This window comes from Coffea eugenioides, chromosome 1 (genome assembly GCF_003713205.1).
Source record: "Coffea eugenioides isolate CCC68of chromosome 1, Ceug_1.0, whole genome shotgun sequence".
NCBI classification, from domain to species: Eukaryota; Viridiplantae; Streptophyta; class Magnoliopsida; order Gentianales; family Rubiaceae; genus Coffea; species Coffea eugenioides.
Genome location: NC_040035.1, coordinates 52,994,456 through 53,055,403, shown reverse-complemented (window position 1 = coordinate 53,055,403; position 60,948 = coordinate 52,994,456). Strand labels below are relative to the sequence as shown.

General features: G+C 35.9%; 5 protein-coding genes across 8 annotated transcripts; 2 read left to right on the top strand and 3 right to left on the bottom strand.

Moving 5' to 3' along the window:
• Positions 1–4,798: 4,798 nt before the first annotated feature.
• On the bottom strand, positions 4,799–8,035 carry LOC113777030 (mitogen-activated protein kinase 3). Its single transcript, XM_027322081.1, has 6 exons — positions 7,603–8,035; positions 7,369–7,498; positions 6,816–6,953; positions 6,352–6,684; positions 6,053–6,236; positions 4,799–5,466 (listed from the first exon to the last, which is right to left on the bottom strand). The coding sequence occupies exons 1-6, from the start codon at positions 7,767–7,769 to the stop codon at positions 5,297–5,299; spliced, it is 1,122 nt and encodes a 373-aa protein (XP_027177882.1). The 5' UTR covers positions 7,770–8,035; the 3' UTR covers positions 4,799–5,296.
• A 4,811-nt stretch (positions 8,036–12,846) lies between these two features.
• On the bottom strand, positions 12,847–16,446 carry LOC113759657 (L-ascorbate peroxidase, cytosolic-like). Of its 2 annotated transcripts, none has more exons than XM_027302241.1 (10): positions 16,312–16,446; positions 15,558–15,684; positions 15,246–15,420; positions 15,065–15,130; positions 13,994–14,042; positions 13,761–13,845; positions 13,548–13,628; positions 13,350–13,452; positions 13,160–13,218; positions 12,847–13,062 (listed from the first exon to the last, which is right to left on the bottom strand). In XM_027302241.1, exons 2-10 carry the CDS (start codon positions 15,674–15,676, stop codon positions 13,047–13,049), a joined length of 753 nt encoding a protein of 250 aa, XP_027158042.1. In that variant the 5' UTR covers positions 15,677–15,684; positions 16,312–16,446; the 3' UTR covers positions 12,847–13,046. The 2 variants fall into 2 exon arrangements, with proteins under 2 accessions (XP_027158042.1, XP_027158036.1); XM_027302235.1 differs by having other exon boundaries at positions 15,558–15,681.
• A 4,187-nt stretch (positions 16,447–20,633) lies between these two features.
• On the top strand, positions 20,634–25,111 carry LOC113782413 (choline monooxygenase, chloroplastic). The gene is made up of 10 exons (XM_027328327.1): positions 20,634–21,012; positions 21,203–21,248; positions 21,476–21,611; positions 22,101–22,175; positions 22,271–22,483; positions 22,739–22,834; positions 23,089–23,210; positions 23,302–23,395; positions 24,625–24,675; positions 24,818–25,111. Exons 1-10 carry the CDS (start codon positions 20,679–20,681, stop codon positions 24,953–24,955), a joined length of 1,305 nt encoding a protein of 434 aa, XP_027184128.1. The 5' UTR covers positions 20,634–20,678; the 3' UTR covers positions 24,956–25,111.
• A 787-nt stretch (positions 25,112–25,898) lies between these two features.
• Positions 25,899–34,548, top strand: LOC113761627. 2 transcript variants are annotated; one of them, XM_027304708.1, is made up of 15 exons: positions 25,899–26,004; positions 26,336–26,444; positions 26,800–26,898; positions 27,989–28,116; positions 28,217–28,370; positions 28,461–28,570; positions 28,715–28,798; positions 28,876–28,924; positions 29,112–29,203; positions 29,787–29,925; positions 30,018–30,097; positions 30,178–31,601; positions 32,656–32,766; positions 33,038–33,857; positions 34,327–34,548. In XM_027304708.1, exons 3-14 carry the CDS (start codon positions 26,806–26,808, stop codon positions 33,601–33,603), a joined length of 3,030 nt encoding a protein of 1,009 aa, XP_027160509.1. In that variant the 5' UTR covers positions 25,899–26,004; positions 26,336–26,444; positions 26,800–26,805; the 3' UTR covers positions 33,604–33,857; positions 34,327–34,548. The 2 variants fall into 2 exon arrangements, with proteins under 2 accessions (XP_027160509.1, XP_027160502.1); XM_027304701.1 differs by lacking the exon at positions 26,336–26,444.
• Positions 34,549–43,029: 8,481 nt separating this feature from the next.
• Positions 43,030–47,012, bottom strand: LOC113781111 (ethylene-responsive transcription factor RAP2-7). 2 transcript variants are annotated; one of them, XM_027326965.1, is made up of 10 exons: positions 45,985–47,012; positions 45,825–45,850; positions 45,650–45,680; positions 45,466–45,553; positions 45,160–45,305; positions 44,913–44,957; positions 44,678–44,796; positions 44,432–44,550; positions 44,091–44,204; positions 43,030–43,552 (listed from the first exon to the last, which is right to left on the bottom strand). In XM_027326965.1, the coding sequence occupies exons 1-10, from the start codon at positions 46,539–46,541 to the stop codon at positions 43,277–43,279; spliced, it is 1,521 nt and encodes a 506-aa protein (XP_027182766.1). In that variant the 5' UTR covers positions 46,542–47,012; the 3' UTR covers positions 43,030–43,276. The 2 variants fall into 2 exon arrangements, with proteins under 2 accessions (XP_027182766.1, XP_027182774.1); XM_027326973.1 differs by lacking the exon at positions 44,913–44,957.
• Positions 47,013–60,948: the final 13,936 nt, after the last annotated feature.

Here is a 60,948-nt window from a genome sequence, read left to right as displayed (position 1 = left end):
TAGTTGTTTCATAACACTCCCCCTTGGATGTCCATTACACAAAGAATATGCCTCGTTAAAACCTTACTAGAGAAAAACCCATCGGGACAAAAACCCTAGTGAAGGAAAAAGAGTACACTATTCTTGTGTATTAATTTCTCCCCCTGATGCAAACATCATTTGAGATCTTTTAATCGTCGCATTTCAATATGCTCCACTAATTACACTGAGATATGGTACTTCAGGACCAAGTATCTCTTCATTTTCCTCTTGCGGTCTACAAGGATCCTTATTAGGATCTAATGATCTGACAACCATTGGAGTACTTAATGTATGTGCCTTATCCATATAAAACCGCTTTAATACCTTCCGGATATAAGCAGTTTTGTGGGCAAAAATTTCACTTTTCAAATGCTCAATTTGTAAATCAAGGTAGAATTTTGTTTTTCCAAATTTCTTGATCTCAAAATCCTTCTTCAAATATTCAATATTATTTTGAATCTCTTCAGGAATTCCAATCAAATTTAGATCATCAATATATATAACAATGATCACAAAATTTGATCCATTTTTCTTGGTAAAAACATATGGACATATTGGATCATTGGTATAACCTTCTTTAGTCAGACATTCATTGAGGCGGTTATACCACATACGTCCAGATTGTTTTAGGTCATACAAAGACCTTTGTAATTTAATAGAATAAATATTTTTAAAAATTGATTTGCATGCTTCAGGCATGTTGAATCCTTCAGGGATTCTTATATAAATATTATTTTCAAGATTTTCATATAAATATGCAGTAACAACGTCCATTAGACGCATATCTAATTTTTCATGTACTGCAAAACTCACAAGATATCTAAATGTGATAGCATCCACTTTGTGAAAATTCTTGAGGTCCAAATCTTGCCTTATACCTCACAATTTCCTTTTTCTCATTTCTCTTTATCACAAATATCCATTTATATTCTATTGGTTTTACACCTTCAAGTGTTTGGACTACAGGTCCAAAAACTTTTCTTTTAACCAATAAATCCAATTCAGATTGGATCGTATCTTTTCATTTTGAACAATCATTTCTATACCGACATTCATCAACCGATTTAGATTCATGATTCTCATCAACTTCTATAATATCAAGTGTTACATTTTATTAGGCTCCAATTAAATTTTTTTTTTATGATTTCATTCTCTTCAGGAGTTGGCTCTTCAGGAGCAACCTCTTCAAGAAGTTGAATTTTGTTATGACATTTAATCTCCGGAGATATTTGAAATCAATTTATACCTTGTTTAGGTAGACCGGCCTTAAATTTATTTGTAGCACTTGTACATGTCCTTCAGGGACATCAATCTTAGCTAGAGTATTTCCTGTAGGAATAGTTGATTTAATGACTCTTCTGGAGTCGATAAATATAACTTTCTACAAATGAAGAATTTCTTGAATTTCTAGTTCACATTATTTTGTATGAGGATCGAGGAAATTCAATTTTCAGGTGATTTCCTTTCGGTTGATTTTTTTCCTCCCCCTAATGTCGGGAATCGTAACTCATCAGAATAAATAAATCATTTAATAGATCACCCATCAAATATTTTACGATATTTAATCGTAAAAAGTGATTCATACCCGACATAAATTCTAAATTTCTTTTTGGAGCCATATATAATATAAAGGGGGTATGTATAAATATTTGTCGGCTCTCAAATATTCTCACTTTCGTCAAATCATGTATTCATTGGGATCAGTAAATTTCTTATTTACTGCAGGTGATGATTATAAATCAAATGAGAATGAAGACAACTATATCGATAACCATTTCTCCCTCGAATGGTTATTATGATATAATTAACATTTATCTCACTTGATTTCTAAACATGATCTCTATTATTGTCTCATTTAGTGTCTCAATTTGATATCCATTTCAACGGATATTCAAATTCAATAAAATTTTCAAGATATGGTAAAAAGTAGTGCTTTATTTATGATAAACTTTTCTCCTACAAGGAGAAATATAGCAGTGGCTCTTCCGGAGCTTTCAATCATTTAAACACTACAACATATTATGTTTGTCTCTCTCATTGGAATATAGTGTATATAGTAGCACTTATTAATGAGACACATATCATTGTCACTATAATTCTTATGGGACAAATATCATCACCATAATCCTTTAATCCCAAATGTTTAACATCCATTTCTTCTTCAGGAAGAAAAGCTAATTACTATTATAAATTAAATCAAGCATCATACACCTTCAGGGTGTTTAAAGAAATTGGCCATGTGAAGATGCGATTATAATTTTGATTCCTCATATGTATTTCGAGACATTTATCTTCAGGATCCTTATTTTCTTGTCCTCATCATTATTATCCCACTTCAAGTGGTAATTTTTTCTCTTGTCATGGTAAAATATATATTTATCAAAATCATAGTAATGGCAGCAACCATAACTAATAAATTGAAATTTAGTCACATTCACTTCTGGGAATGGACTAGAACTAGCATACAATAAGTACAGAATACTTCTCAAATTTTCTCTCAATATTGCCACTACAGGAGCATATTCGAGAAATCAATTGTGGAGAATATCATTTTCAATATATCTTATGAGTAAAATTTTCTCGACACAATTTCAACTGAGAAGTAATTCTGAAAATTGCATAATTATGTTCTTGTAGCCACAGGTAAATTTATCATACCAGACTTTTGAAATAATGACCATCTTCTAGTGGTCAAATATTTTCATTAAAGAACGACCATCTTCAGGTGGTCGAATCTTTTTCTTTAAGTATTTCAAAGGACAAGTAGATCCTCAAATATAATTGATTTTTTATAATAACATCTCCAAAACTCAATGCATCAGAATATAATTATTTATAACAAATAATTATAAAGATAAATAAGTAGAATTAAAAGGAAAAATATTACCTCAAAGATGTCAAACAATATATGTTTGTGTTTAGTGGTTGCTCAACAGTAGGTACTTGTATTTTGCGATAATTCAAATGTTAGCCATAAGAAATTGAAATAAGTTTATGAGTTAGAGATTTACCTCAATAGGTAGTCAAGAGTTGCTCGAGAAAATATCCAACAATTGATTTGACACTAGTAGAATTTTGACAAAGTCTCATGTTTCACCTTTGTTAGAGGCTCCGTTTTCACTTTTTGCTCAAAAGTAGAGACTCGTGCTGATAACGTGTTGTAAAACTAATAAACTACTATAGTATAAATAGAGATATTAGAGAAAGATGTAGAGAAAGGAGAATGATATTCTTATGATTCCAACTAATACAAAAGTACTACCAAAGGGTGTCAATGTACCTCTATATATAGGTACTACAAGATTAAAGGAACATCAATCCTATTAAACACCCACTATTACAAGAATATGAAGAAACCTATGAAACGGTTCTTCCACTACATGAATAGATTTATGGATTGTAACTTCTATAAATAATGTAGCCATAAATCATGAATTAATCTCTTGGGAATACAAAGGGACATCCACATTTTAGTTGTTTCATAACATAAATGCATTTAAAATTTTTTGACTATACTAGTTAGATTAACGATGAGATAAAATGACTAAAAATATGAATTAAAACGATTGTATCACTATAATTTTAAGAGATAAAGTAATAATGACAATGTGATAATACTATAGAATAATGGAGTATTTTTGTCTAAAATTTCTTAACATGTTGAGTTGAATAATTTACAGGGGTGAAATGACTAACATATAACGTTAGGGGTAAATTGATAGTAATGATATAGTTTAAGGGGATAAAGTAATAATAACTCCTTTTATTATACTCCCACTCACAATAGATTACACTCCACAAGGTGTAATAGCATGGGTCAACAATTAAATCAAACATTTATTTTAATAATGCACAACTCATATCCCATAAATAAATAAAATAATTTTTTAAAAATAGTTTCATTATTTTTTTAAAAATAAATTATTAACTTTCATTAAATTTTTTACCTTTTGGATTTTTTATTTTCTAAAAAAATAACATTATTAATTTTTAAATTTGAACAATATATCTTTTTTTATCTCTCAAAAATAATATATTATTATTTTCTAAAAAATAATTATGTAATTATTAAACAAATATGTGATACCTCAAATGCAAAGATTTCATAATAATCCATACAAATTTTGTCCGGCTTAAAAAGTATTTGTCCGTTATTGACTATGGGCCCACCATTACACGCATCATTCTAATGATGCGTGTAATGGGCCCGTGCCATGGCACTCCATCGCAGATGCCTTGTGAGTGGAGGGCCGGAGGCAGGTGATTTCAGACGAACCTGGCCATGACAAAGCCTACTCATCTCAACCCATGACTATTCCCACAGATCAATAGATGCCAGAAGCATATCCCATTTCCCCGCTGGATATCTTTCGACTTTGACGTTACATGACAACTTTTCCCAGGCAACGGTGGCACGGCAGTAGCTAGTTGCTGGTGCTACTACCCTTTTTCTTTATTGCTGATGCCGTAAAATACAAAAATAAAATAAAATTGACGAATAAGAAATTTTCTTGGAATAGTAGATTATTTGGGATATTTTTTTGAAAAAAAATATTGTTGCAATTTTTGATATGATGTTTGTGAAATAAAAAGACAATTGAAAAATGTGTTGATGATGCAAGAAAATAAAATCTGGCAAATGATCTACTACCCAAATAAACTGAATACAAGAAAGACATAAAAGATTAGTTTTGAAATAAAAGTGTACATCATAAAAAATCCCCTAGACATGGGAAATTCTCCGGTCACAAATTCTCTATCCGATGAACAAAATGCATTCGGAAAAAAACATCTCATATTATATGGGACTCCCCCCCCAACTACTTTAATTGAAAGTGCGTTACATTTGTAAGTTACACTCAGTTGCATTTCCTGTACAAACACAGTGGCTTTCACGGTTCCACTTGACAAAAATACAACAACTCGAGATATGAGAAAAAGAATAGTGCAAATCAAACCATAGATTAAAAATAAAATATCAATATAGAGTTCGATCCGATTATAAACTTGCATACTCTTTGCAGAGCATTGGATGCCTTGTTCAGGTAAAGAGACCAACCATCAAAGCAATTGCCACAGACTCCGCCCGATGCAGCATAAATTACCATCAAAGAATATCTCCAATATTGAGCTGTAGAAGTTTTAATTTGTTTCCTAAACTAGCTTGTAACATATTCCATCAACTGACACGGAGCCTATGCAAGCAAAAACTGAACTCTTGATCATGTTTATTTATGTGCAGGAAAGGAATCCTAAGACGGTTTTCCCATCATATTTATGCATGCTCTGGATTCAGTGCCACAGCCTCCTGGTAAATCATATCTTTTATCTGCTCCTCTCCTATAGCTTGATGCTCGAAATCAAAAGAAAATGGCTTTGAGCAGACAGGTTCATCAGCTATGTCATGTAATCTTGCAAGGTAGGGATGTGCAAGTGCTTCTTCAACTGCAAATTAAAGAGGAGCAAGTCGTCATTTTCAGATGGAAGGAAAGTTAAACGGAAGGATAAAAGGGCAAATATACCATCTCCAGTCTAAAGGTGTTCATCCCTGAGAATAAAAATGTAGTGTAATAGTGCTCCGACTCCCCTGGACCCGGGGAGTACAAACACGATTCTGAACTAAACCATGGCATAAATTTCGCCTAACTGAACTGAAGTACTTCAACTTTATAGGATGGTTAGCATCTCTGCAGAGCTAAGGATTTTTCCTTGATCTATTTAACATTATATTATCAGACACTACTTGAGTTGATGATGACCTGTTTAATTACTAATTGCGAAGAGAAAAGTAACCAAGGAAGGATAATGCATGTATATAACCGAGACTGTTTATGGTCAACTGGATCGAGAAAAGAAAGGTAACGGTGGGCGAAAATGATTGTGCTGTTAATAAGTGTTTTTGGTATTCCAGGTGCTTATCCAGTCCGTGGTGGGCTGGGGTTTGGGAGGCTGTTAGTAAGTGTGTGTGTGTGTGTGTAACTATCTTGGCAGACAGAATCATTTAACAGCTTGCAGTGAAGAAGAAAGTCACCTGTAATTCTTTTAGCTGGATCAAATGTCAACATTTTATCAACAAGATCAATGGCTAATGGATTCACATGCGGGAACACTTTAGAGAGCTGCTGCCGAGGAAAACGTGGCAGTTGCCGGATATATCTTTTTGCTTCCTCGTGTCGTACAAAGCCAAGATCAGCATCAGTGGGTGTTCCTAGAAGCTAAAATCATGCAAGAGAACGATGAAACATCAGTCATGGTTGATCGTCAAAAAAAAAAAAAAATTCAGGAGAGCTAGATGTTCTTTTTTTTTGGGTGCTTTTATAATTCTCTTACCTCAGTCAATAAGCGCATTTGGTTGACATGATCTTTTCCAGGAAACAATGGTTTTCTGTTCATAAGCTCCATGAAGATGCAACCCACTGACCAGACATCAATTGCGGCAGTATAATCTGATGAATTTAGGAGCAGCTCAGGTGCCCGGTACCATCTAGTCACAACATACTCTGTCATGACTTCATTTTCCATGTTTGGGCGGGCAAGACCAAAATCAATGATCTTAAGATCACAATTTGCATTCACCAAAAGGTTGCTTGGTTTAAGATCCCTATGAATTACTTTTGCAGAGTGTATATATTTCAGGCCTCGAAGGACCTGATACAAGAAATACTGCAAATTGAACAATTAAGGAAAATGTCAGTTCCAGCTCATAGGATTTCAAGACTTCTTCAGTATCAACGATTTCTTAAAAAGAATGGAATCAAATTCATGAACTTAAATTGAAGGAAAAAGGGTTTGACCTGAGAATGCTCTTCGGACAAAGATTGATTGGATCGAATAATTTGGTGAAGGTCAGTGTCCATGAGCTCTGTGGCTATGTAGACATCAGAAAACTCCCTCCTCAAGGGCGGCGGAATCACATCTCTTATGGCGATTACCTGCATTTGTGAGAACCCTTGTTCAATATGCTAAGTCCCAGAAGCAATCATGTCTTAATTCTACTATGAAGACTTGGTTTTGAAACAAAACAGGTAGGCAAACAATCAACATCTCAGCACAATTGCACGCAAGAAAATTTGCATTTTCTGAATACCTACTGTCTGCTGGGCTAATGCTAACACCCTTTCATCTAGTGGATTAGGCAGGGAGATCATAGTCTTCCAGAAAACAAACGATAAAATTGAAAAGCTAAATGACCTTGCAGTATTAGATAAATTTCGATTTTATGATTTCAAAGTGTATTCATGAGCAAAGTCCTCGATATGCTAGTCGATTAAGCTGAAGATAAACTTGATAACAGTAAAACAAGGGAAAAAAAAAAAAGAAGAGCAAGCTCTGTAGTGAAAGAGTTACATTTTCATGATCCAAATGGCGAAGAAGCTTGATTTCCCGGAGAGTACGTTTGGCGTCCATGTAATTATCGAAAGCATTGGCAATCTTCTTTACAGCCACCATCTCATTCGTCTCCGAATTCAAAACCGAGCTTCAAGAAACAAAACGAAACGAATTACATCAGGGATAAACATTAAATTCGATTTGATCGAGAAAAATCAATTTCAATTCAACTGCCGGATATAAAATCAATACCAGACGATTCCATAAGCTCCCCGGCCAATAGGCATGATCGGAGGGCGGTACTTAGAGGTGACCTCAAACAGGTTTCCAAAGATGTTGTACTGAACAAACTGCCCGCCGTTGGTAAAAACCGCTGGAAATTCGGGGAACTGACTTCCGGACATGTTATAGTCTGCCATCTTCTTCTTCTTCCTTGTTTTGCTTTTTTCTTGCTGCTCGTCCGTGTATTATATAGTAGTACTTAAATCAGCTTCAGGCTGGAGCTAGCTAGCTCTGCGTTGTGGGTGTGCGTGTTTTACTTTTCTGGGATTGAGTCAATAACTGAATCTATGACAGATATTTATATGTACATGAATAATGCTATGATAGAGATCAATGAAGTCTGCGGGAGAATTGTGAGAAAGATGGACGGGGAATTGCCGGGCAATGAAGAGGAAGGACGTCAGAAGAAGCGGGAGGGACGACGCGGTTGCCATTTGACTGCTCTTACATTTATTTATGCGCCTAATTTTTCCACCACCTCCACTTGTCATTTATCTATAAATTAATCTTCAGTTTTAAAATAATAATAATCCTCACCATTTTTTTTAAAAATTTAAATAAAATGTTTACCATTTGGTGACAAAATATTATCGATCTGATGGAGTAAAGATATATATATATATATATATATATTCGTCTGTTCACCTCTTTTTCTTTTTCTAAAATCTAAACCAATCATTGCCTCTCTCTCTCTCTCTCTATATTCACCGTCTTGTCTACAAACTAGTATATTGCAAAATGCTGCGTTTTGGTCAAGATGACAAACGACAGCTTCAAACTAATTTTGCTTCACGTGTAGTGTTCAGGCTAATTGAGTTGGGTTTATCACTTCCTTTGTAATTTTAAGTTTACTATCAGAAAAAGTTATATATAAACATGGCAATAAAACTCAAAAAATATGAGAATATTACTAGTTTCATAGTGCTCCATCTCTAGTCTCCATCCTCACCCTCCTTTTCAAAGAATAAAAAACCAATTTTGTACTAAATGGAATTTTGCAGTTTGACAAAAATAAATACTTCCATGATCATAATTGAAAATTCATGACAGCGTACAGATCAAGTAGAGATTTGGCTAACCTATCATTTAGCGACAACTAGTGGAAATAGCACGTTCTATGTGTGTACAAATCTAAAAAGAAAATTTTTTAAAAATATACTTAGGTTGTGTTTGGATTGCATTTTTCATGGAAAAATTACTGTAGCGATTTGATGTATGTGAAGCAAAAGGTAATGGGAAAATGTGATCACGGAAAAAGACGTAATTTTCCGACGAAAAATGGCAATCCAAACAAGGCAATTGTTAGAGGTTTTGTTTCAGAAATATGGATAGAAGAATTGTATTTTTCTTTTTCTTTTTTTTTATAAAAAGTTGTTCGCAGTTATTGACTCATTGGAAGTTTTGTTAGGCTGAAAAAGGGGGGTATGTGTATGTGTATGTGTGTGTGTGTGTTTATTATACTAGTACTTATATAGGGTGAACAATTTAATAAATTATAATGAATATTGAAAAGATATAATTGACAAAATAAATTATAATACTTTTTTTTTACACCAAACCCTATTCAGACTTTATACATAGATAGAAGAAAGATGTGTAAAAGTAATAAACTGAAAAGGAAAAGAATACATTAAAATTGTTTACTAAATTAATAAAAGGAAGACACATGTAATAAAAATAGAATAGAAGAAATGAGCGATGTGTAAGTCAGCCGCCTGCTCCCTGTGTAATTGGAGTTTGGACCTGTGAAGAACGTGGGCCTATCCTAACTCAGTCTTGCAGCTCACGCTGATTCCTTTTGTATCGTTAAAGATGTCCACTCCACCTACACAGTTTGACTAGTTGTAACTTGTGAGTCGAAAGGGAAAACTATATATATTTTTCGTTTATTTGAGGGCCAAAAAAAACTTAGCATTAATAGAACTCAAAGAATGTGGATGCGAAGTAATTATTCTCCGCTCTTGTCACTTAAACCAAATATCCGATGATGTCTGTTTGGATTGTAAGTTATTTGGGATTATTTGGGATATTTTTACTGTAGCACTTTTTGTGATGTGATGTATGTGAGATAAAAAGATATTGGGAAGATAAAAAGGTGTATTGGAAATTGTAAAGATGATGTAAGCAAATAAAATTGGAGAAATATGAAGCAATCCAAACAAACCAATACTGCCAGAAATTAACTACTAATTAGTAGTAGTAGTAGTACTATTTTTCTTATCGGTTCACACAAACACATGGTTACGGAAAAGAATTGTAAAACCGCTAATGATATTTCTTAAATTTTTGTGATTAATAATTATGAAAGTTAGTAGTATTTCTTATGATAATACTGATATATTCGATCGGAACAAATAATTGAACAAAATTGGGAATCTTAATGGTTACATTTTGTTGTCCTTTTGCCCTTTTGTTTGAGTTGATCAATTCTTTAGCTCGTAAAAGAGCGAGTTGAGGTTGGGGGGGACGAAATAACCGAGCCTTGTTTTGACTTTTGAGAAGAAATGGCAGCCTTCATTAGATGTCGATGTTTGACCAGATTGCAGCCTGCAGGAGGACCTCCTCCCTCCCTCCCTATCAACATGGATGAACATGAAATACTGACGACTGACTTGGTGACACATTTCCCCACACAGACTGCGTCAACTCTACACCACAAACTGCGGTTGGAAAATTTGGAATTAATAATAATTATTGCAATACGACATAAAAAGAGAAAAGAGGCAAAAATTATGTCACACATCCACTAAAATAAAAAAGAATAGTTCTGATGAGGGAATTCCTACTGTACTTGCACATATAAAAAAATACTTTTTAAATCTCTTGAGGAGTTGGTCGAGACGGTAGAGTTGGTACCATGACTTCCCGCCAACTCGGATTTTTGTCCATCGCACAGAGAGCTTGCCTAGTGCACCTTACCCCTCCGTATGCTTGGTGGGTTATTGTATGGGGCGGAGTTTATCCTACACGCACTCTCGGATAACGGTTGCGGATTCCCTTGTTAAAAAAAAAAAAACTTTTCTTTTCTTTTCTTTTTTTTTTGTGTCTTGCATATAAAAAATACTTTTTCGATTTTCTTTAAAGTGCCTGTGAATATTTTTTTCAGAACGCTTGCCCTTTTTTCATTGGGTGAAAGGTGTAGACACATGAGAAGCTATAGCTGGAGAACCACTATTCTGTCAAAATAATTAATATTTTGACAATTTAAAGCAAACAAAAACAGATAGACTGTCTCCACCGTTGGCCTGGTGATGTTGTTCGGGTCAATTGCCTATCCAGAATGAAAGTGTGTTCATCTGTTCCAAAGTGTTGACTCTCACATGCAGTAAGTTCAGCTTGAGATAAATTAATGTTTTTGCTAATAAATAGTTTGGTTGCCAAAAGATTTTTTGCCTTACTCTTTGCTTTGCTTAGAATTTTAACGTACTTATTAGTGGCCGTTTCATGAATGTGAACGAACTACACTTCGTTAAGCTCATTAAATGAGACCATACACATCACATAAAAAATGTCCAAAGCGAGAGGAAGCATATTTTTATTTTGGTCTAATGGTCTTAAAACTCGAGTAAGCATGACTAGAAAGTAAACTTCAATTAGAGAAGTTGAAAAAAAAAAGGTTGAATTATTCTACGTCTCTGTAACATGGAACTGTCCTAATTTCTTATGCATATTTTGGAGGTCAAAGGCAAAGGCATGGAACGCTGCTGAGGTTTTCATTCTTTAACTAAAACCATATCATCATTTGTTTTTCTTGTGGACTTCTGAACAAGACTAGACAATTGATCACTGAATTGTTACAATTTTGCAGCAGCTTGACCATATTTAGCTTTTTGACATGAGAAACTTTATCATAGTTCATCGACTATAGCATGTTAACTACAAACTTCACTGTTTTCCGGACTACAAAACTTCAAAATTTCGAATAGTTAAGCTGCCTAACTTTCAAAATTTAGCATTCAGTTTCAAAATTGCGTTTACAAAATAATGCTCTTCAAATGCGCAAGAAGTCAAAATTGAATTCCGCTTTCCGTTGCCTATGTTAATATATCAACCCGATAGAATTTACTAATCTAACCCTTAATCATCAAAATGCACACTTTACTTCTCACAACTCAAATTTCAGGCGAATCCCTTAACGTTTACAGGACATCACAGAGACTCCCAGGGGGAAAAGAGAGGACAGAATGGATACACCATACCGAGGGGAAAACAAAAACTGAACGGTAGTTTCAGCAAACTTCTCTTATTGGTTGTGTAACGTTTGGTACTACATTAGACGAACCTTCTGCCGAGGCACGTTTTTCTCAGGGAAGATTGGATCGGGTTGCTCAAGAATTTATCTCATAGCAAGTAGAAAGTCTTGGGAGCTGCTCTGGCTCCGAACGATAAAACAGATTCGGGAACCACGATTTGATGCTGTGGAGGCAAACAATATGGAAGCGCTGCTAAAGCTCTAATTCCTTTTCAGTATCCAAAGAAATCAGGCGCTAAACAAGAAATCCCCACCTTAGCGCATATTTTGAATTGTAAACCTTAAACGGAAGTCTGCCTGGACTTAATTTTACAGATTAGCTTCACCCTATGTTTTGTTTTTTTTTTTTTTGGGGTAATTAAAGATGCATTAAAAACAAAAACCAAATACAACACTCAAATCAACCCAAATCAATACCCATAGAAAATGGCTACATTTCGGGATCACAAGATACATCCCAGCCACAAGTGCATGCCGCCATGTTGTCGCATAAATCAACAAGTCTAACCCCGTCTTTAAAAAAGATATTCCCTACCAAGCCCCCGCCTACAGCCTAACAAACAATGGACTCGATCGATTTCACGACTAGCAGAATAGCCAGGACCAACAGCATTAACACAATCCACCTATATAGAAACACTGAAAATTGCAACATTTTTAAGCCATAAACACAAATAAAAGAATTCCTAAAGTCCAGTAACAGTCCTCAAATAAAAAATTTGAACCTTCTTTCAGTTAGTATCTACTTAGAATTATCCTACCACCATATCGCTAATGTTACATACCCCAGCCAATTTCGCCAATTGGACGCTCACGCATAATCAGACCGTCTCCTAATGTGACTTATTAGCATTGAAGCATGCAAAAAGAAAATTGCTATTCCGTTTGTGCCCAAGTTAAATGTTTAAATTCCCACCCATGCCCAATTGTGAAACATTAAGATGCAGTAGTAAAGGGAGGAGTAAAGACAGACAGACATTCTAGTTTATTTCCGGGAATATGAACGACCATATAAAGTTCCCATTATCAACGTTTGCAACATCCATTTCTAAATTCTACATCATTTAACCAAAAAGTAGCTCAAAAGGAACTAATAATTTCCACATCAGACAGCAAAAGGCAATCATAATCAGGTGGCCATTCCCAACCCTTGTTCAATCGCTCAAGCTTCAGCAAATCTGCAATAGGCAACAATCAGCATATGAGACCTCGAAATAAATCGGTAAGCTATTGCCTGACGCTTGTGCAAAATCAAATTGTACTAAAAGAACTTACCCCAACTCAGAAAGTTTCTGGTGAGCAACTGCATAATCAGCCAAAAAAGCATCTTCGTCCTGAAAAGGAATTGGACAATTATATTATTGCAGGAAAGCAGGGTAAAAAACAGCAAGTACAGGTACTTTGGAAGTAAAACATTTAAAAGTTAAAAAAAAAAATATGATCACTGGGAGATAGTAGCACAAACCGCAGCATATTTCTCAACAAGTGGGCGGAAGGCAGGATCACTGAGAAGAGCCTTGTCTGAAGGCAGCTGCAGAAGTCCTTCTTTATCCCCACTCAGAAGCTCCCTGTTAAATTATAGCAGAAAGTAGTTATTTACACCACATATTCAGATGAGATAACAGGGGATTTGACCTAAAAAGGCATCTCATTGAGGTCTTACGTAAAGTAGGAGTTGTCAAAGATAAGGGGGTTAGCTGTCCACGGGCCCTCAAATCCAGAGCGCTCCTTGTGGCATCTTCCCTGAAGAAATATTGCCGAAGCCCAAGATAACATCAATAGCGTGAAACATAGAATAATACTACAAAATTAAGAGATAACTAAGTTCTAAAACTATATGGGGAGCAGAACAAAGCAGAGTAGCATTTACAGACCAAAGGTGTGGCCACCAGAAAGAGCAACAATATCCTGGTCAGAGAGACCCATTTGTTTCACAAAAACATCCCTCAAATGGTCGCAACCTACAAGAAGATTGCAACATATAAATAAGCATGAATTCTGTTTTATTCATTGCTTTGAAAGGTGTTAAAAGTTTGCATTGCAGTTTGTGACATCATGCCTATTTTCTCGTTCATTGTTTAAGCAAGGGACACTAGAATGATTACTTACCCTTAGTAGCATCAGGGAGACGACCTTCGACTGGTGGCTCCGTCTTATCCTGATATCACAGAAGTGCAAAATCAGAGAGCATATCAAGCACTCGGCTTCATTTAGAAACATTCAAAACTGATCTTGAAGTTGATAAAACATTCAGAAAAATCAAGATGTGATCTTCTTTACGCTTAGAATGACAGCCCGTTACTGACTCTAGAAACCAAATAAGTAGTCAATCCCATCACTGTGTCAAGGTCAACAACAAAGCACAGCTAGACTTGGAACATTGAAGGAGTATACATTGTCAAGAATTATTTTGGTCACAAGGGCTCAAGATTTCAAGCTCGAAAAAAGAAAGAAATATTTTGAGTAGATGAACAAGAAGAAAGAGCCAGAGGTAAGGGGACATCAGATAACATCAGCCAACTTGCAGTCTTACACGAACAAAATGACTAATGGGCAAGAGACTCAAGTCAAAAATTTTCGAGTGTTACCCTGCATTCCATATGACTTGTCCTATACAATGTAAAAGAATCGTGTAAACCATTCTACGGCATTGCACCAAACAAGAAATGCATAAGAGATATGCTGGTACTTATGACCAGGGCTCAAAGACAAGCAAAACAATTAAGCATAAAGAATACAACAAAACTTCTGAAATAAAAAACTAAAAAGGATTCAGGAATTGTTCAAGAAAATCTATTTTCCAGACAGATTTATTAACAGTTAAAACAGCAGAATGTGTGAAGATCAAAAGAAGAGTATCTTATATTCCTAACTTTATTCTTAATTGATCCTCCACTTTGTAGTAGTTACCCCTCTATGACAAAAATCAACGGTAAAAGACCTCAAAAGGCATCCCCACAATAACATGAGGTGATCTAAAGAGAAGCATTTCTCTTCCAACATTTCAACTTTTTTTTTTTTTGGTAAAAGATGTTTCATAGTACAGTGATTATTGCTTCATAGTATAGCGATTATCCTCTATTAACCAAATTAATAGTAGATGACCCTCAAAGAGAACCTATTCGATAGGCAAGGGCATGCTGAAAGCATAATAAGTAAGAGCAATCAGGTGCAGATAACCTGTCTTCCTGGGTGGAATGGAATATCAGGTCCTCCGGTAACTTCGACAGCGACGACACCAGCTAGCTGCATGCAAGGGTAAACAAACCAGTTACCATGTAAACTAATCCAACCTATGTTGACAAAAACCAATTAACCATGCAAATTCAAATATAGCATCACATAGAAGGGGGGAGGGAACCTGATAAAAGTCAGCATAAGAAAGAGTAGGGAATTGCTCTTTGATGGGCTCCACGAGTCTAATAGCGATGTCAATACCATTGTTGGCACCATGACCTTGCTCTGCCTTCAACCTCATGGTTCCAAAAGGACCTCCAGTCTTTGAGCCCTGGTCATAAGTACCAGCAGAGTGCCATCTGCAACCACAGAACACATTTCCAACCTCATCACATACAATACCCACAAATTTCCATCCACCGACAAAGCATGACAACCTTGCACGAGAGGTACACACTACACACATTCATCAGTACAAATTAACAGTGAGACATACGCAAGACGAAGCATTAAAGGAGCACAGTTCTTCTCGGCGATGAGGCCTCTGAGCTTCCTCTTGGCTTTGTCAAGTGCCTTCAAGTACTCTGCACTCACGGTTGGGTATGACTTGCCCATTGTATCTGCTTACCAAAAAATGAGCAACAATTTCAGACATTCTGTGCAAAAATCAGGTAAAAGAGGATAACAAATAGACACCCACAAAAAGCAGCATCACATCCAAACACAACCAAATAATCTCAAATGCCAGCCTACCTAACAAGACACAGATATTAGAGGTACGAAGAAACGTTTTATTTACCAAAATCCAGAATTTTTATACGATTTCAAAGATCTATCATAAGAAACAGGCTCAGTTATTTTTTCTCTAACGGATCGCGAAACAAAAGCTCACATAGGCCACAAGATCCTTTCCGGTTTCCGCAACCAATATCTTTATCCATATACCCAGGAGTCTTCGGTGTTTGGCTATGTGAAGATGTACGACAAAAGAGTTATTCTTACACACATCGACATAGGTTTCAATCAAACAAAACCGAACAGCATCAAAAGAAGAGAGAAGACACCGGATTAACCAGAGTTCATCTTAAATCAGAGTGATCAACACCAAAAACAAACAATACATCTACAGAGTCAACGAACAGAAACACGATCGAAATGGAAAATCAAAGTAAAGCTACAGAAACTACAAGAAAAATGAAGAAAATATCAATGCAGGATTGAAGATATGCAGATTAGGGAGAATAACAAACCTCGAGACCGGAGAGAGGAGATCGAAGGCAGGGGAGGAATGTAAAACCTAGCAGCTGCACAAGCGTAAGAGTCGCTGAGTCACGTTAGGAGCGCCACGAGCAGAGCAGAGCACAGCGGGAGTGTGGCTGGGAGAGGCTTGAGAGGACATATAAAGGACAGAATGTTCTAGTAACTTAATGTGGACCGTTGGATTGGGAAGATCGTGCGGTTAGAAGTTGATTGGATATTTTGACGGTTGAGATTAGTTTTGGGGACGAAATGGACGACGGGCTCTGTATGGTAGATGGGTAGGTGGAGTTATTGAATAATTCCGATCAGACAATTAAAACAAAAACAAAGCGACGTCTTGGTGGAAAATTAAAAAGTGAACTTAGCGATAATGATGGACTTTTGGAAGTTTATGTGAGATGACAAGATTGACCTTTTGGATTCCACCTGGGGAACTTTCAGAAGTGGCATGCAGGAATGCGTATTTGTAGCACTCCATGCCGTCTTGGAACCCCATTTGAGCTTCTTAAAATCTTAACCACCAACAAAAAGAATAATCAAAAAACTTTTTTTTTTATTTTTGAGCATCCAAGGCCTTGATGTATTATTTATAAGGGAAAATGACCTGTTTCATCCCTTACATTTCGCAAAAATATTCTTTTCGTCCCTCACTTTTAAAATGAAGCAAATTCGTCTCTGATATTTAAAAATTAAAACTATTACATCCTGAACCTAATTTTCAATCTGAATCAAACCATCCAATAACCCAGTAATAAATTTTGAAAATAGAATTGATAGATCATTCAGTCAACTTCATCATATTCATATGACATTTATTAAACCAAAAAAATAAAAATTATAACATAAAAGGCCATTCTTTGTTTTGGAATAGTAGAGTTTTTTTTTTGGATAAATCTTTTCATGCACCGTTAGTATATCTGTTTGCGAATCTAGATGTGTATCATAAATATAAAATTTGGTATTTAAATTAAAATTAAAATGATATGGCGGTACATAAAACCATCAGTGTATATAATGATAATGTAGAAAAGATTAATCTTTCTTTTTTATGTTATAATTTTTTATTTTTTCTTTTTAGGTTCATTAAATTTTACATGAATATCAAGTTGAGTTAACCAAGTGATCTACCAATTACACCCCCAAAATTTGTAATCAGGTTGATTGGTGGTTTGATTCAGATTGAAAATTAGGTTCAGGGATGTAATAGTTTTAATTTTTAAATGTCAGGGACGAATTTGCTTCATTTTAAAAGTGAGGGATGAAAAGAATATTTTTGCGAAATGTAAGGGATGAAACAGGTCATTTGCCCTATTTATAAATAAGCCAAGGTTTAATTTCTAAGTTGTGTCTACCTTGTCTAATAATCTAGTGATTTTAAAGATTCTATTACTCGATAGTTTTAATAACTATTTAAATGTACCTTATATTTCTTCCTCTAATTTTTTATATTTTTACAAAAGGCATGATCTCGTGCATTGTTAATATACTTTTTTCCGTTATGCATTGCTATTTTGTTAAATATCTTATTTGTTTAAATTTTTGCTTGGTGGTCATAAGTTAAGAAAATGTTCAGTTAAGATCAATTAATCTTGTGGTTTTAAAGCAGTTCATGCATTCATAAATTTGTAAGAGTATCAATTTTATCTTCAAGAGAGCTAAATTTTCGTATCTTCATCATAATTCATTCCCCTATGTAAAACTCGTGTTCTTAGTATTGGTTAATCGCAAAACATGTAAGTTATGTCTTTTTACTAATCAAAAATTGTGGAGTTATATAAAATGTGATTCTGAATGTTATGACCACTTATTAATTGTCTATGTTGTCTAATAATCTGTCGAAGTTAATCTAATATTACATTTTATACAATAAAATGATTTTGAAGTTATTGACAATTAGAGTCTAGGTGGTGAAAAAAAGAAGATAAAAGGAGTTTAGGTGGTCAATTAGACTAATCAGTAGCACTAACATTCAAGCGAATCTTCGATAGGGGTCAGTTATACATAATAATACGCTGCACTAGCCAATAATTGCATTTCCTTTGTATAATATCATCTTACCTTGACAATTCCGAAATATGTTACAAGAAGCACTTGATGTACAACTTACAATTTTGAAGTATTTTCGAACACTTGATGTACAACTTTTTTTGCAGTTTCAAATGCATACCAAGTTCAAATGCATGAATATGGCCTCCCATTTTCCAAAGAGTCAAAGACCAATCGCAAATTGGCCAATTATGAAACAGTAGAATGAGGCATGCATGGACGCATAGCGCTGCAGGGAATCATAGCTTCAAACAGGGCATTTTGGTCATTCCATATAGAAATCTTTGACCGGCAAGTGTGAACGCATTGAGTCTCGGAAGATACCATTTAGCTTTCCCAGTTACACGTCATCTCGGACCTTGTCAATAGTAATACTACCCACTTTCCCGTCTTGGGCGTAACACTTGAATAAATCCTGATTTGATTTTTAAGGATCCAATGATTCAAAATATACCACGTGTCAACGTTTCCCAGTTTTGGGAATGAATACTTGATAAGTGGCCAAAGGTTATTGGCCATTGTTCTATTGCCGGTGGCTTTTGTTGCAGGAAATCGCGTTATTGTTACAAAAAAATTTTTTTTTTTCAAATATATTTTTTTATTTTATATATATTAAATTGCTACAATAAATCTGTTGAAAAAGTTATAAAAATAGCAATACAAGCGGAATGTTTGTTTGGCAAAATATTTTATTCTTCATGCAGGCCAAGCGCTGAGCTCATCTGAAACAACCTACTAGCAATTGACAAGACGCAAATGCGGACGCAGGCATGCAGCACTAGTGCTGATGTGGGGGCACCGCATTTCTTTTGTGGCTTTATGTTTTTTCCTCTCTAAGTTTTGGCCTTTGCTATAGAACTTGAATTTCGAATTTTTGATTGAAACGGTCCTTTAAGTCATGTTAAAATTACTAAATAATACCAGTTCAATGTATTCACACTCCACCCTCTGAAAAGCTCTTTAAAACTCTCTTATGCATTAAGTAAGGAGTTTAAATTTCGTCTAATACATTTCACGGGGAAGCACGGTCCATCCAGATAGTGTAGCAGTTCACTTGTTTGGTGTATAGGTTCGTCCCCTAATCCCTATACAAGAATTTTATCTACTGATTCTATCATTACTCGCACGAGTGTATGTCGAGTAGAGACAAGAAGGTGCTTTACTCAGGATAAACTTGACAAAAGGAGATCTGTTCAATTTATGAATTGCTTGGTTCTTCTGCACTATTGACAGCAACGCAACGAACTGATAAATATCACTCTTTCAAAATTCTGAGGGCATTTAAAAACCTGCTGGCATGTAAAATGGTAGTCCAAATTGCTTCTCCAATGATCCCAAAACCATTAAATGGTTTAAATGCAATTTGCCACCCAATATAGAACTCCATTGAGTTTCCACTTCAAATTCGGTAGCGGTAGGCCTAAAGGCCATCTTTAATCATCATCATTTCTATAAGTACCAAAGGTTTCCCAAGTCTCATCATGCCAAGAAAACTGGAAAAAAAAAAAAGCAAGAAAATTGATCCATCGATTAAACAACAACAACAAAGGCCAATAGAGGAAGCTCCGAGTCTCCGGCCCTACCAACTACCAAGATTCTGGCAAGTTTTCACTAAAAATCCAAACGCCAAGAGATGCACAAACCGAAAAGCATGCATCTCTGTTTCGAACCCCACGAACTCCAAATTACGCCCCCTCCTCCATTCGGCTCGCGGCCTCGTTTATCTGCCTACGGGTGTTCAAGGAACCATCATCGGTAAGTATGACAATCCAATTCTTTATATTTTTTTGGTACGTGTTACTTGACTATTTTTCTTTATAACTAAATTTGGATGATTTTTGGTGACTGATGGAAATTGGATAGTCATGTTCACAACAATTTGTGCAAGTTAAAAAACAACTTCTGAGTATTACGTTTACTTATTCCAAGTGTAATATTGTCCAGCAAGTAATTTAAGGTCGATAAAAAAAAAAATTTGTTAAGACACCTAGATGATAGAAGTAATACGAACCAGGTGCTTGGACACCATTTCCCGTACTTTAGATCCAGACAGAAAGAAACTGACGAATTTAGACGGCAAATTGAAGAAATGATACGCTAGTGCGGATTTTTTCCTTGATACATAGGAGTATTTATTTTTTAAAGCCGAAATTCAACGTTAGAAAGCAATCCAAATAAGCCCCATAAGGTATACAAAAACTAATCTAGTAAACTCCAAAAACTGGCGCCTGATTTCTTTTTTTCTATTTTAAAGAACGGTGCCTGCTGCAGACTGATAGCAACGCCCTGGTGTCGTAGTATAAAACCTTCAATGGCAATAATGATTCAGAGGTCAATCACTTCCTCCTTCCTCGTTGAAATCAAGAACCCGAGCAACAAATTTCCACTCCACTACCTTTATAAAATTGGCCCACGAAGTTTTTGCTGCAGCTTCAATCTCAGCAAACCCAAAAAGCATCCCATATACAAGTGTTCTTTCACAGTCTCGTCATCTCTGGACAAAGAAGCTCAAACATTAATCCAACAATTCAACCCCCAAATCCCGATAGAGGAAGCTCTGACCCCACCTAGCTCTTGGTACACTGATCCTTCTTTTCACTCTCTTGAACTCCAACAAGTCTTCTACAGAGGGTGGCAGGCCGTTGGTAAGTTTTTTTTTTTTCCTTAAAACATTAACTTTTTCTCGCGGGATTCTTAGATGGACGTTCCCTTTTCAATATTCTTCAGATTTTGCAGCAGCCAGATTCAAATTAGCTGCGAAAGGCTAATTCTATTATTCGGTTGTTTCATGTACTTATATGTTAATATTTTTATTTTTATTTTTTAATGTGATAGGATATACTCAGCAGATTAAAGATCCCCACCAGTATTTCACTGGCAGGTAACAAAAGTCGTTGTCTCTAATAAGAGCATATGCTCTCTGGATTTGCATGCTAATTTGTATGCAACAGTTTCTTAGCTTGTGAAAATCCGTTTGCCCAAATTTGGGACCATTTTAAAAAGTGAAGTTAAAATTTCTAGCTTATCTTTTAAAGGTACAAAATTCCATGAATGAGAATGCTTTCTTCTCAAAAGTTAGCTAATAAGTGAACTATGGGCCTATGGCAGATTGGGAAATGTTGAATATGTGGTGTGCCGGGATGGTAATGGAAAGTTACATGCATTTCACAATGTTTGTCGACATCATGCCTCGCTTCTTGCGTCTGGAAGTGGGCAGAAATCTTGTTTTGTTTGCCCATATCATGTGAGTTCACAGGTTCCTAAATCAGTTGGTTCAGTCACTGCATGAATGAATTTTTAATTGCATCATGTGGTGATTTTCCTCATATACAAGATAAATGTTTATACTTTGATTGTCGTTATAGTTTTAAGCATTTGGGATTGTGTACAGTGCTCATGTTTGTTTTGGGACAGAGAGTGCAGACCCCTTAGCTGTTTGTAATCGGTTAAAAACACTTTGTAAGGATCTAAGTTCTTTAATGAATGTCTTTGTTTTAACCGCCGCAAATATTTGTTTATGAGTCTACTTGCTACTATGATTTCATTGACTATGTCGTGGCTGGAGGTGTATTTTATCCTTAGATAAATAAGACTTTTAATCAAACATTAGGAACATAGTCCTATTAGCACGTTTATTAAAGTGTGCTTTACAACTTTCAGATTTTTATTATGCTATAAAAAATTTACTGATCTAGGTCAATAAAACGCTATCTCTCTGTTTTTTTTCCCCTAGGGGTGGACATATGGTTTGGATGGTACACTCCTCAAGGCAAATAGAATATCAGGAATCAAAAACTTCAGAGTACATGTAAGGAAATTTCTTTTGATAAAAGTTCCAACTTTTGCACCAAATGTTCACCGATTGGTGGTGTTTTAATAAATATATCTGCCTATGGAGTATAGGAAATGGGACTTGTTCCTTTGAGAGTGGCAATATGGGGACCTTTTGTGCTTCTCAACTTTGAGACTGAAAATCTGCTTCAGCAAGAATCTCAGAGCAACATTGTCGGGGATGAATGGCTGGGCAGTTCATCAGAGTTACTGAGCACCAGAATAAATGACTCTTCTCTGAAGTTTCTTTGCCGACATGAATATACCATTAATTGCAACTGGAAAGTTTGTAATCTTCACCTTTCTGTTGAAATTAGTGATTTAGGATTTACTTTCTTGCACTTGCTTTTTTCTCAGATGAGATCTCCTTACCAGGCTGGTGTTTTCCCTGTACCCTTCTATTCTGTCTGAGTTGGTTTTTTTGCTTAGTATATACATCGAATCTTGGTGTCTCCTTTGTCAAATTATAAGAAGCCCATTTTAACAAATTCTGTTTAGTTTTATGTGGTTGTTGCTCATGGATTAGTTCTTTGCTTGCAGGTTTTCTGTGACAACTACTTAGATGGGGGATATCACGTACCATATGCTCATAAAGGCCTTGCATCTGGTCTTAAGCTCGAGTCATACTCCAGCATAGTATGCTCTCTACTGGATTCCATTTTATGGCCTTCTGTTTGTTTCTGTCTGTTGTTTTCTATTATCTTTCTGCTCTATAGCTAGTTCAAGATTTTCACTGGTCGTGCTGTCTCTGGATGCTTGTAATTCTCTTAATAAACGTGTTTTTCATGTCAATCTTGAACCAGAGTAATTCTTAATTGTCCGCACCTATGTAAGGTGTCAATGATTTCTATCTGGTATTAACATATGTTTTTCTAAATGCAACTGTAAAGGTATATGAAAAAGTTAGCATCCAAAAATGTGATGGTGATGCCACAGAAAGTGCACCAGACTTCGATCGACTTGGCTCAAAAGCTCTATATGCTTTCATATATCCAAACTTCATGGTTAATAGGTCAGTACTAAGATGTACCATTCCTATTATCATCTTTTTGTTGATAGTCAATTTATACCTGAATACAGATAATGCATTATCTTCTTGTTAGGTATGGACCTTGGATGGACACCAATCTGGTTGTACCATTGGGGCCTCGGAAATGTCAAGTGATATTTGATTACTTTCTTGATACATCTCTTAAGGTAGACTTCCTTCTGATAAGTCATTACGTTGGAATTTATTCAACCACTGATTGTGGAATCCTCTAAATCACACTATCATTACTGCAAAGCCAGAAAATCTAACTATAAACAGTGGCATGCTTGTGTCAAATTGGATGTATTTGGGATATAAAGAGCATCTCAAATTGGGGAAAGATGCATACACAATTTAAAAAGTACACAGATTATTTTGCTTTGAATAGCATTAAAGGATTACTCTGGTGCAAGTTTGCAGTGTAATATAGTCTGGCTCGTTAAATGGAGGGCAGCCATACAACTACTCCTTCAAAGAAAGATATTGATAAGAAACGTGGTCTTAGTTTAGCTGGACATTTTGGTACAGAAGATTTGATCAAGAAATTTGAGTTGTAGGAATTGGCAGCAAGGTACTGGACACTTAGAGAAAATCAGATATATATTGTGGAAAAGAGAGCCAAATATGAATCCGTAAAGTCTTTCAAAGGCACTCTGGGATTTTCACCTATAAGACACAATGGAATCTCTCCACCAATGTAGCAAAACTGCAAGAAGTTTAGTTAACTTCTACTAGCAGAATTTATATAAAGGCTAACGTATAGAAGTCCTATATCTGCATGAAATTTGTACATTGTGGTTATCTTGCCTAAGGTACACATGCTATTATAGATTTTTTCCCGCTTCAACATCAGACCATAACATTGATTGGAACGGTTTCCAAAGAACTGTCAGGATGTTATAGCCATCAGTAGAAGGTTATTTAACTGTAGGATGAAGAGAAGAAGTTTGAGAATTTCTTAGCGCAACCATTTGTTAGCAGAATTAGATGCTAGTTCTCCGGGTGATTATGTTGGTCGAGCAGACGCTATTACTGAATATCAATTGGTTTACCACCCCCAGAATTTGATGGTCTTCTTGGCATGCTTTTTTTTTTTTTTTTCCTTCTTGGTTGGAAATATTAGTGAAGCAACCATGAATTGCCTGATGACTACATAAAGAAAAAATGAGTACGAATCAAACCTGCATGCTGGTTTCTTAGCAATTATATAATTGAACTTGGAACATTACCGGAAGCCATTTCTGGTCACGGTACTTACTTCAAAGTTACACTGGTTATGAGATGGCTTCCTTTCAGGAAGGCTCTATCACCTTACATATGGGCTTCTCAAGTAATCGGATTTTAAACTGATTAGTTGCTGCTGGGATTTTACTAATGCACCTTCATTTCTTCTCAGGATGACCATGATTTTGTAGAAAGAAGCTTAAAAGAGAGTGAGAAAGTTCAGGTACATCCAATTCATATCTAATCAAATAAGAAACCTGTGCTTGTCACATATGTTCGAAGTGATGCGTCCTTTGACCTTTTTTGAGGCAATCATGGATCTGCTAAATTGTACTGTGTGTGTGTTTCTGGTCGGAATTTTGCAGGTGGAAGACATTATATTGTGTGAATCCGTCCAGAGAGGCATTGAGTCGCCGGCATACTGCTGTGGCCGATATGCTCCTACTGTTGAGAAACCCATGCATCATTTTCATTGTTTGCTCTACGAAAATCTTTGCAACTAGAAGGCTCTATTTCAGATTGGCGACTGTTATTATCAACAGACCATTTTGAAGTCTCGTGCAGAACATGGAGAAAAAAGCATGCAGTGTAAAAAGTTTAAATGAAATGTTTATGATGATATGGTACAGGCGATGAATCTAATGATCACTGCCAATGTATTTCCATAATTCATGGTCAAGAGAAATATCATTCAAAATTTGAAAGAAGAGATAAGTGCCTTGATTGATGCACCGAATCTCCAAATTCAATGTAATCAAATATTTCAATCCAAATGGACTCTTTAGTAGTGCTAATTAAAATTGGTGACACTCCATCTCCGTAGCTCAACTGATAATTTTTTTTTTTTTTTTTTAAAAAAAAAACTTGGATTAAGGTTCAATTTTCCGAACGTTAATTAAGAAAAATGCCATGTTTACTTGAAAGCAAATAAAAAGAAAAAGACCCCTCACTTAAAAAAAGAAAAAAGAAAAATCCCTGAATGTATTTTTGGGCTAGATTCACAACAATGACTGCATATAGGCATCTCATTAGATTTCTTACCATATACAGCCCTGAATGTGTACGAAAATCCTGCTAATTCCTAGCTAAACCCTTCAATACCTTCCTTCTCTATCTTTCTCTGTCCTTTTTTTTTTTTTCAAATTTCCTACTATCTACTTGTAAGTAAAAGGCTAGCGTAACCATAATTTATTAGTAATTTTATAGTGGTCAAAATCAAAACTATTTTTACTTTCTAGAAAAGATAATATAGCATTTTTATCAAACCAGTTAAAGGAAAGCAAATATTCCCAAAAGTATATGAAAATAGAAAACCTCCAAAACCCGATTAAAATTTCCGGATCCAAACCCGAAATTATACCTGCATAAAACAACCCATCAACCCGAGGCCGACCCCCTTACTCCCCATCTGCTCTCTTTTTATTGTTTTGTGGTGGCTCTCTCTTTCTTCTCCTCCTCTCGCTTTCTCTCTCACAGGGCAAAATCTCATCTTCATCTCTCCCTCTCTCTCCGATTCTCTCCGATCCAATCCAATCCAAGCAAAGTCATCACTGTAAGCTTAAACCAATACTCCGTCTCAAAAACCCTAATTTCTCTCCTTTATCCCTCTTTTGTCTCAGATCCCCATGGTTATTGTTTCCCCGATTGAACCTCATCATCGATATCTGCATTAATTCTTTTTTTTTTTTTCAGTTTACTCGTTGCTTATCAGTAGTTTTTTGATTTTGATTTTGATTTTGTTGATTATTTTTATGGGGCTTGGATTTTGACTCTGGTTTGGCATACGGTTGTCTGATTATAAGATTTGTTTTATTTTGTCTTTTTATTAGGTTTCGCTTTTTATAGGAATCGGTTGGTTGTACACTAATTTAGTTGTTATACAGATTTTAATTTCGTCTTGGTGAAGATTGACGATCTCTTCTTGGATTCGAGATTAGTGGATAAGTTTTTAACGGTCTGACTTTGGATTTAGGAAAGTGAAGTGAACTTCAGGTCAGAAACTCGCGACTAGTATGCTTTTTGTGGGATTTTTCAAGTCTTTATTGCCTCTGGTCTCCATAGTGTGGTTTAGCTCATCAATGTGGGCCGAAATTTCCAAATTGTGTATGGCATGAGCACCAAACCGGTGTTGCATGTCAGTAAAATTAATGATCGTCTGAAAACTTTTGCTGTTTACTGCAAGCTTCTTATTCTGATAGCATCCATGGGTTTAAGCATTTGAATTTTGCTGAATGTATTTCAAATTTTATATTCTTTTAGTGAATGACATATGGAATTTAGGTGAATTGCAATTGTTATGGTTATTCTTTTGATTTATGCAAACTTTTGATATGATGCTTTTGTCTAGGCAATCATGAGCGACGAAGGAGAAAGGACCTGTCCTCTCTGTGCTGAGGAAATGGATTTGACAGATCAGCAACTCAAGCCTTGCAAGTGTGGTTATGAGGTTATAATTTGCTCCCTTTCCCCAATTTTTGTTTTACTGGTTTGGAAGCTTTTTGAGATTGTCACATATTTATTACTTATTTTTTTGGATATTCTTTTGATAAGAATTTTCAGTATGTGGTCTGATATGAGTTGCAGAACCACTATGAAGTCAATGTTGTGTAATTGTCGCGGAACATTTCACCCCTACGGCATAGTTTCCTTCACATTCACTATAAAGTCCTCACCTTGTTCTTGAAGTGCTACTACATTATGAGTGGCCTGGTTTTTCCTTCACCTGTTGTTACTGGTATCCGTTGGTGGCATTAATGGATCTTTATATTTGCTTGACTTGTTGCTCTAATCTGTCCATATGGTATCCATAGAGAACAAGTGGCTGTATGGCCTGTGCTTTGTTAAAGTTGCCACCCAACTGATGGATCTGAGGCAGAGAGGCACGAAACTATGATCTTGTATTGCCTTTAATGTGTTCTGTTGAATCCTTAAGTTGAGGGCATGATGGCAACTTTAGAAGTCATGCAGATGCAATTGAGTTTAGGTTGTTTAGGAGGTTTTAATTTACTCTTAATCCTGCCATTGCAAGTTGAAGCTTAGAGGTATTTAACATACAAGCAAACACCTCCATAATTAAGATTGTAAATGCATTGGTTTGTCTTAGACGGGATGTCAAATTTTGGTGGAGACCAATGGATGTCTAGCAATTCTGCTGGTGGGCTATCAGATATTAAGTGAGATTCAAATTAATCAAACTACTGGAATATCCTCGTATTACTTGCTTACTTTTCCTGAAAATAAGACATGAAAGATGTAATGGTGTAAGTTTTTGATATCTTGCCAAGTCGTTTGATTGAAAGGTGTAGTCCCGAACAACCTCTTTCCCTACCCTTACATAAAACATAGTTTAATTGACAAGGAAGACAGAATGCTGTAATGCAAGGAGACAGTTTTTTTTCCTGCTTATTGGATTGGGCTGTCGAACACACACTCTGTTTATAATATTTCATAAATAGTTTCTTAATCATCAAAGTCCTTTTATTTTTCTGATAAGTGATTGCTGTCAACATCTTGATGCTTGGCATTCATCTCTTCAGATCTGTGTCTGGTGCTGGCATCATATAATGGACATGGCTGAGAAGGATGACACAGAAGGTCGGTGTCCAGCATGTCGTACTCCTTATAATAAGGAAAAGATTGTTGGGATGGCAGCAAATTGTGAAAGGTAATTATCTTTACAAATTGAAGTGCTTTGGGAACTCTGCCACATCAAAAAACAATAATCAGCTGCTTTTCTGCTGTTATCATGGTCATTTTGGTTATAGGTTGGTGGCTGAGATGAATATGGAGAAAAAATTCAAAACACAAAAGGGGAAAACTAAAAATTCTGAAGGAAGGAAGCAACTTAGCAGTGTGCGAGTTATCCAAAGGAACCTTGTCTATATTGTGGGATTGCCTCTTAATTTAGCAGATGAGGAAGTATAGCTTCTGTTTCTTATCTCCTCCTCCATCCCATTTTCCCGGTTGTATCTTTACATTGATTGATTGGTGCTGTTGTTCGTGATGCAGCTTCTCCAGCGGAAAGAATATTTTGGTCAGTATGGCAAGGTTATGAAAGTGTCTATCTCTCGTACAGCAGCTGGTACCATTCAACATTTTGCAAATAATACCTGCAGTGTGTAAGTGTATTCTTTCTAAGACCTAAATTTGCTTTTAAGTTTGAGTCTGTTTCTGACTTGTATCCTTAACTGATTATATATGACAGCTGGTTCTTGATATTTTGTTAGGCAAATAATTTATTTTTGTTTTCTTCTTTTACCTAGATATATTACATATTCAAAAGAAGATGAAGCAGTTCGCTGTATTCAGTCAGTACATGGTTTTATATTGGAGGGCAGATCTTTAAGGTGGCTAATTGTTACAATTAAGAAATGTGATCATGCTTTTGATGTGCAAGAGAATAATTTGATGTTCATTGCTGCAGGGCTTGTTTTGGAACCACAAAATATTGTCATGCGTGGCTGCGAAATGTGGTATGGTATTGGGAGGCAACTTCTATTCAACTTTGAGTAGGAATTGTCATTAGGTTTTATGTGTCTTGATGTATCTTTTTCTTTATCATTTCAGTCGTGTATTCCAAGCCTTGTTCTCTGTTTGTACTCTTTTCCATCCAGTGTGTCTCAAAATGGATTGATGTAAATCTTTGAACCTTTGTTTCAGCCTTGCAGCAACCCTGACTGTCTATACTTGCATGAAATTGGTTCACAAGAGGACAGTTTCACAAAAGATGAAATAATATCAGCTTTTACAAGGTAGTTTTCTAGTAGTGGAGTTTCCTTGTCTTTTAGTAAAATGTGCCTGTTTATTTGTGCCCTCATTTATAGCAGATATGGAATTACTTGGCAATTTTTTTTTTGGAGCTGCTTATATGAGGGATATCTTATGATAATGTCTGATAATCGTTAACGATTGCAGTTGATGGGTATTATCTTATACCTTATGTGAAGAGGTTACAAGTTTTGATATTTCATTAATTTTGTCAACCTTGCAAGACCTTGCACTGAAAGAATTTGAACAATTAGAACCTTTTAATACTCATGGTGACCGGCAGGGAAGGAGAGTTTCTGTTTGATACTTTCTATCCTAGGAATAATGGACGTACTTTTCATGGTACTTTAACTGCTAGACTGAAAGAGGCCTGAGCTGTGGTGTGAACATTATGCATGGTTAACATGCCTTTATCTGGTATCTCCTGAAGTGTGCCATAATTATTAGGTCATTTGTATGATGATCATATGAAGGTTCACAACTCAAGATTTTATGTGTCTTGCTCCTGTTTAGTACTTCTCTTACCATCAGTGGGACATCACATTAACTTACATGGTGATTCTAAAGGAGTAGAGTTCAACAAATTACGGGTGCTACAAATAGTTTGCAACGGCGCTCGGGAAATGTCTTACCACCACCGGCAGATGATTACTGCAATAACATTTCTGCTTCCTCGGGCAAACCAATTAGTAAAACTTCTACAAATGTAAGATTTTCTGCTGTCTACAATTTCTGACTTGAGATTTCTGGGGGTATACGGGATTTTGTCATAACAATAGTGTTGCCTTTGTCTTGCAGAATATAAGTAGCAGTACAAAAAGTTCACCACCGAATAGTAGTTCTGGGAGATCTGTTGCTCTTCCGGCTGGAGCCTCATGGTATGCCATGTAACTGATCTGCATTATCCTCTGATTTACATGAGGATGAGGAACCAATAATGGACTTTGTGATTTTGCAGGGGAACACGTGCTTTGAACAATCAGCTGACATCTATTTTACCATCTTCCAATGGACCACAAAAGCAAAAATCTGACGCTTGTAATGGGCCAGTTACGTTCTCTACAGCTCTTGCAAGCTCAAATCACATTCCTCTGTCCCATGCTGAGGTTGGGAAGAAGCTTCCTGCTGAAGAGAATAATAAAACTCAACTGGAAAGCAAGCAGATGTTGGAGCCTCTTAAACAGAATTTAGGTTCAGATTCTCCAACTACCATGTCTGATGTCCCAAGCCGATCTAGTAATCCTACTACTGCAACTACGAGCAGCAAACTATATGGCTTACCTGCATCTAAAGATAAAGATAAACATGTCATTTTGTCTCCTAAAGTCATTAACTCTGACGACACCTCCTCAGAATCCTCTGGATCTGGTTCAGTGAAAGATTTAAAAGACGATATAGATGAAAAAGTTAAGACTTTATCCAGTGATATGTTGTCATTGGCCATTGATGATAAATGTCGTGGGGTAGAACAAATCTACCTAGAACCAAGAGAACCTTTGACTTCTCAGACAACTGGGAATGCAGTGGAATCTAACGGTGATAGTTATCTTCAAAGGAATAAATATTCCGAAACTCCAGGAGTGCAAGTTGCCTCGCATGAAGAAAAAGATGACTTGCTATCTTTTGAAGACCAGAGACTGAAGGATCCTGAAGTTATCAGTGATGCTAGTTACTTACCAAATAGTTCTCATTCTTTACTTTCATCGCTAAACCATAGAGGTTGTTCTCCTCTGAAGAGTGGTCCTTTCAATGGTGATGGTGATCTTCATGTTGTAGATAACAAAGTTGATTCCGTATTGCAGTTGTCTGGTACTCCAGTTTTGTCTAGCGGGTACCCTGAGAATCAGTTCAACAGTTTTGCGTCTTTGGCCAATAATGTTGAACATTCTTATTTTTTTACTAATGCTGAGAAATCTAAGCATATTGGGAGATATGATAGTGAAGTTTTGAGTGCCAGCCACAATGTTGCTTTAGATATGGGGGAGAGCAGCATAATATCAAATATTTTATCGTTGGACTTTGATTCTTGGGATGAATCATCATTAACTTCACCTCAGAATTTGGCCAAGTTTTTGGGTGAAATTGATGGACAAGAAGGCTCCCATGGAGTTGTGAGCCCCTGGAAAGTACAGCAAAGCAATCAGTCGAGGTTCTCCTTTGCAAGAGAGGAGGATCCTATGAATCATGCCGCTGATGGTGAATCATCTCTTGGATATATTGGTCAAGCTTTTAGGCCTCAATATTCCGGCCATGACTTTGTGAATAAAGCAAGCATCCATTTAGATAAGGTTGGCACTCGAAATGGTATGTCATTGGTAAATGCTGAGGAACCTGATATTTTTGCCAGCAGTCATTCTCTTATCACTTCTAGCAAGCTTCCAGGTGAGTTAAAGTTCATCTTGGATTGATACAGTGTGCTTTATTGTGTCATTTGATTGCCGCCTTGACGAAGAAGTTTTAATTCAGAGCATGTCCAGTTGCATGAGGTATAGAAATCCTATACATCGTCATTTAATTGGGCTTGTGTGTAGGATACTTCTGTGGTTAACAAGCTCACTTCTGCTGAGTTTCATGCTATGCTATTTCTTGCTTCTCTGACATCCATTTCTATCAGTTCTGACTTTGTCTGTGTTTCCTCTTTCATTCTGTGTTCATGTCAGAAGGCATTTTTAATCTATTCTATTTTCTTTATTTCTGGTATTTAATTGGAATTTTCACTCTCTTATGATATTATAGTAATGAGAATCTTGTTTAGGAGCTTCAACTGAAGTGTCAGCTCCACTTTGTTTATTTAACTTTTTATTTGTACGTACATTTGTCTGCTGTACTTATTATATCTTTGTTATCAAGTAATGTCTCCTTCACAATTCACATGCCATTCTCGTGTGTTGGCCCCTTAAAACAAAGCAGTGATGAACCGATGAACTTCTGTATAGAAGCCTGGCATCTGACTTGCATAGGAGAATGTTGTTGAGAAAAGGTGATAAAAAAAGGAGGAAAATATTCAACAGTCCGGGTTTTTAGTAGTTTGCTCAGTTGTGCCTCATGTTTATTATAAATTAGAAGCTTTTTTTCCTAGCATTTCTACACATGTATTTAATGTGTGGTTTCTTTTACACCTAGCTTGTGTTTGGTCAGAACTTCTGTTGACCACCTCCTACTACTGTTTGCTTCGAATTTATTGCTCTCCCTCCGCTTGGCTGGTAGTAGTACAAAATGGATGCATGTCTTTGTGTCTGTGTGAATGATAAGCTTGTTATCTTGTTTGTTTTGATAATGCTATGGAATGATGTATGTTTAGTACGACATTAGTCGTCTATCACTTTCTAATCTGTCATGATTTTCCCTCCCATGTTGTTATACTTTTCTCTCTTACCGTCTCTGCTTAAATGTCATCATTCATTGCTAAAATATACAGTTTTTATACTTTCCACAGTTTCAAGATCTCAGGCATCAGCGCCTCCAGGCTTTTCAACACCAAGCAGAGCACCACCCCCAGGTTTTATGTCTCATGAGAGAATCGATCAGACTTGCACCTCATTTTCCGGTGAGTTCATATACTCTCTCCCCTACCCAACCCCCCCATACACACACGCACGCACGCACACAGTAGATACAGCCTCTTTAAGAACGGGCTTACATTTCTTCTTTGGTCACTTCATATACCCCAAGTTATCCCAAGAAAATAAGGGGGGAAAAACTCGATACAGACACATTCATGCTCACCCACTTATCCCAAGAAAGAAATAGCAATTTTTGAGGTTCTTGGCCAAAAAGGTGAAATTTGTCATTCATTTTGTTGGCCAACTATTATGCAGGGCACCCTATGCTTGACACCTCTGCACTCAGAAATCAGTATCAGCCAATGCAGCCTGGAAATGTTATGAGCAATGGGGATATTGAGTTTATGGATCCTGCAATTTTAGCTGTTGGTAAAGGGAGGCTTCCAGACAGCCTTAGTAGCTCTGGCTTAGACATGAGATCAAGTTTTTCTCCTCAATTGAATACCCTTGAAGATAATACAAGGATTCAGTTGTTGATGCAAAGGTCTCTTTCCGCTCATCAGAATCATAGACTTGATGATATGGGAGATGCCTTTTCTTTTGCTGATTCATTTAGAAGTCCTTCAAGGTTAATGGAGCAATCGATGGTGAATAACATATCTCCATATTCACAAGTCAGTCTTCCACAGTCTAGAAATCCTTTGATGTCAAATGGCCACTGGGATGGTTGGAATGATGTTCAGAGTGCAAATAATTTGGGAATGGCTGAACTCCTTAGACCCGAAAGGTTGGGATTTAATAAATTCTACACTGGGTACGAGGATTCCAAGTTACGCATGCCCAGCCAAGGTGATTTATACAACAGAACATATGGAATTTAGTAGAATCAAAGGAACTCTTGGCCTGTGAAGGCCATAATGGTGGAACAAGATCAGATGTGATCCAATGGACAGTGGTCTAGTAATGATACAATAGCTTCCAACTTGCTTGCTTAACAGTGACTTTAAGAGACTGGTTCAGGAACTTTGCGACTTTGTGTTTAGCAAGACGAAGCTGATGTGTGATAGGTCTTACCTGGCTGATTCCGATTGGTAAAGGATGAAACCCAGTCAACAGGGTATCCAGAAACCAATAGGTCAGTATACATGTATATTGTTCTTTTTAGAGCACCAATATTTTGGGGACTGTAAATGTCGATTGATCTGAGTGCACTTGTGTGTGGATGGGTAGGTAGGTTGGTTTGTGCATCTGAGGATGTGTAATTCTTGAATCTCTAAATTATTTTTATCTGGGAAAAAATATCCTTGGATTTGACATTTTGGCATTAATGTTAAATGAACTCTTTAAACTTTTATGTTGGTTACCTATTTAAAGGTGTGAGTTTAAAAAGTTGAGTGTTGTGTGGATTTCAGCAATGGAATTTGTGCATCTTCTGGTTCTGCTCATGTGCAAAAATCTGAGTTAAGTTGGCCATGTGTTTGAATTTTTTAGTTTAAATTGGTTTTCATGACTATTATGTTTGTATGCAGTTATCTGTTGTCTACCTGATATCATAGGTTGCATAAATTGTTTCTTGTCCTTCTCATGGTATTTATAAATTGCAGATGAAGAAATGCCGAGACTGTGGCTACATGTGAAGGTTGAAAGAGAGGTTTTGCTGGAATATTGCGATTTCAGGTTGTTCTCCTGTACTACTAAGGAGTTCTAGTGTTCTGTGTACAATAGCCAAGGAATTTGTGGATAATTTGATGGAGGGGTAAAGTTGACCAGAAATGAAAATAATGCTAATTGGTGAGTTGGTAGTTTTTTTTTGTTTTGGGGGGGGGGGGGGGTTAAAGACTGGGAACCATATTGTAAGTACAACTTGCAGCTGATTTTGTTGGAAACTGTTGTGAATTTTATTTTCTTGCTATTCATTTAAAGGTCGAATATGTGACTTTGGTGTTTTGGGAACTTGGTATCTATATATGCATTGATATACTTGTGAATGCATTTTATTAGCCGTTTAAAATCTTATATTTAGAATAAATTCGATGGTCAATGGAAAGTTGGCCTCTCTCGGATAATTAGTTTCTCCAGCTCTTGATGGCGTGCATGTTGTTTCTAGCACCCAGTGCATAGGCTTTATCTTGCATTTTGATTGCAAACACTTAAAAGAGTTGCAAGCTAATAAGTTGGAATTGCGTGAGAAGGCTACAGGCTTATAGTCGGGCTGGAGTGTTCTTGGTTTCAGGCTGGAAGTTTTAAAGGTCCTGGTGCAGAGTTACTTATTCAGATAGCTGGAGAATTGCTGTGGGTGATCAAGTTAGTTGCACATCTATCAATAAGAAGAAACACGGGAAGTCAATTCCTTCATTGACTCCTGAGCTGGCAGACAAGAGGAAGCAGATCTGCTGTGTGAACTGCGAGATATGTTGAAACTTCTCTTGTAGGTTCGAAGATGATCAAATGTGTTTGAACTGCAAAAGCATTGCACGCCGCCTATTGGCTACATTGAGTTGGAGAGTATAACCAATTGGATCATTGAATACTGGCGAACAATGTAAATGAAAATACTGAAGTCGAAGGTTTTTATACTCGAAAAAATATACACGAGACTTTTAAAAGGTTTACTGGTGTATTGGATTTGAAATTCATAAATTTCGTCCTTAAAAAGCAAAAAAAAAAAAAAGGGAAATTTGCCAAATTGACTTCTAACATTTTCAAAAAAAAAAATTTTAGGCCCTAAAATTTAAAATCAATCAGAATAATTCCTAACATTTAAATTATAAGCCAGTTTAGTCTTAATGCTCGTATTTATTCTTTTTTTCTGGCTAAAAATAGTACACCGGCATAATTTCAAAGGTAAAATCGAAAATATTCGTTAATCCATAAATTTCCACCATTTTCTTTCTTTCTGATGGCTTTCGCCATTTTGCAGCATAGAAGAGGGGAATATGATTGTTCGAATCCCCAAGGTAAGGCAAAATTGGGTTCTTAGTCATCATTTCTTTAGCAGCTTCCACATTTGCAGCTAAGGCCGCATGATGAAGAGTAGTTCGGCCAAGTTGGTCTGCGGCTTCAAGCTGCTCCTTAGCTAACTCCTTCACAAGCTTTTGCACAAACTTTGACCGGCCACAACTAGCTGCCACATGAAGGGCTGTCATGCGAAGGTTGGAGATTTTTGCTATCTTTGCATTTTGATTGGAACGAAATTGGCAACTAGCTTCTTTCCAATCTCCTTCCATTGCTGCTCTGTAGAGTTTTGGGAGTTTGGTTGTTTCAGCTTTATCAATTTGCTGATCCCTTCTCTTGCTGCTTCGCGGACAAATCCCAATGTCTCGGGATTTAAACAACAAGAAGAATGGAAACTGCAGTTGGAATTCAAGAATAAACAAGAAGAAACTATGAAGTAGCAGTAGGCAGAGAACCAATTGAAAAAGCGGTGGAAGTGTTTGAGGGATGCAAAATTATGGATTAATGAATGTTTTCAATTTTGCTCTTGAAATTATGCCGGTGTGCTATTTTTAGCCTGAAAAAAGAGCAAATACGAGCATTAGGACCAAACTGGCTCATAATTTATATGTTAGGAACTATTCTGACTGATTTTAAATGTTAGGAACTAAAAATATTTTTTGTGAAAATATTAGGGACCAATTTGACAAATTTCCCAAAAATATAATTCACTTGGCATTCATTGCGAAAGCAGACGGGGACCAATTCTTGGGCCTGGCCTGTGATGGCATTTGGGTATTGGTCCTACACTGTGAAGGTGTGCTTTGGCGCTTAGGTCGTTACGAGTTTAGGCCTGAACCAGAGCCTTTTTGTATGCGACTGATGCGAGTTTGTTTGATCAGTGCAAGCGGCCTAGTTGGTGCGTTGGTAGAGAGGACACAAAAGACACAGAAGTGATTCGAACCTATACATCCAGAGCTGATGAATTGCTCAATAACAGTGGACCAAACTGTAGGGGCTTTCCAAATTGAAAGGCTTGTGTTTAGATAGAAAATTATTTAAAATATTATTCAAAATAATTAATGTAGTACTTTTTATAATATGTTATATGTTAGATAAAGTGGTAATTTGAAATATAAAAAGGTGATTAAAAATTATATGTTTGTGACGTAAGTAAAATAATTATATCTGAAATAATTTTGAAACACGCCTAGTGTTATTTTATTCTTTTTCACTCAGAAATAACACAATGAAAAAAGTGGGTGATATCTTCTCTTTTTATTTCTTTTTTTTTTGGGTCTTAAGTAGATTTTTTTATTATATCCATGCAATTTAGCTAACGTTTGCAGATCCATAAAGAGAATTCAAAAAAAAAAAAAAAAAAAATTTCCTACATGGAACATGCTTAAGAGTTGTGATACTTGTACCATGTGCTTAAAGACTTGTACAGTAGTTTTTGTTGATCTGCAAGATAACTTTTGCAAGGTTGGTTGTGACTACAAAATGAGCAAGGATGAGTATCAGCTTATCACCAATGCCTTTTTCTGACGTTGGTTATTACGCCAATATTAGCAAGGATGAGCATGTTACCAATGCCGCTACTACTTCTCCCATTGCCACTGATTTATGAACATTAGAGAAACCAAGGAAAGAAAAATGAAAGACAACGAAATAGGGGAGAGCTGAATTCGAAGTGTTATTATGCCACACAATTCTTGGTGTCATGAGAAATTGTGTAGTGAAGCCTCCAAGTTACATACACGATACGTGCATGGTGGTTCCCTTTGTGGCGGCTCTTTTCCTCAGCTTGGATGTCATAATATCTAACAAGAAGCGGATGAAGAGATTCTTAGTTCCCGCTTTAAGAAAAAGGATTCCTCGAAAGATATCAAGCTGTCAAGTAGTGGAGGAACCTTGGGAGGATGCATGAAAAGATTGCACAGACTATTTACTCCTGTTAGTAAATAGTAAAAGTGGTAATGCTTTTATCATTGCTTATATTCCAGTGGGTGCAGTTTGGTCTCCTTAAAAGAGATCACCACTACCCTCCAGTCTGCACAACAGCCATAAGACACACTGGTTTAAAATGGATCCTTTCTCCTTTTTTTGTTTGCGGACCGGAATGCTTCTTTACACAATCAATCAATACTATGCGCATGAGTAAATATTTTTTACCTTCTGGATGCATAAAAAAGCATTCGTTTAAATCATATATTAAGTATGTGCTCTCCTCTTTAGCCTTTAATTAGTCTATCTGTAGATTTACTATTCCCGAGCGTAGGAGACAAATTTGGAACGCTCAAGTTTCCCTACCATTTGGTTGTCTGATTCAGTGCCATAAATACAAAATGTTTTCTTGTTTCTTGGAAGATCGTAGAAAGATCTAAGAGAGCCCCACGAAGCAAAAAGTCCACCTAATCTGAGCATCAAACCTAACAAAATCAAACAAAAAAAAGCAGGAGAGGGACCAGACGTATGATTAATGTGTGAACGAACAGTCAGTCAGTGCTTAAATTCCAGCAGATGGGCTTGGGCCTACCACGTTTCAATCGATATCTAAAGGCACCGATTCAACAGTAGTATTGTCACTGGAGGAAAGAGATTTTTCATGGGACAGTAAAAGAGGTTTGGAGGCGAAGGACAGGGAAACCTTTGAAACCTTGGCGGAAAAAGTGAAAATGGCAGAGGAGGAGGAGGGTATTACAGTGGAATGCACATTGCACATTAAAGCTAAAATCCAAAGCTGGAATCCAATCCAGGCCAATAAGAGCACTAGGCTGTGGTACCACGGGATAACAACCCCAGCAGACCCTCCATCCACACGACACAGGCCAGCAAATTATGTACATTTCCCAACTTGTCTATATCGATTTGTACTCCTCCTAAAACAATAACCCGGAAAATGATCCTTCACCTAGCTGCATGCATATCGTGCAATATCAGGATGATTTACTTAAAAAGGTTGTCATAAATGATCAAAGGATTTTCCGTTATAACTTTTCGTGTTACACTCTTTTTGTTATACTTACTGTCTGTCCATCTCTTTTGTGTTCTATGCAATAATAAGCCAAGTATCCATTCAAGTTTTAACATCTCTTTCTTGCCAGAACATTCATCCTCTATATATATATAGTGCTTGCGTACGTTGTTCGTTTGTGTATGCAAAATTAATCCGAAATCATAGCCTCTTTCATATATAAACAAACATAACATCGGATATCACTACCATGTAAGAATTTCTCAATGCAACTGTCATGATGCACCCTTCCTCGTACTTGAAAGGTTAATCAATCAAATTAAACTGAATTAGAGAGAGCACGTAATAGAGAGAGGAAGGAGCCTAGTCCCTCCTTTTCCCCTCAGAATAAGTCACAAAAAACAAGAAAATTTCAAATGGATGCTGGAGTATTCAAGTCTTGCTACAAGTGGCAAATTAATCCATGCGGGAAATTGTATTTAACAATTCCTTTCCAGGGCCAGGGCCAGGCGCCTGGTCCACTTATCTCTAACCACAGGAGCTTAGACTTGGAGGTACAAACAAATTAATAATAATGTATTCAAAAAGATTTTGCGTGTCTCAATTCTCTGCATCTTCCGAAAGAAAGAGAGCCGAAATCGCAGGGTTGAGCACGAGTCTACTACGCTCTACAGTGCACGTGACTCACGTTTACCGACATAAGTAGCAGTGCCAAGTTTTTACCAGTTCCCAGCTCCGCTCCAAAAAGCCACACATTACAGCAGTGTTCTGCAAGATTTTCTTTTGTAAATAGTTGCCAGCCCAAGAGTAAATACTTGCCTCTACTTTTTACTCCTGGTAAGACCATAAAGTGAAGGGAGACTACCTTTCTTGAAGTTTGATTTATATTTTTTTAGGGAGTTCAATTTTGGGAGGTTCGATTTATATTTACTCATGGCGTGTACTTTTAGAATTTTAATGCAATTATATATGATTGTCGTATTTATGACATAATTTACTATATAAGTAAGTTTCTTCTTATACGCGTAAAATATATATATATATATATAACTGCGCATACTGTAAATTTTGAAGGAAATACGATCGCCTTACCAACCATAACCTACCCAATCCCCTTTAGTAATATTATTATTATTGACATCTTGCTCTTTTCTTTTTTTCCAAGCTCGTAAAGAAGATTCAAGAAATTCCGTGCGACCCTTGCCCTTGTGAGATATACGAGCTGCATGAACTTCACGTTCTACCCATCCGCCGGTCGCTCTCATCCAGACTCTACGCAATGAACTGCAAACGACTGGTGCCTTTTGACACCACATTGACATTAATCCACTGGTTGCTTAGTGTTTTATATTAGACACAAAGGACTAAACTATGCAGGGAACTATGTTTATAGAAGATTTATGTTAGTAATATAAGAATAAAATAAGTAGACCCAAATTTTCATGCGTTGTATCATTGTGCTTGTTAATCCCTTTTTTTCTTTTTTTTTTTTAAATTCATAAGCATATGAAATTTAGATTACCGTGTATGCTACTGGAACCAATTCATATGTTAACCGGCTATACAAATTTGGGTTATGGAATACAATTTTATTGAATCACGCTACATGTAATAGTTAGGGTAAGCAAAATTACTAATGCACATGTTACCCGGTCCATGAACACCCCTAATGCGAGCTATTATTCATTATTAATGAATAACTGGTCAAAGAGATGTAATGTCCATGACAATGTTCGATATTTTGCAGAAATAAAGAAGACATTAATGAGGAGGTGACCACAGCAATTTTTATGTCCCATGGTGTAGGAACTTTTCTAGAAACTCGTGTACTTTTGTACTATTACAGAAAGGGAAAGAGTGCATATTATTACACGGAAAATTTTTTTTTTTTTAAATTATTTAGCGGAGTGTGCAATTTAATACCTTAGGCAAAAGGCAATTGTATTGGACTTGGGATATTGCCCTATTGGCACGTCACGCTTTTTTTTTTCAACTCCGGTAAATGACTTTTCGTTGAATTAATTAAATCTAATCCCAGATTGAACTCCAAAAGCCGACAACTCTTGGAGCCAACCAGGGACTTAACTACCCAACCAAACCCCACCCCAGAAACGATGTGGGATAACTAGCCTAAAGGGGGGAACCCTGCTACTAAGTGGGATACTACCACCCAAGAATCCAATCCCAGGAGCCAGTTGTCTTTTTTCAACTCCAGTAAATGACTTTTCGTTGAATTAATTAAATCTAATCCCGGATTGAACTTCAAAAACCAGAATTTGGTATATTTATAGGTATAAAAAGGCAGGACCAATTATACAGCAACAGCTAATTGGCACGTCACGCATTTACCCGACAGAATTTGGTATATTTATAGGTACAAAAAGGCAGGACCAATTATACAGCAACAGCTAATTGGCTGAAAATTCTTTCAACAAATGCTTTCCAAAAGTCAAATTCCCCTCCCACCCCAACCCCAGCCGAAGTTGTCGAATGCAAACACGAAGAGAATTGTAAGATGGGAAACTGGCCGTTGATAGTAATAAAAAGAGGAGAAGCATTTTAGCCCATTGAACAATGGACTGTAGCATCAGATTTTCCTGAATACCTTTCGATTTCAATTTTCCTCGTGCTAAAAGACCATTATGTGAAAAAAAGAAGTAAGAAGAAAGAGTTGACAACATACACGACACCCCCTTCACCAGGTACTAAGTAGGTTTGCACAAATTGGTAATCATACGGTTGTTGGAATTAAATGAGGTTTGCACAAAAGATACACGACACCCCCTTCACCAGGTACTAAGTAGGTTTTTTTTTTTTTTTTGAAGGAAAGGAGGTGGTAAGTAGGTTTGAGAACAAAAGCTTGCTTCTCAAAGTATCATAACACACACACACTCTTGTTAATTCTAGTGATAAACTGGTGTGCTAGTACTACATGTTTGTTTGTTTATTCATGACTTTCTTTCTTTCTTTCTTGGAGTATGAATAATTTTTTTTTTTTTTTGGTTTACAGCCATTCAGATTTTTTACATACATAATAACCTAAAACTAGAAAGAGCAAATAATTGGAGCAGAATTTGGAGGGAAGTAGTGCTTGAAGATGTCATAATAGTTACTCTTCTGTCCTATTTTGATAGTTCTAGTTTTTCTTTCATACATTTTAAGAAAAAGTAGTTAATTTTGTTGGAAAAACAAATTTAGGTTGCTATTTTTCTATAATACCCTTACATTAAATAGAGTACAATTTTATATTAATTATTCATGAAAACTTGAATTAATGGTTTATGGAAACTTAAATTGACGGTCAAGAAAGAATCAATCCTTATTTTACAATATTTCATATTAAATCTAAATGTATTATATGGGATAGGTTAACAATCTATATTAAATAAGGTAGTTTATACTAATAACAACCTACATTGAATAAGGATATTTTAACAAAATTAAAAGATAACTACATTTTTCAATTTTTTTTTGTCGATACGACAGCTTCCTACACTATAGGGAGGGAGAGGGCCAGGCGAGTGCGTAGATTTTTTTAAGCAATGCCACATTTAATTGTGACAAATTGATGGGAGGCAAGGTTTGAACCCTTGTCTCCCACCCCACTAAGCCTTAATTCATTGGTGGTGGCTACCAGTCTTGGGCTGGTGGTTCTATATTTTTCAATTGGAAAGTGGACTACAATTTGAAATAGATGAAAAAGAAAAATAGGACTATCAAAATGGAACGGAGGGGGTATTTAATGATAACGTTTGCATTAGTTGCGTGATTATGGTACTGCTACTATTTTATTTATCTTCCCAGCTACGCAGCATCAGTTAGTAGTAGTGACTAGTAGTATTACTGACTGACTTACCGCCTAAGGTATTGATGAATTATTAAAAGCTCTAATGAGAACTATTGACGTGAGGACGTACCAAAAGGTCCAATTTAACTCATAATAATAATAATAATAATAATAATGTCATCACATAGCTACTTAAGCTGGGCCAATACAATAATATATTCCAAAAATGATAAGTGTGGCATACTGAATCAAAGAGACGAGTGAGTACGAGACACTCACACTCACACTCACACTCGTCTCTTTTTACAGGACATGGTGTTTTGATGATTTGACAAAATAGCCCTGTACGATGATCGTCTGTCTGTGGTCCTAAAAATTTGGACCAAACTGAAAATCATTTTATTCAGGATGGGATGGGTGTGTTGGAACTTTTGCGTCCATGGGTAACTCTCATTTTGCCAGGGACTGTAAAATAGATGTCTTCCTCCTCAAATCACAATTTAATGATATCAGAGATTTCGATACAGGATAGGTATCATGAATATCGCAACTACAAAACTTAGCTGACCAGTAAGTAGAATGTGAATCAAGACGTCAAAGAATTTCTGCTACCCAAAAAAAAATAAAAAAGCATTAGAACAAAAAGCAAGAAAAAGCACAAGTGTTGTGTAGTCTTGTTGATTAAAGATCGAATGAGGCAGCATCTTTTCCCCATGAAACTAGAACACTGTATGTGTGAAACAAGTCAGTCACACCATCTATATTGTCTAATTCGAAGTCATACAAATGAATGCACGCACGGTCTCTGTTAGGTCTGCCTATTCACAAATATTATGCTCAGGTCAGGGAGGCAGATTTATGTAGGCGGCCATTGTGGCCCGAGCTGGAAACGGCATTGACTATTGTTAGCAGATGACACCGGGTATGAAGCAAAGCATAGACCGACAGCCGAGGAGTTAGGAGCCTTTGATGAAGGAGAGGAAGCGTTGGAAGCCGAAGATGAGAATCCTGATGATGCTGCAGTTGAAAAAACTGTCACTGGGGTAGCACTTAACTGACTTTGCATTTGCCACGCCCATTTTTGGGGTCCCTGTGAAGAACCAACTTCGAACCTATTCTCAATTACTCTTTCCTGCCAAATCACTTGTAACTGTTATATTGCTGATCGATTCAAAGCAGGTTGGTTCATAAACCACAGATAAAAAAAAAACAAATATCACGGGAAAAATTAATCAGCTCCACAGTCTATTAACTGTCTCTGCAATCAGTACACAACTAGCTAAAATGGTGCATGCTTTTTCAGGTTAATATGCACGATAAGAAGAGTATGGTATGCACTTCATAGCAAACTCCAGTTGTTTCATACTGCAAAGTTTCCAGAACTAAATACTAGTGTCACTACTCCACTTGCAAGACTTTATTCTGTTATTACTGAATTAATTGCTGACCACTTGATTAATCATCAAAATAAACAGAATCACTCTTTTAAGTGTTATCAGGCTAATACTCAATTAATATATTTTTTTTTTTTTGGCAATATACAAAACATAAATTGATGTGATTATGGTCAGATATCAGGGAAAAGAATCTCAGAGAGCATTTAATGAGCAAAATCAAAAGAATTAACTGAAGCAGAAGATATACAATACAAAAAGAATTCAGAATCCTACCTTGTAGTTGGGCATAGAGTTGGAATATACACCAGTCCATAATTGAGGGCGCTCTGGTGTCAATGGTAGTCCTTTAAGCGGTGGACTGTTTACGGTTGTACTAGAGATGTCAATCTGGGGTTAAGCAAAACAAAAGAGATTAATAAGATCCGTACAGGAATTAATACATAAGTGAAAATTGAAGCAAGTTGTTTCCAGATAATATTGGATGGGACCAAAATGCTTGACTACCAAGTTCTCCTAGCATCATATAGAATGATGCAGCAAAATTAAGGAAGACATTACTCTGAAGAGTTATGAGTTCGAGTAGCATGGCAAATTATAACCATGCTTTTCAATACCTTCGATATCCTTGCCTTTTGGACATCATAAGGATGGTAATGTACATCCCTTGAACTCCCATTTTCCTTTCCAGAAGAAGTTGAAATCCCCAAATTCAGATCAAGATCATGGTGGCTTCCTGCAATGGTACCATCGATAAGTTGATGACTCAGCTCATCATCTCGTTAAATGAAACTGCTCATAGCAAGCATATTCTAGATGACCATGAACATAATTTCAAAAAATGAAAGAATCGTTGAGTCCACCTTCGTTCTGGGAATGAGGTTGCACCATATTAGAAGGCATTTCAGGTTCATAGGTACTCGGCTCGAAGTTGGTAACAGCTTCCCTTCCGTTACATTTGATAGCTGCCTTGTCATAAGCCCTAATTTCCAGAAAATCAAAAGGGAGACACACGAGTTGGATGATACCCTATTGAGCTTGAGAATGCAGGGTAAATAATTCAGTATCAGGGAGAAGGTAATTCATGATCATTAGGACCTTGCAGCTTCAATTTCACTGTCGAATAACCCAAGATATATATACCTGCAAAGCAATCATTGCAATCCCAGCTATAAATTTCAGGGTTCCCAGCGATTTTTTTTTTTTAAAATTAGTATTCAGTGATCAACATATACTGTTTCCAATTCCACACCAATAAACAGACTCTAAAATGGTAAGCCTAACTTCTAGCACAAAGGATAAGCAATAAAATTCAACTTAAAAGAAGAACGAAATAGTTGCTCACTTTTTGCCAAGGAACTGTCCCATTCGAGCTTCCCATCTCCCGCACTTGTGCAGTGTCACTCCTCTGTATTTCGAGCTCCCCCTCGAGAAACCAGTACTCTGTCTTCGGAGTATATGGACAAATTCCTCTTTAGTCAGATTCTTCATCTGCATTAGTTAAATGCGAAAGGAATCATGACCCTCACAAGATCAAACACCATGTCCAGGAATGTAGATGACAGATTAACCTTGCTCAACTTCCATTAGACCAACTTTTAACAGTTCCTAATAGAAACATCGGAAAGACAATTAACCTTAGTTAGCTAACCTGTTTCATATCTTCCTCGTAATCACAGATAGTAAAATTGATATCCGCATCAATGCCCCGAAACTTAATGGCAGCTCTATCGTACGCCCTGACACCATAAAATTAAGCCATCAATAAATGTAAGCTTCAATTATAACAGAAAGAAGTGGTCAATAATTATCATATGCTGTAAGACTAAATTTACCTAGCCGCGGCATGAGCAGTGTCAAATCCACCTAAGACAATCGAAAACCCAAAACCAAAACTCATTAATACTCGCTAAATTAGCATAAGCTTACACACAACTTTTTCATCCCAAGGAGTAAGAAAAACAGAAAAATGACAAAAATCAACCACATGATCAAAATAATTAGCCATACCCAAATATACTTGCTTCCCACAGTCCCTGCACCCAAAAAAAAAAAGAAAAGAATTAAGTACGTAAATAATCAGGTTGAAACTATTTCAGCAGCGGTAGAAATGATAATAATTGCATCGAATTGGGCATAAACCAAGAAAAATCAATAGATGACAACTAACCAAATATGAGATTCCCATCTTCCAGTTCTTCTGTAAAAAGTAACTCCTCTGTACTGTGAGCTTCTAGACCTCGGCCCTCTTCTACTCTTCTTCACTTGCTGCTGCTGTTGTTGTGGCGGTTGCTTTTGTTGGTGACTAAAAGAAAGATCCGCCCAATTACCGGCATTACTTCTGGCCCGATCGGGAGCTCTGCCCGGCCCGAGCTCAGCCACCGGGAACAGGTTCTTGGTGACGAAATCAGGCTGATGAGCGGCAGTCATCCGGCCACCAAAGACCACCTGATTCTCGTCCTCACCTTCAACTTCCTCGCCTCGATTGGCGCCGTTGACTTTGAGGATGTCGAAGTTGAAGGTGAGGAGGTCGGAGGAGGAGTTGGCGCCGGCACGCGCAGAGCACGTGTCGTCGTCAACGGTGGTGGCATTGCTAGAAGCCTCAGCAGCTTCAGCATTCACTACAGATGAATCGGATGTCTCCTCGGCCGATTCATACTCTCCCATACCTTCTTCAAATATGCCTGCCTCCTCATCATTTACTACACTCAAGTTTAGATCCAACATATTCTTCTTTCTTCACTATCAAGATATGTAACTGTATTACTAATTGTACTAATTCTTAAACTAAACCCAGAAAATTTCCACAACTGGGACGGATCAGAGAAGTAATTGTTGTAGAAAAAGACAAAAAATTATTAAGAGCTGATCAGAACTAAAGAATGATCATTGAAAGTTCAACTTTGAATAAAACCCAGTTTCACTTTCACCCCACTTACTTGTTTTCCCCCCACCTTAGGCTTTCATAGATATATAGAAGGAAAAAAAAGAGACTAAAGGCCTATACATACTGTTTGTTGGAGGAAAGTAAAGAATTGTTGGAAATGGGGAGAAGAATCGGAAGCAGCTGAGGCTATATATAAGGAAGAGAAAGAGGAGGAGGAGGAGAAGGAGGGCAGTAGAAACGTGACGAGAAATATAAAATTTGTTGAGAAGAGCAGAGAAAGGTTGCAGTTGCAGCTGCCTCTCCTCTGCTGCTACTTGTCTTCTTTCTTCTTCTTCTCCTCTTCCGTTACTTTAATTGGAGTTTTCTTTTATTAATTTGTTTTTTCTCCTCAAATTTTTTTCCAAAGGCTGTGGTCGTAGGAGAACCGGTGGAGCCGGTAATGGGTGCTTGTTCTGTATAATTTATTTGTGGTTTATTTTACATTTTTTGGGGAGAGAGAGGGGGGGGGGGGGGGGGTGGTGTTTTTCGCAATTGATTTGGTCTCATGGATGGGAGCATGAATGTCCAACCATCACCAAATTCACCCTTGCTCTCTGTGCAGTGCAAGTTAGTACTACTACTACAAATTTTTTTTAAGGTCTCGTATTTTTACCATACACTCCTGCTACTTTATCTTTTACCTAGATAAAATTATTAAAACTTGAAAAATTCATCCAAGCATTTTAATAGTAGAACTTTATAGTTTAAGAATTAATTTCGGGGAAATCATTGTGCGGTTTAATGAATTATTAGTGTTTGAAAGCGTAGAAATACTAAAATCTATGGCAAAAGTTGGAATAGCTTAATTAAATTTTGAAGTGTTATTCCCTCAAAAAAAAAAAAAGTTTGAAGCGTTATCAGATCAATTTGATTTTCTGCGTGACACTTCTGTGAACTTTAAAATAAAGTTAAAAAAGTAATGCCGTTTAAATCTTGCCTTTTTTTCCCTTTTCTTTTCTTGTTGAAAATTGGCAAGTGAGATTGGAGTAATAATTAAGACTATTGGAATCAATAGCTCTTTATATCAAAAAGTTGAATAGTTCTGACTAGGGTTGCGCATGAGTCAAGCCGATTGCGAGCAATTTGAATCAAAACTCGACTTGAACTCGGTTAACATCGAATTTGAGTTCAAAAATACTAAATTCAGTGACTTGCGAACCAACTTGATTATATATATATATTTTTTTTTATTTTAATAGTGAAATTACATATATATCTCTAATATTTTATTATTCGTTAAGAAAAATAATTATTTTATTTTTTTAAGCTTGAACTTGAATTTTACATTAAGAGTTCGTCGATCTCGAGTTCAAACTTGAATTTGATAAAATTAAGTCGAGACTCGACTCAATTAGGCTAAAACTCGACTCGATTCGACTCGTTTGCGACCCTTGTTTTGACTTGTGAATAAGTTTGCAAGACACTTACTAGATCCAAAAAAAAAATTTAAAGCGTCATTCCTTCAAAAAAAATTTGAAGCATTATTAGATCAATTTGATTTTCTGCGTGACACTCCTGTCAACTTTAAAATAAAATAAAAAAAGTAACGTTGTTTAAATCTTTTCTTTTTTTTTCCCTTTTCTTTTCTTGTTGAAAATTGGCAAGTGAGATTGAAGTAGTAATTAAGACTATTGGAATCAACAGCCGTTTATATCAAATAGTTGTATGTTCAAACTAGAGCTGCATACAAGTCGAATCGATCGTGAATAGGGCTGCAAATGAATTGAACCGCTCGTGGGCAACTCGAATCCGAGCTCGACGCAAACTCGATCAACATTGAGTTCGACTTGAGCTCGAGCTGACCAAGTCAAACTCGAGCTCAAAGTCAATTCGTTAGTTCACGAACCGGCGTGATTATATATATATTTTTTATTTTAATAGTAAAATTACATATATATTTCTAATATTTTATTATTTTTTAAGAAAATTTATTATTTTATTTATTTTTAAAAAATAAAATTTTTTATTTTTTATTTTTTTATGCTTGAACTAAAGTTTGAGTCCAACTATATATTGAGCGTTCGAGTTCGAATTTCATAAAACTAAATTGAGACTCGACTCGAGTAGGTCAAAGTTCGACTTGGTTCGGCTCGTTTATATTCCTAATCGAAGGCAGTTCGAGTCAAAACTCGATTCGAACTCGAATTGAGTTCGAGTTTGAATTCAAAGATACTAAGTTCATTAGATTGCGAGCTGACTCGATTATATATATATAATTTTTATTTTAATAGTAAAATTACATATATATCCATAATATTTTATTATTTGTTAAGAAAAAATATTATTTATTTAAGCTCGAGCTCGATCTTTGCGTTGAGAGCCCGTCAATTTCGAGCTCAAACCCGAGTTTGATAAAACTAAGCCGAGACTCGACTCAATTAGGTTAAATTTGATTCGATTCGTTTGCAGCTCTAGTTTTGACTTGTGAATAAGTTTGTTACGATCAAATTACAAATTCGTGAATCAACATTATTAACCATCTTGACATATTACCTCCACAAGCCAAGAAAAAACTTTTGGGAGACCAAAAAAGAAAAAAAAGAAAAAAAACCTTTTGGGAGACAGGCCAGACTCTTACTTTCAATTCTGACATCCACCAAAAAAAAAGAAGTCCAAAATATCCTAGGCCTAGATGAAAAATAGAAATTTATGTTATATATTTCATTGTTTTAAGGGCTTGTGAAAATTAGAAATTTATGCTATATATTTCATTGTTTGAAGTGCTTTACTAATAGATACTCATTAATATGTTTAAATCACATTTAATTTACCACGTGAATACACACTAATAATTATTACTCATTGTTATGTTTGTATGTATTCTTTAATTAAGCATACATTTTCAAAAATTTAACAACTAATGTACATTTTAACGAAATACCCATTGGACATTCATTAGGCAAACTCTTAATTTAAAACAAAAAAAGGAGTTACTCATGCTATTAGAAAAAAAAAAATGATCTTTTGTACTTCTTCCTACATACGTTAGAAGAAAAGAGATCCTTGACACACTTTTAACTTCTCCTATCTCATTAATCCAAGGTCCCCCACTGTAGTTTAGGGTTGATACATTCATTTCCCTTGGGCGGAGGTTGGAAATTGAAGAGGATAGAAGATGTAATTTCAATTTTCAACGCAAGAGAGAAGCGACAGCATCATTAAAAACAGAAGGCTATAAGCATTTAGAGAAATAGGGTGCAAAATGGACAGCTAATGGCTTTCTTGATGTAGTAAGCTCCGCTAATTAAAGGAGGAGATTAAGGACTCAAACCAAACACACTCCAAAATTTGTAGTAATTAATAATGCAGTGTTAGTTGCATACTTTTATGTACACAAGTGGGTTACAGTGCCACAAATAGTTCCATGATGGTAACCATATGCTGTATATATATTTTTGGGTGCAAATGTGGCATAAATTTCAGATGCTTGAGCATTCTCTATATTTAATAGTGTTGTAATTACAACTTACTCGGTCGTTTTCAGATAAATTATGTAAGGAAAAGGAAAAGGAAGAGGCTGCTGATAATTATTTAGTGTTAAATGGTGCTGCCTAATATTCTCCAAAATGTGGATCAAAACGGAGCAATCCTTCTGTCTGAGATTTCACGGTAGATAACTAATCAATGTAGCGAGGAAAGTACGTCCATTGATCCGTCTAATCAACTTTTTGGGAGCAAGAAATCAGTAAAAAAAAATTTTTAATTGATAACGCATAGTATTAATCTCATGTCATAATAATTACTTCTTCTGTTCATTTTGCTGCTGAGTGCTGGCAACTTCATTCCTTGAGCAAGTTACACCTGTCCATTCCACTAAATTAATTAATTCACAGAGTATAAGACCATGTGGCTAATTGAGAAACACGTCGGGCGTCCTAAATGTTTGGCCCTCTTTGGAATAACGCAAAAAAAAAAAAATTTTTTTATGGAATCCAAGGAACAGTAAAATTTGTATAGATTTTTTTTCTCATTTTCCTTTTTTTTTTTCTTCCCTTCTCTCAAGTGAGTAGTGGTATTGTATTTCTTTTCTTGAAAAGGTTGAGCTACAGATCTAATAATCTTACTTAGGATGACATAACTTTGTCTGGATTGTAGGTTTTTTTTTTTATTATTGATAAAGCAACCATAGCCGTTATTCAAGAATGCGCACCAGATAAATTCCGTCCCATGCAATAATCCATCTGAATTGTAATTTTTTTAAAAAAATTATATTTTCGTGAACACATTTTTCAATTATCTTTCTACCTCACATATATTAAATCGTTACTCAAAAAAATAGCAATCCAAACGGGTTCTTATATTCTGACGTCGAATCTAGAGGGATCAATAGGTGGAAAAATCAAAGCTTACTTGCCAAAAACTATGTAGTATTTTATTGTTGAAAAAGCCACTTGACGAGGTGGAAGACGGTGGATGTATATGTACAGTGGTTGGTACGTAGCAGCGTGTGTATAATTTTGTGTTGTGTGTGTACGGTTGCCATCTAGAAATCTCAATCAAAACGTAGGACCATTACCTTCGGGGACCTTCCACTTTTAGGACTGAACAGTATAGTATAAGTTAAGATCACCGGCAACACAATTAAAGATCATATTGATGGATATGGAGGTGAGATGGCTATCGTAAAGGTTATCTTACCCGCCAAAATAGGGACAGTAAATACCATAAAGGACCCCCAACTAAACCACTGAAGCTTTATATATATATATATAAAATTCACAAAAAAATTATTCTAAATTTGTACAAGAAGAGGGTTGTGCAACCGTTTGTGTTGTGCCCCATTTCCGTTGATTTGCTTAGATTAGATCCACATGACAATAGTTCATTAATTCCCATTCTTTTCAAGAAACCATTTTTAGCTGGACAAATTTGGTACCCTCTTGGAAACAATTCAAAATCTAAACTAAACTGCTACTTAATTTAATTGTCACTTCACAGAAGTACTTAATTACGAATTATACAAGAAGAATTATTGTGTGCATGTACTTATAAAACAAAATTACACCAGTAAGCTCAATGTTGAATAGAATTGAGAGCGCATGCGACAACGCTCAATGTTGGAATGAGAATTGAGACAACGCTCAATATAATAGAATTGATCAGGACACTAGCTAAAACCATGCAAAAATACGTGTGAAAATATTGGTTTCGTCGTACGTACATCCATTGTACGCAATGATGTAATTTGAAGTTTTAACTTTTTTTTTTTTTTTTGGGTAACAATAAAAATCGATAAAATGATCTATAAATCTCAAGTTCATATAAATTGACGCCCCTTAATTTATCTTACCTCAAGCGATCCAGCTGCATAAAAGGAAAAAGAAACAATTACTACAAAATCGAGAGTGTGACGGGACTTTTTATCATGGAATGGCACCTTGCTGGACTAGCAGTATGGGGTGGAATTATGGCTGGAGTTGGTTGCATTTGCATATAGTTCATTAAGCAGGAGTCAGAAGCAGCTCCACCACGCTAGCTGGGTGCAGCTGCTAGTAAACCAACATATACTAATTCCAAGGACAAGAAGTAACCACGTTAAGTTGCTTCAACAAAACGTTGTGCTCAGCAGCTTTGCACTCGTCCGCAAGGTTTTGACTACATATGGATTTTCGTCACCAATAAAATCGACCGTTCCCCGCATCAATATTTCCATGCACTTCTTTTCTGTTCGTGGAAATCACCAAATCTAGAAACTTTCAACGATGTCCAAAGGAACTGGGACTAATTTAGTTGGATTTGGCCATTGTGTTGGGGTAGCATATTACTATATGTTACTTTCACTTTTTTTACTTTTGTTGGATTCAAAGTGTCCTGTATTAGATTTTGAACAACGCTACCCCAGTTACATAATGCTTCCTTCACACGTCCACGCTTCTATAACTATTTACTCTCCATCCCCACGTAGCCAAAGGAAAAAAGAGGTTAAACCCTCTAATTTATCTATCACGGTTTGTCGGTTCTAGTGTTTCTTGGTTTCCATTTGTTGTAAATAAGTGAGTATTTCAAAAGATCTTGTCCCACATTGAAAAATCAAAGAGACTTCCCATCAATTTATAATACTTAATTTTTTTATTGGACTTGTGTTAGATTGATAACTAGTGTGGTGTCACGCACATGAGAGAGAAGTTGAGTTGGGCAGATTCAGTACAAACTAATAAACCTGCACGGCCCAAGATTTTTGAAACCTATAAATACCAACTTCTAAGTACAGTAGAAACCTTCCTGATAGCTCTCTTCCTCTCCTTTTTTCCTCTCTACTGGATTTACACAATGTTTACTAGTCCGATCTTTCTTGTTTATAACAAGAATCCAACATTTGCTAGTCTTGATCTTTCTTCTTGATCTTTCTTGTTTATAACAAGAAGAATGTTTGTTTAATCCTGCTAGTCTTGATCTTTCTTATTTATAACAAGAAGAAAACTTGTTTAATCTCGGGAAAACGTTTCAACCTCTTGAAATAGTTTATTAAAACAGTGCTATTAAGCACGATTCAAGCTTTATTTTTATTAGTTTTAGTTAATATTGTTTTGGCTATTTTTTTACAACACTATTTTTCGGTTACAAAAATCAGGCACAAACGTGTACAACGTTCTTTTTCTGTTACACCAAATTAGGCAAGTTTTTTTTGTTTGTTGTTATAGAAGTTATCTCTTATCCTCTCCAACGTATACTTTTTGAAGCTTATAAATACCAGTTGTTCTCACTTTAGAAGGTGCACTCAGAATTTACAGTAGAAACCTTCATGGCAGCTCTCTTCCTCTCCATCTTCTCCTTTTCTCTTCTCTGCTGGACTTACACAATGTTTGCTAGTTCTGATCCTTCTTGTTTATAGCAAGAAGAAAACTTGTTTAATCTCAAGGAAATATTTTAACCTCCTGAAATGGTTTTTCAGAACAGTGCTATTAAGCACGAATCAAGTTTTATTTTTATTAGTTTTAGTTAACATTGTTTTGACTATTTTTTTACAATACCATTTTTCACGAGCACTCTAAACTTCCTCGTGAAAAAAGGTTTTTCTTGTTTTCATCTTTTATTTTTTATTTACACATTTTTTTCCGTCTTAATAATTGTATTGTGCCCTTCAGCATCCATTTAGTTGTAAAACAGTGAAAGTGCACGAAACTTAAAAAAAGAAAAATTAAATTATTGCTATAAACATGAATAAAGGAATGGGTAGACGGAAAAGGGAAAGACAAACCCCATTCTAAAATCCTATTTCTGAGGTACCAAACGAATCCTAAGTGCCATGATATTTTCGTCACCAATGGCGGGAGGTCGTTTCTCTTCACCTTGCTTTCATTCTTTGGACTTATGGTGATATGGTTAAGGTATTGCTTTACCTCAAAAAAATAACATAAAATTTTATTCTTGTCAGTGTGGCAATGTTGGGAAGCCTGACATTTGGTGAGAAGGGCACCGTGGTGGAGCCAGCCTTTCAATTATTTGGAATGAGTAAGCATCGAAGTCTTCTTTGATTCGGAAGCCTGTTTTTGTCGAGACAATGTGTAATTTTCAAGCACCAAAGTAACCTAGGCATAAATCCTCACAAAGCAAACCATATGATTAAACTATTGCTCCTCTCTTTTTTTTTTTCAAAAAAAAAAGTGTGATTGATTGAGCGTGATCATTCAAGTCCGTGATTTTTAGATATTTTAGTTCTCGATCCATTTAGTAGATTCAACTTTATTTACCAATTTACTTCAATGTATTATCAGACGTAACTACGACGTAGAGAATTGGTTATAGTTCTTCTTCCATTTTAAAGACTATTGACGAAATTATTTGTGTCAAGAGGGTGTGTTTGGATATTTCATTATTCCAAATAATATTTTTTTTTATATCATAAACATATTTTCTAATTCTTTTTTTATATTTTCAACAACTTTTTTTATCTCACATACGTCATAGCACAAAAAGTGTTACAGTAATTATTTTAAATAATATTTTATTCAAGCAAACCCATTATTGTAAGGTTTAACTTTCTTCGATATTCAAAAGAGGAGCCTTGCGGCTAGCAATGTACGCAATCACCTTGTGACACAAGTGTTAAAGAGTGTCTACCCGCGTTGGAAGCAAACTTTTCTGCGTCCAAAACTATTAAAATTGTAACCTATGGGGACTACATCATAAATAAGTATACATCTACTGATGATACCCCAGGCTGTTTGAGTATGGAGTGGGGAATATCATAATCACGCTTTCCGTTGTGTATCTCACACCATTTAGTACCCCTTCCCCTTACGGTAATTCTCCAACCTTAAACGCCTTTTAATATGCTTTGATTTGCCATATCGGGCAACCTTCTAGTCTCCACCCGACCACTCCTCTCCCCATCCCGGCTAAAAATAAAGCTTCACGCTATCTTTGATTGCGACATTTCCGGGCACCGGCTATAGCCGGTTGCACAAACTGCATCCTCAACGCTATCTTTTGGTCCGGCTTCTGCCCAATCTTCACGTGCCACGTGGAATTGCAAGGCACAAGAATATCACCGTCCCGTCCAACTACCTTTTTTTTCTTGATCGACGGCTGATGCGAATGTTTTTTGTCATTGTCCCACTAATTAGACGGCTGATGTCACTTCTCCTTTACCTGCGTACGAGGTAACATTTGCGTGACAGTTGTCATAGCTGGCTAAAATACTGTTGTTTACTAGTAAACTTTTTAAAAGTCCTATGAAAATCTCTAAAATTAAGCGAGTGAATTCAATATTTGTAAGTAGCAGTACTTTTGCTTACTGTGCTGGAGGAAAGATTATTATTATCTTTACGGGCTAAGGTTTGTAATTTATAAGTCGAAAGCCAAAATAATAACCAATTTGTTAGCGAAGGTAAATTAGCCAAGAGAGATTTAAAATTCTTTTTTGACTACGTAATAATTAAAAAAGATAATATAGATGTCATCGATTGTAAATTAAAAAATTGTCAAAGCAATAATTGACATAGTTGAACTACGAGAAAGAAATGTAAATAAGAGATTTTAGTTTCGAAACATTCTATTTACATTTAAGAGAAGAAAAAAAGAAAGACACATGGTCGGATTACGTTTTTGGAGTACATATTAAGATGGTTCACTTTGATGTTATGTTGCCATTGGGATAGAACATGCGGGACACAAAGACGCTCAAGAACAAATATATGCAAATGAATCATGAAATATGATGATTTTTCTCTTCTAAAGTAAAGACATGTACTTCTCTGTTCATCCACCTGCAATAAGCAAAAGATGCAAGAACAACATAGTACAGAGTTGTGGTAATCTTGGAACTTAGATTTGTACTGTGCGTTAGCATCATACTATCAAAGATGTTAGCCAATAACTCATGCAATTTATAACAATCCAAGAAGACGATTGTTTAGTGTGATTAACAAGTAAAAGAATCTGAGTTTAGACTAATTAATTGCACGAGACGGGGAAGGAGAGATAGATAATTGCATTACATGGCTCGCTTTTAGTGTATCCTCAGCTGAATTGACTAAAAATTTGGCAGGCACTTTAATGCAAAATAAGAAAAACTACTAGTACTAATTATTCGATGGACTTTTGGGAGTTTTTAAGTCGCACAATAACATAGTAATAATTAAAAAGGGCAAGTAACACCGAACGCTGAGGTAACACCGAACACACCGGCCCAAACGAGCAATCTAAGGTGGGATCCACGAGAAACATCCATCCAACCAATTGGTGACAGCAGGATGCTCCCATGGACTTTAAACTCAGGATAAAGACCCCACGATCTTTCGATGTGGAATAGAAAATCTCCCATCCCTCCCCCACGCGAGCCTCACCAGTAATGGTTTGTTTTTTCCATAGACAGAAGAAACACACGCGCACACTTAATTTAACACGAACGCAGAGGTAACACCGAACACACCGGCCCAAACGAGCAATCTAAGGTCCTCGGTCACTGTGGTACAAAACAAAATGATGTACTCTACCATTTTAGGTCGGTTTTAAATTCTGCTTCAAGCTGACTAGTTTGATTTCACCTCAAAGCTGACATTTTTAGAGGCCGTATGGAATTCGTACAATTTGTTTCCGACCACATATATATATATATATATACATACATATATATATATATAGTTTGTCTAATGTTGTGAGTGACGTTTTTCCTCTTTGTCGGCATTATAATTAGCTCTTAATCAAAAGGTCCGACCGTCGCACTTCATATCATAACACAACATTTTCAAAAGACAAATATACAAAATATGATACATGTTGGTCAGGTCAAAAGAACATATATATATTTTTTAGAAAAGCAGAAAACTATGAATCACAAAGTGGAAAAACGAAGAATAAAATAGCAACAAACGACATGGGTCGGCTAGAACGAAGAATATTGGCAACTACCGTACGATTCGAAGTAATCCTAACACAACTGGAAACCTACAAACATTCGGGAGAATACCATCATGATACTTATATGTTGTCCTTTTTTCTTGTTTTGTAATCTTGAGAAATGACATCCTATATTATATATGCTGCTACTTTTGCAACTGAAAATACGTACGTATTTGGACATCTAATTTGATGAAGAAAAAAATGCAGTTGAACGTTAAAACACCTGTTTGACGCTTCACCTACTATATATTCATGGGATCATACTCATACTCAAGTTAGTGTTAAAAAAAAATATCATAGATATTTGCTTAGAATGTGATTTTATATATACACGCTTAATTGGACTGAGGATATTTTCAGCTGATGTCTTCGTCGTTGTAGACCAGTTTATTAAATTCATAGTAATGAATAATCATAACAAAACTATTCTATTCTCTTATAGTTATGTAGCTTTTCTTGTCAGCGTTTTCTATAATCACCCAAGAATGCAATTCCTTGTCGACCATTTTCGCACTTACCTGTCAAACATCACATTCTTGTCGGATAAAATCATGAGCTGTACGTTAGATGAAAGGTTTAATAGTAGTTTCAGCAAAAATTTGCCAATTACAATTGTGAAAAAGACCAAAGAATATTTGATTATGGGACAATTTCAGATACCTCCTCTAAGGTTTCTAACAATTGCAGCCATCTCCCCCGAGGTTTGAAAAATTATAAAAACCTCCCCTAGAAATTATGTCTTATTAACTATTAGTGATTTAAGAAGAAAAACAAATCTAATGAATATCCAATATTACCCCTTTCCGATATGTAAAGCAAATGAAATGCTGAAAAAGTCAACTATTCATTGGATGAAAATTCCAAGTTAGCTTTTTGTAGGAAAATTCAAGTCATGTCTTGAAAGCATCCTTTTTTTTTTCATACTTTGGACTTTTTTATTTTTGGTTGGTCGATTTTCTGTAAATTGGTTAAGAAATCTAGTCAAAAAATTGGAAATGAAGTATAATGTACTAGATTAGATGATGTTAGAGTTATAGGATAAAGAAGTATGATCAAAAATGGGTTTTCATTTTTCACTTATAATTTGTAAAATTTATGAAGGCTATCATAGTCTTTTCATAACATCAAGGGAGAAAAGTATAATTTTTCAAACCTCAAGAAAGTGCTTGCAGTTGTCAAAAACCTCAAGGGAGGTTCTTGAAATTATCCCTTTGATGATTGTATAGAGAAGTTTCCCCGTCTAACTATCAAAGGAGTGGAAAAAATGGTCAGTATTGAGCATTAGGATCTACCATTGTCAATTAAAAAAAAGAAGTTGGAGATTTGTCCATATTCGACACGCCTACAACTTCAATGACAACGATGAGAATTGAATTTTTAAATTTAGATGGGAGAAGAATAACTTTATCATTTGAGCCAAATTCATTTAGGGTCTGTTTGTTTCATTGAGTGTCATTGTAATAAAAAGTTTAAATTAGTATATGCTCACCACTGATTGAACCATTACAAGAAATTAGCAATTGTAACTTGATGTTTATTGTATTAACTCTTCTTCTAAATGTATTCCTAGATGCCTCCATTGGCTTCACTTTTTTTCCTTCTGCAAAACTTCTCAATGTAAAGCCCAATCTAGATCTAGAATTGTATAATCCATAAAAGTGTTTGTGTGGAGCGAGAGAAAAGGAATCAGCAGGGCAGAACATAAGAAAGAGGAGAGTTCGAAGAGGTGGAAAGTTGTGGAATTTGCAGAAGCAAGTGCAGGGACGTTGCTCTTGATTTGATCTCTGTGGTATGGTACTTGATGGTTTTGTACGGTAGCCAAGCGCCAAGGAGACTGATAGGTCACGATAGTGGTCCGAAATTAACTTCCGTATCTTAATTCAGGAAGTCATTTTACACCAAGTTATGTAAAAGATTTTCTACCAGGAAAAAAAAATTTCCTGACCTCTTTTGCAGCCAAACACCAGAAATTGAAGAAAATATCTTTTGAAAAAGATTTTCAGTCCAAACAAACAGACCCTTAGTGCTAAAATCTAAGTTTTGCTCAGTGAAAGGCTGTGTTAAGATCATACATGTGATCTGACGTGCATCGGTTTGAAATTATTCTAATAAATGGGGCAATAAATCAAACTGTTACGTGAGGAACAATTTGGCCTTATTACTGAGAAGCGGCAACAAAAGATCAACAACAATTCATTATCAAAAAACAAAAAAGATCAACAACAAAATTATTACTTATCTTCCTAACTGACAAAAAATGAAAATAGAAAAGGGGGAAAATAAACATTATTGTGTCAGTCTATTCCCTGCATGTTTATCGGTCTGTCACAATAGTATTTCTCCTGTGGTCCTGTGTTTGGTAGTATTTGATAAGTTTTTCTGAATTTTATTTCGTCGATAAAATTGCCATGCGCTGTTGTTTTTCCAACTGGGAAAATTTTCTTTTCCCAAATGAGTTTTTTTTTTTTTTAATTTTGAAAATCATTATCATAGAATGAGTCAAATAAATAAGCTTCTTATTTTTTTTCCATCCAAGTAATGGCTCTTTTCTTATATCATTTAATTTTCTTCTTATTCTACTAGATGATATATTTTGACTAAATTTGGTCGAATTTCTTGGTACGCATCCTATTTAAGGACACAAATTGCCAGTTAAAAATTAAAATGTACTAGTACAATAAAGAGATTAATTGAAAACAAGAAGGTTGAATAATTTTTTTTGTCAAAAAGAGCTGCCTGCTCACATAAGACCTGGTACAACAACAAATGATTGATATCATGTGGACACAAAATAATAATACTCTCCTCTCCGGTAGCAATAGTCAAGAAATACGTAGGACTTTTGGAGTAGTAGTACAGCCACAGCCACAACACAGGTGTGGTATTAACTCTCTTTTAAGGAAAGTACAAGTTGGATGGGCTCTTTTCTACTTCTCTCATTGCTGTCGGCAAGGCAACTGGCGGGGGGGGGGGGTGGGTACGAGGTTTTTACGCCTAGGGAGACGTGGACGCTTCCTCTCCATTCACCGAAAGTCCTCTTATCGTATCTTCTCCTGTCGTTTAGTCAACCTTTCCTCTTCTTTTTTTTTTTGGCTTTATTATATTATTATTTCTTTAATCCATATAATTATTAAGATTACACAGACAGAGGAGGAAGTAGCAACAAATTATTCTTTATCATTACTACCAGTGCAGTGGTGCGGCTCTAGTTAATCAGTTTATTATTCTAAGCATAGTTATTAAACCCAACCCGGGAAGGAACCCGGCGAAGGGGGTGGGTCAACGGGTTACTGGTTCGACCGGTGGGTGAGTGGTTGAACCGGTGGGTCACTAAATATATTTAAATATTATATTTCATAATTTTTTATATAAGATATATGATATAAATTGTAATAAATAATGCCATAGTAAAAGCTCATTTAATTTAATTTGCTATAAAATAATTAATTCATATAAGAATCAATTAAATATAAAGTTATTTAGTAATACACCAAACTTCAAGTGTAAAATTTTATCTATATTTAGTGTAATAATGTAGCTTATTTATGAATTTTAAGTGTAAAAAATTATTAAATTAATATTTATCTTTGAAATGAATTATGTAATGTGTTATTTTTGAAATTAATTTTATAAATTATAGAGTTTGGAGGGTACTAATTTTTATTAAAAGATTTCAAATAAATTTATTTTAGAGAAAGAAAGATAGAATTGAAAAAACATATATATATTATAATAAAGACCTTTTATTAACAAATTTCGGAGTAGCTTAGTGGTAAGCATGCATTATTGATTGGTGGAGGTCCAGGTTCGATCTTTGACAAAGGCAATAAAATTTTTTCACCAAAAACGGGCCGGGAACGGTCC

Coding starts and splice junctions, on each gene's coding strand:
- LOC113781111 (XM_027326965.1), bottom strand. CDS start 46,541: ATGTTGGATCTAAACTTGAGTGTAGTAAATGATGAGGAGGCAGGCATA. Junction 44,958..45,159: donor GGACAGTTCCTTGGCAAAAA/GTGAGCAACTAT, acceptor ATTGCTTTGCAG/GTATATATATCTTGGGTTAT. Junction 44,205..44,431: donor AAAAGGCAAGGATATCGAAG/GTATTGAAAAGC, acceptor GCTTAACCCCAG/ATTGACATCTCTAGTACAAC.
- LOC113761627 (XM_027304701.1), top strand. CDS start 26,806: ATGAGCGACGAAGGAGAAAGGACCTGTCCTCTCTGTGCTGAGGAAATG. Junction 28,117..28,216: donor ATGGCAGCAAATTGTGAAAG/GTAATTATCTTT, acceptor TTTTGGTTATAG/GTTGGTGGCTGAGATGAATA. Junction 28,925..29,111: donor ATGCGTGGCTGCGAAATGTG/GTATGGTATTGG, acceptor CCTTTGTTTCAG/CCTTGCAGCAACCCTGACTG.
- LOC113759657 (XM_027302241.1), bottom strand. CDS start 15,676: ATGGGCAAGTCATACCCAACCGTGAGTGCAGAGTACTTGAAGGCACTT. Junction 13,453..13,547: donor TTTGACAACTCCTACTTTAC/GTAAGACCTCAA, acceptor ATAATTTAACAG/GGAGCTTCTGAGTGGGGATA. Junction 13,219..13,349: donor TTGTTGAGAAATATGCTGCG/GTTTGTGCTACT, acceptor ATTCCTTTTCAG/GACGAAGATGCTTTTTTGGC.
- LOC113777030 (XM_027322081.1), bottom strand. CDS start 7,769: ATGGCAGACTATAACATGTCCGGAAGTCAGTTCCCCGAATTTCCAGCG. Junction 6,954..7,368: donor GCCATTTGGATCATGAAAAT/GTAACTCTTTCA, acceptor TCACAAATGCAG/GTAATCGCCATAAGAGATGT. Junction 6,685..6,815: donor TGTCCGAAGAGCATTCTCAG/GTCAAACCCTTT, acceptor TTCAATTTGCAG/TATTTCTTGTATCAGGTCCT.
- LOC113782413 (XM_027328327.1), top strand. CDS start 20,679: ATGGCAATAATGATTCAGAGGTCAATCACTTCCTCCTTCCTCGTTGAA. Junction 21,249..21,475: donor CACCAGTATTTCACTGGCAG/GTAACAAAAGTC, acceptor GGCCTATGGCAG/ATTGGGAAATGTTGAATATG. Junction 24,676..24,817: donor AAGAGAGTGAGAAAGTTCAG/GTACATCCAATT, acceptor GGAATTTTGCAG/GTGGAAGACATTATATTGTG.